This window comes from Apium graveolens, chromosome 4, assembly GCF_009905375.1.
Source record: "Apium graveolens cultivar Ventura chromosome 4, ASM990537v1, whole genome shotgun sequence".
Taxonomy (NCBI): Eukaryota; Viridiplantae; Streptophyta; class Magnoliopsida; order Apiales; family Apiaceae; genus Apium; species Apium graveolens.
Genome location: NC_133650.1, coordinates 113700628 through 113772716, shown reverse-complemented (window position 1 = coordinate 113772716; position 72089 = coordinate 113700628). Strand labels below are relative to the sequence as shown.

General features: G+C 37.4%; 1 non-coding gene across 1 annotated transcript; it reads left to right on the top strand.

Moving 5' to 3' along the window:
- The first annotated feature begins 41956 nt into the window (after nucleotides 1-41956).
- Nucleotides 41957-42063, top strand: LOC141722308 (small nucleolar RNA R71). Its single transcript, XR_012575325.1, has one exon. It is a non-coding gene; the product is annotated as a small nucleolar RNA R71 (small nucleolar RNA).
- Nucleotides 42064-72089: the final 30026 nt, after the last annotated feature.

Here is a 72089-nt window from a genome sequence, read left to right as displayed (position 1 = left end):
CCCGCAGTAGTCCAAAGGACCAAGGATATAATAGATCTAATCAGAGGACGGCTGGTAGTAGCCAAAGATAGACATAAAAAGTATGTTGATTTGACATGAAAGGACAAAGAATAGGAAGTAGGGGACCTAGTGTTTTTAAAGGTATCCCCTTGGAAACCCTTGGAAAGGATTGATGAGATTCGGAAAGAAAGAAAAGCTAAGTCTATAATTTGTTGAACCCTTGGATATATTAAGACGTATTGGGAAGCTAGCATTTGAGCTAGCCCTACCCCCGAACATGTGGCAAGTTCTTAACGTGTTCCACGTATCAATGTTAAGGAAGTGTAATTCGGATGCCAGATAAATAGGGGCATATGAGCGCATAGACATGCAACCCGACGTAACCTATATGGAGCAACCAGGAAGGGTTATAGAATAAAAAGGAACAAGTGCTTAGGAGAAGGGTTATCAAACTATTCAGAGTTTGATGGAAGAACCACAATGTGGGAAAATTTACTCGAGAGTTAGAAAGTGCAATGTTAAGAAAGTATCCCTATTCATTTTCTATCTGATTCCGGGACGGAATCCTTTTAAGGAGGGGAGACTGTAATAACCCCAATTTTTGGAAATTTTTGAAACCCTTATGAATAGTGATTTTGCAGATTATGCTGAATGAGAAAACTTTTCATGTCATACTATGTAGGGGTTCTGTTATTGATATTCTGAGATTTTATTAGTACTCTATATGGTGTATAAGTGTATGTAAAGATCGTCAGAATCCAATTCCGAACACTTTGATTTTTCCCGAAAATCCACTAGATACGGAAAGAATTGAGTATAAGGTAACAGGATAAAAAGGATTTAAATTAAAGGATTATAAGAGGATCATAAAAGGATTATAATGTATTTAGAAAGGTTAAGGAAACCCAAGTAATAAGATCCCGGGTATGATCCCTCAAACGAGAAATGAGAACGGAAGTTAAGCAAACCGTATAACAGATCAGCGGTCATTAGGCAAACAATTAGGAGTTAATCAAGGAGGTTAGGGATGATGAGGTCATCCAACCAATAAGAAGAGGGCAAGTAAGGGATGATGACATCACAAGGTGACATAAGCATGACATAGGGGGGAAGGAGGTGTGGATGAATGATAACCACACAAAGTTCAAGGTTAATAAGGTAATTAACCAAAATCTAAACAAAAACAACCAAGGCAATCAAAACAAATCACAAACACACCAAGCAAGCAAAAAATTCATTTCCTTTCTTTTTCTTCATGAAGCTCTCGGCTTCTTTCTTAGAAAAAGGGAAGTCCAAGCTCCTCCACTTGCTAATTTACAAGGTAATTATCCTAGCTTCTCCTAGTTAAGTTACATACTTCCTAGGAATCTTAGCTTCAAAATCCTTTCCTAGCATTTCCTATAAATCATTCAAGAAGATGGTGAATAGTACTTTCCTGAAATTAATTTTTGTGTTCTTGATTTCTTTGAAAGATCAAGCTTGTAGGAGGTTAGATTAAGGCTTCCATGGGCATTCCAAGGATCTTTCATGGATTAAAAGCTCAAGGAAGGTATAACTCTTCATTATCTTAGCATTTAGTTGTTTGGTATAAATGATTATGATGATGGAATGAGAGATTAAGTGTAGTAGTTGTTTTGTCATGTTGAGATCTTAGTTGTTAAGTGCTTTTATTGATTTTGGAGTTAAAGAGTAGCACTAGTTGTTCTTGACGATTCATGGTATGATTTAGGCGTGGTTTAAATGGTTTAAAGTGGTTTATGAGTGATATTGTCATATGGTTGTATTGGGATTGATTGGTGATAGTTTGGTGTTGAATTGGTTTGGTAAAATTTTGGGAAATCGCGTAAACATAGCCGTCGTAATGCCCGATTTATCGTAGACTGTTTTTGTTCTTAACATCAGAACCCTTGAACTCACTGTTAGGTTTTTACCATTACCATGTTTAGATAGTTCATGTTATGAGCTTCGTTTTGATATGTGGTACGCTTGAATCCGATGTACGGTTTTGGAGAAACGACCGTTTTAAGTAACGGCGTTTCGCGACCGAACCATTACCCCTCGCCTTACTTTGAAACATAGGTTAAAGACCTTAAAGGAATAATTGGGGTATGAAACAATTATGTTAAGTGGATTAGGCAGTTGGTAAGGTACTCGCGAAAGAATCGCCTTAAAACCCTTAATGGTTAATTTATTAAAAATGGTGGAGCCGAGAGTACTCGAGCGACTTAAGTGAATCGTTAAGCGCAAAAGCGAGCGTTAGGACTCTAAATGGTTAAAGTCTAGTTTCTTAAGCGGCCAGGGTTTAATTCCGACTTATTGTGTTGTTCATAGGTTATCGGACCCACTCTAAGCTTAAGTCTATCCGGGAGCACTCAGGCAAGTTTGCTACCCGTATAAACTGTTGTTGTGATGTATATGTGTATATGCATGATCTTGTGATAAATACATATTTGTTATTAGCAAATTCTTATGATATATTGGAACATGTGATATGGTATATATGCATGCCTGTTTCGTATTCTTGATTTATATATCTGTTGGTTCAAATGCTTATTAGTTGCATAATACCTATGCTAGAGATATGCAGTAGTTGCGTATACCCTTAGTATAGGGGACCCAAAGGCGAACATTTTCTAAACCGGGAGTCGATGCTCCCGAGTATATTATATATATATATATTTATATATATATATGGATATAGTTTTCAAAACTATTGATCGAATAAGGTTTATTCGATAACTTTATTTTATTTAATGAATATTATTTGAATATTCATTCGATGACTTATGACTCTGTTTATTCTATTTAATGAATATTATTTATAATATTCATTCGAGGTATTATGACTCTGCTTATTATTTAATAATATTCTTTATTTTATTAAAGAATAATGTTTCGATAATTAAACTTATTTTCAATTATTCAAATAAAGATCGTACTTTCGTATAAGTATATCTTTAGTTAATTATTATTCATTTCAAGTATAAGTTTTAAAACTTCTACTTCGATTATTTTTATAAGGATTATCTTTATGAGAATATTATTTATATAATAATATTAAGATATTTCTAATATATCGGGACTGATTTATTTTAATAAATCAGCAGTACTCCAAACATTCTTAAAAATGTTTTCGAGTCTTCAAAATGATTTCTAAAAGTTAGGGCGGATCCCAAAACTCATTCTTTTATATTTAAGATCTTCCTTTCAAAGGGAATTTAAATACTCGCTCAAAACCTGGGGGATCCGGCTCTGTGGTGTATTTTATATTCGCAACGTGGTTGCTGTTTTGAGAAAACAATTTGATTACTTGCCCAATGTTCGGGAAGTAAGTCCATCTAATTGAGTCGGCATAAGCGACAGGCCGGGGTACGGTCTATCAAAGTGTAAGTGGCTGGGTGGCAGTCCATCAACGCGTAAGAGGCCGAGTGGCGGTCCAGCACAAGGTCCTTATGTGGCCAGGGTGATGACCGGTGGGGGATTCATCCATCTACTAGTAGAAAATGTTACTTATTGGTATCTTTGCCTGATCAGCAAGATATCAGGTTTATGTCAAGGTTTTCTCCTTTCCAAATTTATTTGATATTGCAACTCTGTTTATAATTTTCATAACAGAGGTTTTCAAGGAGTGTATGAAATGTATATATATAGGTGTATATATATATATCGGGACTTAATGAAGTATCTCGTAACTTCATTATTTATAATGATATTTCAAAGATTGAATCTATTCAAATCTTGTCTTGTAGTCTCATTTATGTGATGACCTTTTGAAACTAATTATAACTTGAACGGTGGTAGTTCAAGTAGTATTCAGAAAAGATATATGTAACACCCCCAGATCCGGGGTCAGGGATCCGGGTCATCACGGTCTTTCTTTCCACAATTATCACTTAACTTAATTAATAATAAACAACCTCAAGCTGTGACCCCACACTAACACACACCACCACACATCATAGTCTCAGAGATGAAATTGAAATAAGTACAAGTCCTTGAATCCACAATTAAAAGTTATTACAACCCAAAATGATTACTTGATAAATTTACAGTTAATTGCCATTATCTGCCACAAGTTATAGTTATACAATATTTGGTTCCCAAAAGTAGAATGTCTGATCTAAAGGTAGATCTACCTCTGCGGCTATAGCAGCTACGATCTCAACGGGAAGGCGCGGGGCGCTTCCCACGCGCTTGCGCTGGGTCTGCTGGAGCCTGACCATCTTTCCTAACTGTTGTTGTGTGATGAAAAAATGAAGCAAGAGTGAGCATTACAGCTCGCAAGATAATATATAGTGATAACAATAATACAAGTATCTAAATGGATACTTACTAGAATCCTTTATCATGTGTAAAGTAATTACTTACTGGATATAAGTTTAAAAGAAGATGAAGTTACCAATTACTTCATTATACTTATACCATTTTTAGAAATCTACTTGAACTACTACTGTTCAAAGTATAATAAGATTCAAGAGGTCATCCCATAGATGAGACCATAAATTAAAACTTGAATATATTCAATCTCTGAAATATTTTTAAAAGAAATGAAGTTATGAGATACTTCATTCAATGGAAACATCAATAAAACTGTTTGACCCTATCAATGCTTCATAGCATCCTGGACTGTCATATTGAAAGTCCTCACAGTAGGTGGCTTATTGGAGGCAGCCCTGCTGGCTCCTGAAGCTGCTGGTTTGTTCATTGGGCATTCCCTCTTCCAATGACCCGGGCGTCCACACTGATGACAAGTGGTGGTTGGAATGACGGCAGGGGCTGACGAAGGGCATTTGTGAGCATAGTGGCCCACTTGCCCACACTTAAAGCAGGTTACTGGCTTTCCCTTACATTCCCCAGAATGCATTCTTCCACAAGTGTTACAGGCTGGCAATGGGGGTCGAGACTGGTTGGAATAGGACATTCTTGACTTCTGGCCGCTCTGGCTCACATTCACACTCATTGGCCGCTTAAACCCAGTGTTCTTTCCCGGTAGGGACACTGCCCCTCGATTAAATCTAGTTGGGAAGCTCCTTCCTGCGGAACCTCCACCCATGCTCATACTTTTCCTCTTTATTCCCTTCTTCTCTCTTTCCTTCTGCATCTCTTCACTTCCGGCTTCTACAATTTTTGCCTTTTGCACCAGAGTGGCATAATCCGTAAGCTCAAGGATTGCCACCCTATTCTGAATCCACGGTTTCAGTCCCTGCTGAAACCTCCTAGCTTTCTTTTCCTCGGTGCTCACAAACTCCAGCACAAACCTTGATAACTCAGTAAATTTCGCTTCGTACTCTGCTACAGATAAGTTATTCTGCTTTAGCTCCAAGAACTTGAGCTCCATCTGGTTTTCCATAAACCTCGGGAAATACTTTCCCAGAAACAATTGACTGAATCTCTCCCAGGTTATAATAGCATCTGTCTCCATGTTTTTCTTGGCCTCCCACCAGTAGTTGGCCTCTCCTTTCAGAAGGTAGGTAGCAAATACAGTCTTCTGTGCCTCATCAGTACTCAAAATCTCAAAGGATTTCTCCATTTCTTTTAACCATGCTCTTGCCTCAACTGGGTCGGCTGATCCGTGGAACTCAGGGGGCTTAAGGGACTTAAAAGCCCTGAAAGAGTTTGCCACATCATTGTTATTTCCTTGAGGGGGTGGGTTGGGTTGACGTTCCAAGTTCTGCCTTAGTAGTTGCATGAACTGGCCCATGGGATCCATGCCTGGGTTTGGTATTGGTTGCTCAACCTCAGTTTCTCCTTCTTCAGCCTCTATCTCAAATCCCTCAACATCATATGTTTCCTCTTCCTCTTCATACAGGGAGTCATCCTGTTCCACATAATCCTCATCTTCCTCTTCACTGTGTTCCTGGTTCCTATCGTCCTGGTTATGGCTTCCCTAGTCCTCAGATCCAGGGTTCGCCCTAGTTCCAATCTTTCTTGGCGGCATGATACCGATAATAAAAAAAATATTAGGATATTCAACGTTAGGTCACAATCATACTCAACATTGTGCCTTGCACAACTCTTATAATGGGGAGAACGTATCTCGCAATTCTATTACATTATGACAGTTCTAATAAGAAGTGCAGTACTAATAATGATAAAAAGAGTGATCTCGTCACTAAGGAACTGAACTGAAAGGAAACAAAAATATACATAATGCGAGAAATACATAGTTTGATCTGGTCAAAAGTACAACAGTGCTACAACCATCTGTCCCAAAAGTGATACACAAGAGTCTATCTGTCTAGTCAGAAAAAGGGATGCTATATACAAGTCAACTATCCCGGAAAATTGGCTCTTACTAAGGCCTCGACTAACTAGACAACTAGACTATCCCATCGTCAATCCTGAATCACACACCGGAGCGGGTCAGCTCCCATACCCTTTCCATCGCACGACGGAAGATATAGTCGGCCTGTCGCCTGGAGATCCTACCATGCCTGTCCCCTTGGAGAGATCTGAGTCTCGCTCGGGACGTGAGCTCTATCCCCGTCAGCTCCCTCCTCAAGGATCGGGGTATAGCAACCCTAGTCTCATAAGCTCGGGTACGCCTACCCGCCCTCTCCGCATCCAACTCCCTCCTGGCCTCATCCAGCCGGGCCTCAGCAACAGCCACTCGGGTCCTCAGTACATCCTGAACATAGCCGTGGGCTAACAAAGACAACCTGTGGGCAGGGTCGAGAGGTGGTGAATCCGGAGCCGTTGGGGGTGCCTCCTCAGTCTGCCTAGGCTCGGAAGTATGGGTCTCTGTGCCGTCCTCATAGGGGATCCAAGATAGTGGTGGAGGGGTAGGAGCTCTGACCACCGGAAGTGTGGGTAAATGGGTACCAGCGTACACTACCATAGGTCCGACACGCTCCTCAGCTACTGGGACCTCATCCGGGTCCTCCTCATCTGGAATAGCAATGAACTCTATCTCTGACTCCTCTGAGGGGTCCTCCTCATCTGAAATAGCAATGACCTCTGTCTCTGACTCCTCTGAGGGGTCCTCCTCATCCTCCTCCATCTCAGGCTCCTCCTGATCCTCGACATCTAGCAGTGCCTCATCATGCTCACGCTCGAACATCTCAGGGTCCTCTATCTCAGGCACCTACACATTAAACGAGCTAAGTTACTATCATGATACTTATAAGGGTTCCCGTAAGGGTTTTAACTGTCAGCGCTACTTTAAGTAGTCCGACCATGAACTTGGCAAGAGTTCTTATTATCGTTGTGAGTTTGTTATTATATCGTCGCATCATCTCTGAGGTTTATAACGCTTAGCTCTGACACCATTTTTGTAGCACCCCCAGATCCGGGGTCAGGGATCCGGTTCATCACGGTCTTTCTTTTCACAATTATCACTTAATTTAATTAATAATAAACAACCTCAAGCTGTGACCCCACACTAACACACACCACCACACATCATAGTCTCAGAGATGAAATTGAAATAAGTACAAGTCCTTGAATCCACAATTAAAAGTTATTACAACCCAAAATGATTACTTGATAAATTTATAGTTAATTGCCATTATCTGCCACAAGTTATAGTTATACAATATTTGGTTCCCAAAAGTAGAATGTCTGATCTAAAGGTAGATCTACCTCTGCAGCTATAGCAGCTACGATCTCAACGGGAAGGCGCGGGGCGCTTCCCACGCGCTTGCGCTGGGTCTGCTGGAGCCTGGCCATCTTTCCTAACTGTTGTTGTGTGATGAAGAAATGAAGCAAGAGTGAGCATTACAGCTCGCAAGATAATATATAGTGATAACAATAATACAAGTATCTAAATGGATACTTACTAGAATCCTTTATCATGTGTAAGGTAATTACTTACTGGATATAAGTTTAAAAGAAGATGAAGTTACCAATTACTTCACTATACTTATACCATTTTTAGAAATCTACTTGAACTACTACTGTTCAAAGTATAATAAGATTCAAGAGGTCATCCCATAGATGAGACCATAAATTAAAACTTGAATATATTCAATCTTTGAAATATTTTTAAAAGAAATGAAGTTACGAGATACTTCATTCAATGGAAACACCAATAAAACTGTTTGACCCTGTCAATGCTTCGGCAACCACCCATTCGTAGCCTTTCGATCGAAATGCTACGGGTAGTGTTGCAGAATTATCCAACTGGATGATGAACTCATTACGGGAGTTTGCCGCGCCAGGAAGACCACTTACGATGATCAGTCGTAGTAGTACAACCCCACCATTTTCTACATGTAGAGGAGAACCTGTCGGATTTACTTGTCAACCGAACACTGAACTCCTAAGGAATGGACCGCCTTAGCGAAACTTCCAGGCCATTTGGGCCAATATAATAAGGCTGAACCGGCGCTACTCGACCACTTACGCCACTCCTAGTTCAGATGAAATCCATGACTCTGAAACGTAAAGCTCGTCCCTACTTTCCCCAAGTAGAAACTTGTTGATACGGCTCCACTAAGAAGTCGTATCTAGTTGTAAAGGAAAACTCACCGATATTTCCCAGGCGATGCCTGTTAATGGATTAACTTGTTCCAAGAATTTTACTTCCCGAGTATTGGGTAAGTAATCAAAAACTCTTTTATCAAAACAGCAACCTTGTTGCGAATATAAAACACACCACAGAGCCGGATCCCTCAGGTTTTGAGCGAGTATTTAAATCCCCTTCGAAAGGAGGATCTTAAATATAAAAATGAGTTTTGGGATCCGCTCTAACTTTTAAAAATCATTTTGAAGGCTCGCGAAACATTTTTAAGAATGTTCGGAGTGATGCTGATTTAGTAAAATAAATCAGTCCCAATATATTAGAAAATATCTGAATATTATTATTTAAATAATATTCCCATAAAGAATAATCTTTATAAAAATAATTGAAGTAGAAGTTGTAAAACTTATACTTGAAATGAATATTAAATAACCAAAGATATACTTATATGAAGGTACTATCTTTATTTGAATAATCAAAAGTGAGTTTGATTATCGACACCTTATTCCTTAATAAAATAAAGAATATATCTCAGCAAATAATCGGAGTCAGAGATCCTCAAATGAATATTCAAAATAATATTCAATAAATAAATAAGCTGAGTCATAAGCCCTCGAATGAATATTCGAAATAATATTCAATAAATAATATAAAGTTATCAAATAAACCTTATTCGATTAATAGTTTTGAAAACTATAACCATATATATATAAATATATATATATATATAATCTACTCGGGATCCTCGACTCCCGGTTTTAGAAAATGTTTTCACCTTTGGGTCCCTATACTAAGGGTATATGCAAATTACCGCTATTCTCTAGCATATGTATTATTAACTGAACCAACAGATATATATTTCAAGAATATGAAACAGACATGCATATATACCATATCACATGCTACAATATATTGCAAGAATTTGCTAAATAACCATTATGCATCTATAACAAGATAATGCATGTACAAATGTATACATCACAACAACAGTATAACGGATAGAAAACTTGCCTGAGCGACTGGGGGTTACGAATGGCTCGGGATGAGTCTGGTAACCTATAAACAACAAGTAAGTTGGAATTAAACCAAAGTCACTTGTAAATCTATACTCTAACTAACTTAGACTCTAACGCTCGTTTTGCGCTTACTGATTCTCTTAAGTCACTCGAGTACCCTCGGCTCCACCATTTTTAATAAATTACCCATTACGAGTTTTAAGGCGATTCATTCGCGAGTGTCTTACCAACTGCCTAACACACTTACCATAATTGTTTCATACATTAATTAACCTTTTTGGTCTTTAACCTATGTTTCAAAGTAAGGCGAGGGGAAAAGTTTCGTTCGCGAAACGCCGTTACTTAAAATGGTCGTTTCTCCTAAACCGTACATCGGAATCAAACGCACTACACACCAAAACGAAGCTCGTAACATGAACTATCTAAACATGGAAATGGTCAAAATCTAGCAGGGGGTTCTCGGGTCCTAATGTTATGAACAAAAGCAGTCTAAAGTAAATCGGACATTACGACGGCTATATTTACGCGATTTCCCAAATTTAAACCAATTCAAAACAACCACAATTCAACCCCAATTCATAACCCAATCAAAACTCCATCCAAACTACATCATAACAGCCCCAACACTCAACATTAAAAATTTATACTTATTCTTAAACTTGAATTTAAACTATACTACATTCTTTAACCAAATCATAAGATTTCAACACTCCAATCTCCACCATTCCAACCCAACTCTAAACCAACCATCATTAAGCTACTCTAATACCATAACAACCAAAATCATCCTAATATACAAAGTAAAGCTAGGGTTTGGAGATGATATACCTTCCTTGAAGTGGTGTGAGTAGCTAGGAAGCCTTAAGAAGCCTTGAGGAGTCTTAGGGATGCTTGGATCTTAAAGGAAAAACAAGAAAATCAAGTTAAAAACCTTGAAATCACTATTCATTGTCTTCTTCATTAATTTCTTGGAGAAGATTGAGAATGAATTAGAGGCTTAAACTCATAAGATAGCCATAACTATGCATAAGGAATACTAGAGACTTATCTTACCAATTTAGGAAGCTTGGATCTTGGATTTTGAAAATTCTTTCCTTTGAAAATGCAAAAAGCCGAGAGCAATGTTCTTGGTGATGAGAAATAGAATTTTTTTGTTTTGATGAAAATGATTTGTTTGGCTTGGTGGATGTAGTTTTGTTTTTGTTTTAGTTAATTACCTTATTAACCTTGAACTTTGTGTGGTTCTAATTCAACCACATCTCCTTCCCTTATGTCATGCTTATGTCATGCTCATGATGTCATCCTCCCCTCTTTGTCCTCTTCTCATTGGTTGGGTAACATCATCCTCTCTAACCCCTTTGATTAACTTCCTAATTGTTTGCCTAATGACCGCTGATCTGTTATACGGTTCGCTTAACTTTCGTTTTCGTTTATCGTTTGAGGGATCATACCCGGGATCTTATTACTTAGGTTCCCTTAACCTTTCTCAATATATTATATTCCTTTTATGATCCTCTCTTATAATCCTTTAATTTAAATCCTTTTTATCCTGTTACCTTATACTCAATTCTTTCCGTATCTAGTGGATTTCCGGGAAAAATCAAAGTGTTCGGAATTGGATTCTGACGATCTTTACATACACTTATATACCATATAGAGTACTAATAAAATCTCAGAATATCCATAACAGAACCCCTACATAGTGTGGCATGAAAAGTTTTCTCATTCAGCAAAAACATTATTCACAAGGGTTACAAAAAGTTCAAAATTTTGGGGTTATTACAATATAAGTATATTAGAGTATCTTGTAACTTCATCTTTTAAACTTATATCTAGTAAATGATTATCTTATGTATGACAAAGATTTCCAAAAAAACGTTGAGACAAGGGTAGATATATGAGATCACCTTGCAATGGTATTTTGATACAGTTATACACTGGAACTTTGTGTGTATTATGCATGGAAGAGGACTTCCAATATTTTGAAAAGTATATACGTATATATACTGAATATTTTTTGACTTCATCGCATTAAGATATCAAACTTGGTTCATTTCTTTTGACCAAGACTTTCATGAGTACTATGAGAAGGCTCATATATTGTTAATCATTATACATATTATTTTGGTGGGCTTGCTGTTCACCCTTACTTTCTTCTTTCATCACACAACAACAGATAGAAAAGATGAACATGACCAAGCTCCCGATTCGCAAGCGGTTAGAAAACATTCCAGACTTATGTATAATATGAATTATAATAATGGCAAGGAATATGTAAATTTATTCGGAACCCTTTTAAGGTGTAACGGTTTATAATTGTGGAATATAAGGACTTGTGTTATTTTTAAGTATTCATCTCTGAGACTATAACTTGTGGTGTGTGTGTGTATATTGTGGGGTCACTGTACAGAGTAGTTGATCGTTTAATAAGATTGGGTGTTATTAAGGGAAATGGAACTCGTGACAACCCGGATCCCCGACCCCGGATTTGGGGGTGTTACACTTGTGTTATTAGAATTCGATTTGATTGTGCTATACACTGTATTCACCCCCCTCTACAGTGTGTGTGACCTAACAAGTGGTATCAGAGCCTATCTGTTAACACACAAACAGTTTAAGATCCAAAAATAATCATGTCTAAAGCAGAAACTCCAACCAAGCCCACCAAAACTGAAGAACCACCAAAGACACAAATCCATAATCGATATGAGATTATTAGAGTTCCCATATTGAAGCCATCTGAATATCCCGTATGGAAGGTGAGGATGACCATGTTTCTGGAAGCAACTGATCCAGAATATCTTGACAGAATCAATGAAGGGCCTCACAAACCAACCAAGCTCGCTGTTGCAGTTGCAGGTGAAGCAGCAAAGTCAGTACCAAAGGAGAAGAGCGATTACACTGCTGAAGATATCGCTTCAATTGCTAAGGATGCTAAGGTACGACACTTACTGCATAGTGCCATTGACAATGTAATGTCAAATAGGGTGATTAACTGTAAGACTGCAAAAGAGATATGGGATGCCTTGGAAACAAGGTGTCAGGGAACTGATTCGATTAAGAAGAACAGGAAGACAATACTCACTCAAGAGTATGAACACTTTGACTCAAAGGCTAATGAGTCATTGAGTGATTTATATGATAGATTTGTCAAACACTTGAACGATTTGTCACTGGTTGATAAGGAGTATGATCTTGAAGATTCAAACCTTAAATTCCTATTAGCTCTTCCTGAAAGCTGGGATTTGAAGGCAACAACTATAAAAGACAAATATAATCTTGATGAAACGACTCTTGATGAAATTTATGGGATGCTCAAGACTCATGAACTTGAGATGAAACAAAGAAGCAAAAGGAAAGGAGGAAAGTCAAGGACAGTTGCTCTTAAGGCTGAAGAAGAATCTTCCAAGACAGCTACCTCAAGGAAAGGCAAGGGTAAAGCTCTTTTCACAAAGTCTGATACTGAGTCATCAAGTTCTGATAGTGATGATGACTCAGAAACTGAAAGCTTGCCTGAGACGGATGCCGATGAAGAGATGATGAAGCTGTGTGCTCTTATGGTGAAAGGAATCACGAAGATCGCATACAGGAAGTTCAGGAAGGGAAAGAAGTTTTCCAGGAGAGGTGCAAGTTCTGATAAGAAGAATTTCAGAAAATCTGAAGGCAAAGGAGGAAAGTCTGACAGAGGAGATTATACAAATGCCAAATGCTACAACTGTGGTGAAAAAGGCCACATATCTCCTGATTGCAAGAAAGTGAAGAGTGACAAAGGCAAGGCTCTTATCACAAAGAAGAAAAACTGGACATACCCCTCAGATTCTGAAAGTGAGGAGAACTATGCCTTGATGGCAAATGCTGAAAGCAGCACTGAAGCTGCTGAGTTAAAAGTACCTCAAACTACTTATGCCTTTCATACTGATGATATTAATGAGTTGAGAAGATATCTTAAAACCATGTTCATTAGCTATAGAGACCAAACTTTAACATGTGAAAGATTAACTTCTGAAAATCTTGCTTGTAAAAAGAGGAATAATTATTTAGAAAAAGAGTTAGTCATGTTCCATCAAACTCAGAAAGATAGAGATGATGTTTTCTATGTTAGGGATGAAGTACTTAAAATGAATGAATCTCTAAAAGCTGAGTTAGAAAAGGAAAGAGAGATTATCAGGACTTGGACTTACTCTGGCAGAACAACTCAGAATTTGTTAAGTAGTGAAAACTGGAAAGAGTGCTTAGGTTATGGAGAGGATAAGAATGATAAAGGAACTTTAGATATTAAGCCTATAGTTGTTAAACAAAAGCCAAAGTTAAAACCTGTTAAGTTTGTAGCTGTAAAGTCTGATACTGAGAAATCAGAAGTTAAAAAGGAATTAACTTCTGACAAACTAAAATAGGAAAAGACAACTGAAGTAAACGTAGGCTTAATGACAAAGAAGCAGCTTAAGCATAAGCTGAAAGATGTTAAGAATGCAAAGAAGGTAAAATCACCTAGGAAAAATAGGAATGGAAATCTACAGGCAAAGTTGTTCTGAAAGGATACAGGCGTGGTAACATTTATGAAGCCAAGCTTTCAACAAGTATTGATGGTTCTGCAGTCTATCTGATTAGTAGAGCATCAATGGAAGAAAGCTGGAACTGGCACAAGAAACTCTCTCATTTAAATTTCAACAATATAAATGAATTAGTCAAGAAAGATCTTGTGAGAGGACTGCCAAGGTCAGTATTTGCTCCTGATGGTCTTTGTGATTCTTGTCAGAAGGTTAAACAAAGGAAATCTTCATTCAAGAGCAAGACTGAATCATCAATTCTTGAGCCTTATCACCTACTACATGTTGATCTATTTGGTCCTGTAAATGTCATGTCTATTACAAAGAAGAAATATGCTATGGTCATAGTGGATGAGTTCACCAGATACACATGGGTGTATTTCTTGCACACAAAAAGTGAAACTGCATCTATCTTGATTGATCATGTCAAGCAACTGGATAAATTGGTCAAAGATTCTGTAAAGATAATAAGAAGTGATAATGGCACTGAGTTCAAGAATTTGATCATGGAAGAGTTCTGCAAAGACCATGGAATTAAGCAGGAATTTTCTGCTCCTGGAACCCCACAGTAAAATGGAGTTGTTGAAAGAAAGAATAGAAGTCTTATTGAAGTTGCACGAACTATGCTTGATGAAGCAAAGCTACCAACATATTTTCGGGCTGAAGCTGTGCAGACTGCTTGTTTTACTCAGAATGCAACACTCATTAACAAGAATGGAAACACACCATATGAGATGGTAAAGAAAAAGAAGCCAAATCTAAAATATTTTCATGTATTTGGATGCAAGTGTTTTGTTCTTAAGACTCACCCTGAACAGCTATCCAAATTTGACTTAAAAGCTGATGAAGGAATTTTTGTTGGATATCCACTTTCCACAAAAGCCTTCAGAGTCTACAATTTAAGAACAAGGGTTGTCATGGAATCTATCAATGTCTCTTCTGATGATAAGAAGATTACTGGACTTGAAGATTTCAATGATCATGATCAGCTGATATTCGAAAATGAAGACTCAAATTATGATACTGAAAATCCTGAAAGTCTAAATCCTGATAATGCAAACTTTGATGGGTTGAACTCTGATGTTATTGAAACTATGGTGACTACGTCAAAGGAAGATGCACCTGTGCAGGGGAGCATACTGAAGATATATCCACATCTCAAGAAGCATCAGAACATACAACTGGCTCTTCAAGTTCTGATTCATCAATTTCTGATAAGCCAAGCTCTGATAGTTCTGAAAACTTAAATTCTGAAGGATCCAACTCAGAGAGCATAGTTTCAGGGGGAGTATCAGAAAATGTTGATGAAGATAGCATGGATCATGGGGGAGCATCCAGTTCTAGAGAAAACCTTCCATCTGCAAGGAAGTGGACTAAATCACATACACCTGACTTAATTATTGGAAATCCTGATGCAGGTGTCAGAACTAGAACAACTACTTCAAATGAATGTCTTTACAATTCTTTTCTTTCTCAGACTTAACCAAAGAAAGTGGAAGAAGCTCTTCAAGATGTTGATTGGGTGCAAGCAATGCAGGAAGAGTTGAATGAATTTGAAAGAAACAAAGTCTGGACCCTAGTGCCAAGACCAAAGAACAGATCTGTTGTTGGTACAAAGTAGGTATTCAGAAAAAAAACTGATAGTGATGGCATAATTACAAGGAATAAAGCAAGGTTGGTTGCAAAAGGATATTCTCAACAGGAGGGAATTGATTATGATGAAACATTTGCACCAGTTGCTAGATTGGAAGCCATAAGGATATTTTTGGCTTATGCTGATCACAAAAAGTTTACTGTCTTTCAAATGGATGTGAAAAATGCTTTTCTTAATGGAGAATTGGAGGAGGAAGTATATGTGGAACAACCTCCAGGCTTTGTAGATCCCAAATATCCAGATCATGTCTACAGGCTTGATAAAGCACTTTATGGCCTTAAGCAAGCTCCAAGAGCATGGTATGAGACTTTAGCTCGGTTTCTTCTGGAAAGTGGATTTAATAGAGGAACTATAGACAAAACACTGTTCTACCTCAACCATGGAAATGACTTACTTATGGTTCAGATATACGTTGATGATATCATCTTTGGTTCTACAAATGACAGATTTTGCAAGAAGTTTGCCAAACTGATGCAGTCAAGATATCAAATGAGTATGATGGGGGAACTTAGCTATTTTCTGGGCCTTCAAGTCAAGCAGAATGAAGAATGCACTTTTATCAGTCAAATCAAGTACACCAGAAATTTGCTGAAGAAATTTGGAATGCAAGATTGTTCAAGTGCATCCACTCCCATGGCCACTGCAACAAAACTGGATAAGGATACTGGTAAATCAGTAGATATTACTGATTACAGAGGTATGATTGGCTCTCTACTCTATCTAACTGCTAGTAGACCTGATATCATGTATGCTACATATCTTTGTGCAAGATTTCAAGCAGATCCAAGAGAACCTCACTTAACAGCTGTGAAAAGAATTTTCAAGTATCTTAAAGGAACAGCTGATCTGGGATTGTGGTATCCCAGAGAATCAGATTTTAAACTAATAGGTTACTCAGATGCAGATTTTGCAGGTTGCAAAATTGACAGGAAAAGTACAAGTGGAAGCTGCCAATTTATTGGAGGCATATTGGTTTCTTGGTTTAGCAAGAAACAAAAGTCAATTTCCACATCAACTGCAGAAGCAGAATATATTGCTGTAGGAAGCTGCTGTACACAAATTCTTTGGATGAAGAATCAGTTACTGGATTATGGGTTAACATATTTTAAAATCCCTATTTACTGTGATAATCAAAGTGCTCTTGCTATGACTGGTAATCCAGTTCAACACTCAATGACAAAGCACATCAGCATTAGGTACCACTTTATAAGGGAACATGTGGATGAAGGTACAGTGGAATTGCACTTTGTTCCAACAGATCAACAACTAGCAGATATCTTCACAAAACCACTATGTGAAGCTACTTTTACAAGATTGGTAAATGAACTTGAAATGGTTTCAGGTCCTTTCTCTAAATCTGCTTAGCTTTTGTTCTGATGCATCAGACTTTATGATCAGTATTTACAGATATTACTCTCTTTGTGTATTCTGTGCCTAATTGAAAATTGCTTAAGTACTGATTGTTGTCTGATGTGAATTTCTAAACTCTGATAGTGATATGACTGTTTATGTGACTATTCAATCCTATGAGGATCACTGTGCTAGATGCTGACCTAGTAGTCTTTACTATACTAGAGATCCCATGTTAGAAGTAATTATTTATGTGGAAATCTATTGACACAAGCAAATTCTGACATTGAGCTTAGTTAAGTTTACTTTATCTATCTTATTACTAAGTCAAAAACTAGAATAATGCGTCTCATTTGTTAAGTTCTGATGTTAGTAAATCTGCTGAATGTACTAAGTGCTGATAAACCTCACTTATAAAAAGAAAAAGGAAAAGAACCAGAAATAAAAATCAGGTACTCCTTTGAGATCTAGAGTAAAAATGTGGAAGGGACGACCCAAGTGCATTGCTGGTATTAAGTAATATGCATCAGAAAAGCAAAAATAATTATTTTTCTTGGTGACTTTTCACACTCTATGATTACGGGAGAAATACTCTGATAATAGCCTAAATTCTGATAAGCAGTCGTGACTCACTTACACCGAGAAGCCACTGTAAAATGGAATTTCAAAAGATGCATAAAATAAGCACAAAACAGTTGAGGTGGACTCATGCATGAAATCATTCAATAGTAGGCTTCAGAATAATGACAGATTTTAAGTAAAGTTCTTAGTTATGCCTTATTTCTAAGATGTACTGAAGTGAATCAGACTTTACTCTTTGCTGATATTTAGCTTAATGCACACACTTACACTCCATATGAATGATGAAAATTACTGTGGCGATCAATGTTGTTTTAGATGAACAGTTTATGTGTCAGATTGCATAAATTCTGAGGACAGGTTCTGATGGAAGTTCTGATGATTAAGTTCTGAAGAACCGAAATCATAGTTTGTGTGAAGAATTATAGAATTAGCCATTCAACTTTTTGAGTTAAGAAATCATGTTCTGATGACTGTTAAGTTCTGATATAAGTCTAAGTGCTGATATTAAATTCTGATTCTTTACTTGACTTATTTGTGGTTAAAATCTGAAACAGTCTTATTATAAATCAGACTATATTTGAGTGGAATATTAACAGTTAATACAATTAGGGTTAGTGGTACACGTCCATGCACAATAATATTTACTTGTTTCTTGTGCGCATTAAACCCTGTTTTGCACTTCCAATGGTTGTTTTTACTCTCCTCAGTCTAGGGAGACGAGGTAGAATTATTTCTACCTGTCAGCATTAAATTTTCCTTGCGTCTCCTGGCATTCTATTGCCTATAAAAACCAACACTTCACTCCAGTCAATACATCTCTCATTTTCTCTCAAACTCTCAAGCTCTCACTCTCATCTATTTCTCTCTCATCACAATCATGGTGAACTACAACTTAGCTCTAAACTATGATACCTTCTCTCTCACCATGAGCTGTCCAGAGTGGCAGTAGGAATGGCATGTTACTGCTATTCCTGATAATGTTTGGGACTCTGTTCCCCAAGAGGTTCTGACAGACCTCTTGTTCTTTTATATGGATTACCATCACCATGTTGAGCGATTGGAAGAAGCACGGCTGAAAGCTCTTCGATAGCAAGAGCGAATCATTCGTCTCGCTGTTCTGTTTGTAGAGAGTAGGAAGAAGAAATAGGCTTTGTAGCTTAGGACACTCTTATAATCTTGTGCTCTAATTTCAATTTCATGAATGTATTCTCTTAATATATTAATGGAATTCTTATATTTTTGCAAGATGTTGTCTTTGAGTTGTTTGAAATTCTGATACATTTTTAAATCTTGATTTATCCATATTCTGATGACCATTTTATTACTGATAAAAATCAAGTTCTGATTCTGATGTGGCAGGATCTGATTCCTTGATTTATTTTTTGGTCATTCTCTCACCTGATTTATTTTTACAGAATATTGGTTTCACAGTGAAAATGATTTAATGAGTGGGAATAATTTAAATTTTGAATTAAAACTGAATTACCTTGATTAATGGGATTACTTGGTAAGTGGAACGGTTTTCCTTGAAAAACAGCATGTGATAAGTAATGATTATTGTTTTCCCGTGCCCATTAATTATTCTTTACTGCTGCATGTCTGACAGGTGTCCAACAGTTACTTTTTCTACCGTGTATAAGTAAAAGAGAGAGGAGATTGTAAAATCTTTTATTTATTTTCACACTTTATCTTTCTTTACTTCTATTCTCTCTCATCTCCTGACGTTGTTTTTCGTACAGACATTTTATCAAACATCTTACAGGCAACCTTCATTCTCAATTTTTCTCATAGCACCTAAGGATTTGATCATAGATGGAGCCAAGTTCGTTCCCAACAACTATGCTGCTGTTAGGGCGAAAACACACGCTAATAATCACGCAAGTATACACGTTCGCAAGTAGTATAAGATATAAATCAGATTCGTTCCCACAGAGACTGGTTTAGGTTAAGTTCAATTTATGCACCTATGCAACAATGTATGGTTATCGTTTAATGCTAAGACAAATAACAAATTGGGTTTTGATTAAACTAAGAGATTATACTAAATAACATTAACTAAGAGAATTGAGATTGAATTACTATATATGACAAACATGGGATTCTAACTTCATTAAATACTTCATTCAATAGCCTTTTCGTTATTAACCTTAGCATGTGATGGTGATGACACTAATCAGATAACACGAAACTGATAAGCGCCAACTTTCATTGCACGAGTACCATTCTACCAGATATCCACAAAAGTGATAGAAGCTGAATAGGCACCAATTATATTGAGACCCTATATGTCTATAGAATTTGACAACATAACGGTTTAAGCACAAGTTATCTATCTTGATTATATAGGGCAAGTAAAACGGTTAGAGTTACCTACGAATCATGCATACACATACATAAACCTATGCTAGCATGGCAAGTTCTAAACCTCTATATTCACTGTCGCTTCAATAGAGATTAACACACTATCTTATATGTTAGCTACGCACATAAGACGAATAAGCACAACCAATACTAGGATATCAATCAATCACCACACACCAAGATATCAAAACAATTAACTATTGAAATCCATAAGTAAATCCGCTAGAACCCCATGACAACGATTAGCCCATAATCGAACTCATCGTCACTATGGGTTCCAATGAAAGAATGGCATAAAACTAGGTCTTAATAAACTGAATAATAATCAAAGTACGAATAAACGAGATCTAGGTTCAACAAGAACGAAAACGAGCATCCAAAGTTACAACTAATTCAAAGAATCACAAGTTGAAAACAAGATCTTCTTTTTCGGAGTTGTTCTGTGCTTCTAGGTCTTCTCCTTGGTATCCCAATCTTCCCGGATGATGAAAACCCTTTTTTTTAAGTATATATACGCCCCTAGTGGACCTGGACCCTTAAAATCGTCAAATTCCACTCAAAAAAGGCTTTTCAGCGAAATCAGCGACCAGCCGCGCCCTGAGCGGCCGTTCAGCTCTGCTGAGCGGGCGCTCAGCTCTGCTGAGCGGGCGCTCAGCTACTGACTGGGAAAAATTCTGATGAATCTTGTTTTGGCCATAACTTGAGTTCTACTCGTTAGAATTAGGCGATTCAACTGCCCACGCGAAGCTAACGAGATTCTCTACAACTTGACAATGGCCTTGGCTTCCAATTCTGATCAGTTTTTATCATATTTCCTTTAAAAGCTCTTTTCTTCATATAACTGATACCTGAAATGCAATAACACAAAAACACATCAAAATACCAACAACTTGAGTCCAAAATACCAATTTAAGCTTGTAATAAAGCATTCTAAGTGGATATACAATCCACTTATCACCTGCAATCTTAAATCATGATGAAGCTCCATCTGAGTTGCACTTTGTGCAAGATCTTCTAGCACACAGTGAAATTGGGTATGCATTGACCCAGCCTCAAGTCATTTCCAGCCAACAAGTTCTGACGTTTTGGCGGACTGGGCATTTTGACAATGGTGGTGCTACTGGTACTCCCAGTATTATTTTCGAAGTCAATGATGTTGAGCATGTGGTAACTCCTGGAGCAGTTCGTAAAGCTCTACACTTACCAGAAGGCTGCATTTTCTCAACACCGGAGGAACCAGTTCTACAGCAGCTCATGGCCAATTTGGGGTATGAGAAGAGTTTGGCCAAGCTTGGACAGTTGAAAAGAGCACATATCAGAAAGGAATAGAGCTTTTTCTTCGACTGCATCACTAAAGCCTTCGGCAATAAGTGTTCCAACTTTGATGCCATTCCAATCATGAGTCAGCACATCGGGTATGCTATTATTCACCAAACTCATTTTGATTTTGCAAGTGTTGTGCTAGGTTTTATTGGGGATAGGATGATAGAGGATAGAAATGTAGTTTACTTTGCTAGATTCTGTCAGCTTATATATACCTTTTGTTATGTTAATGAACCCCAACCAGCTTGTTCTTTATTTCCACCTTTTAAACTTGCAAAACGTGCTTTTAATGACTTGGTAAATACTGACCTTAAGAAAAAGGTGGTTAGACCTTTACAGATACCTCAGTCTGTAAAACAGATCTTGGTAAATACTGATCCTCTAACCTACAGATCTGTTTACCCTGATGTACAACCCACCACCACCAACCAGACAACTCAACAACCATCAGAACATACCACACATACACCTCAATCTACTCAACCTTCTGTCAGGACATATCTCAAAACTTCACAGCTACCTCAACCTTCATTATCAGCACATACTGTGAAGCCTTCATCTTCCAAGCCCAAGAGGATAAAGACTGTACCTCAGACAACACAGAAGAGAAGGAAGTTTGTTCTGAGAGATGAGTCAGATAGTGAGGAACATGTTCCTGTGTCAGAACCTGTTATACAAGAAGCTGAGAAGGTCTCTTCTCAGAAGGATACTGGAATTGGGGGATCTAAGCTTCTCAAAAGGCTTAGAAGAATGTCTTATGCTGAAACTCCCAAGGAATCTACACTTCAAAGAAAAGAAAGAAAGAGAGAGCTCACAGGCCAGCTTCAGATAATGAGGAAGCAACAGCTAAGGAAGGAGATCAGAAATCTTTGATCTCAAAAGAGCCAGAATTTGCTGGAGCTACTGCATCTCCCTCTTCATTGTCACCAACTCATGAAGCTACTGCTACATATAAAGCATCTACACCACATGTGTCTCCTGTACATGAACCAGTATCTACTGAAGACCCAGGCAAAAGTGCTGAAATTGATATTCACAATCTAGTTGTGTTTGAGGTTCTCTATTTAGAAGCTCCAATAACAATAAATCCATCAACAACACCACTTACTGATGCTAATGAAACTCCAGAATTGTCTGCAACACCTTCTCTGCATCTAGATGTTGATGATCAGAATATAGGTGAGCATCAGACTATGGATGTTGATCAGAACTTGGAAGCAGATCAGAACTTAGAGGAGGATGTTGAAGTCTCAATTGCTTCTCATACTGTTCTTTTAACAGAAGATGCTGACTCTGTCAGTTCTGATGCTGCAAATGCTGATGATACTGGTGATGGTGCTATAAATGCAGATGTTGATGAAGCTGGTCCTTCAGGACATGCACCTCAACAGACTGTTTCTAAATCTGAACTAGTCAAGAAGTTTGTTCGAGGAGAAGCACCAGTACCTTGGATTGAAACTCCTAGAGGACATGAGTGGACTAAGGAATGGAACACAGTTACCTTTGTTCCATCTGAAAAGATTCTTGCTGAGCACTTGGCAAAAGCTGATGAGATGTTAATTATAGCTGATTTCAAGACACAGCTTCGAGTCACTGCATTGGGTACTAGACATCTGCAAGGTCTACATTCAGTAACTCATGCAGAGTTACATAAAATTCAGGAAGAATTGCTCAAGCAAGAAATGATTAAGAAAATTGACAAGAAAACTTTCTTCCAACCTACCTTTGACAGAGTTGCTTACATTGAGAAGACCCAAGAGAAGCAGCAGTCTCAGATTGATGATATTTTGAAAAATCAAGCTTCTCAGCAATCTCAACTCGATGAAATCCAATCCTCAGTGGAATTGCTTGTCTCTCTTCTATTACCTGCTGATGCCAAAAAGGGGGAGAAGGTAATTAAGTCCAAATGCAAAACTGTTAAGACACTGAAGGGGAAGGATGATGAAAAAGATGACCAGGGAAACTCTGGAATGGGTGGAGGTCATGGTCAAGGTAGTGGTTTCTCATCAAGAAGAGCTGAAGCTACAAGTCATAGAACAAGTTCTGATACTGGAAAAAGAATTACTTCTGATACTGGTAAAAGAATAAGTTCTGATGAACTTTTGGATCTTGATGAAGAAATTTCAAGACAGCTATTTCTGAAAGAAAATCTAGGAATGGACTTGGAGAGTCTGATGGAAGAAGAAGCTAGACTTAAGTCAGTAAAAGTCAATTCTATCTGAAGCTTCTGTTGGTAAAAAGAAACTTCCTAAGGCCAAAGGCATTACGATAAAAGAAAGGACAAATCCTGTAGCAACCAAGGTCAAATCACAATTTGTTAGGTCACACACACTGTAGAGGGGGTGAATACAGTGTATAATACAATCAAATCGAACTTTAATATCTTAAGTAACAGAAAACAAACTTTATTGAAACAATAAACTATGTTACAGTATGTATAACGACTCGTGTATTTTTGAATTATTTAAATATGTAATTGTGTAAGTATTAATTAAATAAAATATGTGTATTAGTTTTGGCAACAGTGTGTTGATATATACTATTTGTCTGTGATTTACTGGTGTAAAGGATTGGAATGTGTAGTTAAAAATTTAGTTATATTGTTCTGTTTTATTTTTAAAGGTGATTTTATTACAGTTTTGAATCCGTAAATATTTGGACTGTCTCAAAAATGAGTTTTATGATTCTATAATTTCAATAATTATTTTTGGGATTTTACAAAATTTAGATATCAATATTTTATCAATTATTTAACCCTGTATGATTTTATGATTACATTTAATTGTAAAATCTGTATTTAATTCCAGAATTCTTCAAAAATTATGAAACTCATATTTATTTAAGTTTGGAATATTTCGAGAGTTTTAAAATAATTTTGGAAATTTTCGGGATTTATTTCATCCGCGCGTCGATTCGTTTAATTGCGAAAAGCGGGTATAAATTGCGTTTCAAAAATTATTTTAAAATTTTGAAATTTATGTTTTCATTAACTTCAGGATATTTATAATGCTTTAAAACTATTTTCATGATATTCTGAATTTATTTTGAGTAAAACTCGATTCGTTAATTGTGGAATGCGGGTATGTCGTGCGCTTCAGAATTGTGTTAAAAATTATGAAATTTATATTTTTATAGTATTTAATTATTATGACAATTTTATAATTAGTCTGGTATTCTATCGGGTTTTATTTAGCCGCGTGTTTATATCGTTAAATAGCCAAGGGTGGATCAGAACCGGGCATGATAATACACGTGTCAAATTCTCGGAAGTTTAACTGATACGTGGCAGTTCAGGGAAGGCAATAAAATAAAATAAGTATAAAATAAAAGCAACAAAAACACAGAAGAACTCTGTGTCTCTCTCGATTGTCATCTCAGTTTTTATTCTCTCCTAATTCTCGCAATCCCTCCCTGTAATCTCCTATCTCCTTTCTCTTAATTGCTTTCTTCTGTTCCTTCCCCGTTCATGGTAAGTCCGTTACCGGCTTTCTGTTTTTCCAGCCATCACCGCCGATTTCGGCTTTGCGGCTGTTCTGGTGATTTTTCTGCGTATATATATTTGTGAGAGTATGTATATGTGATCTGTGGGTGTGAGGTTCCGTTGGCCACTGCTGTTATACGTTTCTGCTGTTCTTTTTCTTCATCTCCGGCCGCCGCCATGGTTTCTCCGGCGAGGTGGCCGGCGTGCGTGTGATGCACGTGCGTGTGTCCTTCTGCGTGGTTTCTGCTCTGTGATGCTATTTCAATTCGGGATTATCTGAAATTAGATATGTTTGTTCGATTGGGTTTTGATTGATTTACTCGAGTTTTTTTCTGAAATTTTCGAATGAACATTTAGTGTATTTGTTCGAATTATTTTGGTAAAAAAAAAATTTGAGTGAATCCCTAAAATTATCGGAATTAATTATTTGCGAGAATATTTAATCGGTAGAATACGCGTTAGAAACCCGAATTAATCGGGCACCTGCGGATTTTACCGCCATCGGCGATGAGTCTCGGCGAGCCGATGGTGGACCGTGATGATGTAATCTGAGTCCTAAATTTTTTTTAAAAAATAATATTTAGTGCGTGAAATTAATTTTTGAAGTGAAAATTCTATGTTATATCGAAGTGGGGAGATAATTGGATTGTGATTGGATTGTTGGATTGTGATTGTTGTGAATTTGATTATGGTTGGTTTGACGTCGAATTGTTTCGATGGGTAGTCCGATAAACAAAGGAGACGCTGCCCGATTTCCGGGAAATCAAACTACGGAAACACGGGAGCGTATCCGGGGATTATCGGGATGTCGAGCGAGTATAAGTGTATACATAAACGTATGTTTTACACAAAACCTGATTATATATTGTAGTGAAACGTTTGCCAAAACCAATAACCCTAATTTCATACGATAACAAGTATACGTACTTTCTGAAAACAAACACTGAATCGATTTTCGAGAACGTGAACCCTAACGGCTGCCTGTATTACAATACTATATATGTTACGAGTCGGATTTAAATATCGTTGGGTAAGAATTAGTATCGAGGATATGTCAAGCATACCTAGACATCTAACGTAGGGCATTTCGACCCTGTAGGTTATGATCGAGAACCTGAAAGTGGACGATGGACTAAAGATAACCTATTAGTCAATTGACGAGTTCAGTAGAGTTTCTACAGAAAGACCTAAGTGTCGAAGTTGAATCCAATGGGATCTAGTGGTTGGACGTTAGAGCCTGAGCAGCAGAGTCGGCTCAGAGTTGATCAGTAAAAGTTGTAAAGCCTTATAAGGCAAGTACTTCCGAACTTTTCTTCAAGATTGATCGCGGTTATTTTTGAACTGTTTCAAAATATGTCGCTCTTATTCTAAATAACTCTTGTTTATATTGCAAATGCTTTAAACTATTTACCCTTGAACCCTGATTTTTCTTGATCATGAGCCGTAAGACTTATTCTTTGCAAACTGTCCTTTGTTGATCCTCAGACACCAAACCATACAAATATAATACTACTCTTCAAAGATATAATTACCAAACATCAAACACTGGAAGAAAATTGTTTGAAAACACAGAAACTTTTATACTCCAGCCATTCTTTATAACATCAAAGAACTATACCCCGAAAAATCATTATTTGTCTAATACCTGATTCTTTTATAGATTGAAAGCCGTTTCTTTTACATACCCTGATATACCCTTGTGATATCCATGAGTTTCCTTACATTTTATTCAAATGTTTAATCGTCATTAATTATGATCCGGTGTTATCGAATTATATTGTTTATCATATTGAACTGCTTTAGGATTGGATAGTTTTTTTATATATGTGGATCAGATTCGTGGTCAGACCATACCAATGGTCAAGTTAGGCCAATGTGTGCCTTGGATCCAGTAATTAGAGCAGTGCTGTGTGCTTTGCTCGGGGTTAGTGCGTGATTGATCATCAGCCTAACCTTGGTTTTAAAACTTCAAATGAATATCCAATTCTAATGATTAGTTAAAAAGAAACTTGATTCCTTTGAATCATCTCATTTGATAATTGTTTAACCTCAATTATCGTTATCATGACTTGCTGAGCTAGTTAGCTCACTCTTGCGAATTTTTTTTAAATATTTTACAGTTGAAAAGAATATGGATGATAGTGAAGTTCCTCAGTCCAAAGTGCGGGCTAAGGTTTCAGTTGATTTGAATCGAGCTAGCAGAAGTTTTATGCGGTATAGAGATAATCAGATTGTAAGAATGATTTTATTATCAATTGTAAGTTAAATTAGTCGGGACTTGGTACGTTGTAATAAAGGTTAAGATTGTGGCTTGTTTTCATACTTTAACCTGTTGCGATCCATGGTTTTTTGAAGCAGGGTCATTATCAATAATATTTCTTATACAGGTTCATATATCGTGTTTGTGTTGTGGACCCCAAACTTCTGACCCGGGTTTAGAGGGCGCCACAGGTTGGTATCAGAGCTACAGGTTATAAGTCACTGAAACAAGCCTAGATTGTCGGGATTGGGTAGAGGGTTAGGATTAGGAATAGGAAATAGAAGGATAAGACATTGTGAGGTTGAGTGCGATGGTATAATAGGTCTCCGGCACAATTCGTATTGCGATTCGGGATTCTCAGCTTGCGACGTGATTTCCAGAAAATGGCAATGGCAGATCCTGATTTGCCGATGTTATTTACTCGTTTGGAGCTTTCCGTTCTAGGATCATCATCTTCTCTCAGATTGGATTGCACCTTGTTCCTCCACCAGCATTAATGGCACTACCTTCTGTTGTAACAGGTGCACTTCTTCAAGTTATTTTACGCTAATTTTCCACCTCTTGACGCGAGAATACCTACTTAAGAATTTCCATCTGTTTATTCTTGCCTTACTGGACATTCGGATGTGAGTGTATCCCTTCAGTTTACCCTACATCCTGTTCTATACCCCCAGTTTAGAACTTGTTCTATGACGCGATTGTACCTACGAGGATGGATTCGAGAGCTATAGTAAATGGTGAGCGCTTGAGATATAAATAAAGGTGAGACGAAGTTTAGAGAGGAGATTTAAGTGTTCAGAGGATAGCTGTTATCGGGTTAAATGAAGCCACCAGTGACTAAGCCACCCGTGAATAATTATGGGATGAATTTAGTGAATTTTGAAAGAGTTAGAGAGAAAGGTATAACTCTGCAATTTTTGGTGGAATTAAATGATGGTGTTATGATAAATGCGATATATAAAATAGTGATGTGATGTGATATGAGCAAATTTTGGTTCTATGAAATAGACTTGTTGATTATTAGATAGTCTGTCCCACTTAGCGATTACAAAGTTGATAACGGGAGTATTACCGGTATGAAAATTTTAATGTGAAGCTACGAATATAATAACATGCAACAACACTTGAAGTGATCATCGAATAAGGAAGGCAAATGGACCCAATAAAGGAGAGAAGGTAAATTGAAGTGAATGAACCTTTATATGATCGTTCCATTAATTTGGTACTTTGTTATAGGTCGGAAGGACAACAACCAACTCATATAGTAAGGACAACTAGGTTTGTGATTTTCCAAACTTTTTAAACAAGTTTTTGAAAGAGATTTTCCTTTACAAATTTCTAAAAGCCTTTCCGAATAAAATGATTTTTAAACATTGGTTGTCAAGTTACTATTTGAGTTCTTGTTTATTGGAAAGCCTGGATTACCTGGAAGGATGCTGTTTCAAACTTAGTATTGTTAATTTCAAGAACGAAGTAACCTATGATTATGAAGAAGTTGATTATTCCTAACAATAAAGTGCAAGTATTGTTTGATAAAATTTATAACATAATCAGCGTACGGAGTAACTATACATTCAATTACTAGGACTATCAGAGTTCGAAGAATTCATTGATTCAACAGAAGCCGGAGCGTGACCGAAGAAGATTGGAAAAATTTCCAGACCTCTCTAAAAGTAGAGTATTACTAACAAAAGGATCGTTATGTCGAATGGTACGTGGTTATTTTAAATTAAAAGAGGAATCTCGAAGTTATCAGGTAGGAACGCCATTATAATCGAATTGTTAAGGTATTATACGTTTAAGTGTGAGGTTAAAGACGTAAAACTTAGCAAGTAAGAATTCGTTATAATGCTTGGTTGCGAAGACATTTCAGTGGACTTTCTAAAGTTGTTATATGACGCAATTGGGATATGATCGAACGAGCTCGAAAGATGAATACAAATGGAATGTGGATGGTGACCAATGGTATCATTCTTGTTTTCAATATTACAGCGTATATTCCTTTTTGATTCTTAAACAAGTATGAACTTCTTTTCTTAAATAAACTCTTTGTTGTGACATCGAAAAGGAGGATATTGCATTTCTTTCAAATTTAATTATTTCCCTTAAGTTTTGCTTTCTGATTGGGACAAACAGTGTTATGGTGAGACACTTTGTCAAAATGACGAAGAGTCTGGTGGGACGCCACCTAATCATGTACTGTATGTCATATGGTATGAAAGACTGGACATCTTAAGTACCAATGTGGTTGTCTCATTCATATTCAAATCCTTGATTCCTCTTTCTTTTCAACTCTAATTTTGTTGAATTATAAATCCTTCTAGTTGTTTCGTTATACTGTCGTTCTTTGTAAGAATTTTTTTTCAAACAGAAATCAACGAATTATGGACCAAGCGGGCAAAGTTCCATCTACTTCTCACGCATGGAAAGCAAACAAAGGCATATGACGAAAATTGCAAATCACTAGCCAGTCAGAGATGCACTAAGAGTCAAGGGAATCTACTCCAATGAGGAATACGTCTCCAAGAACGAGAAACTGTGATGACATGGATGATTAGGGGAATGCCTTATGTGTTAAAGTATTAAAAGATGTGAGAGAAACTTAATTGTTTATCTCTCAAGGTTTTGTTAGTGAGATGAATTACTCTGTTGAATTGATAAGATTATGGTTAAAAGGATTAGCAAGTCAAGAACGTGTAGTTGTTAAATAAGTAAGTACCAATGATGGAATTGAGGTTTTTGGCAATAAGTTGTGAAGAATTGATATCCTGGAAGATAAGAGGATTTGATATCATTCTAAGGAATGGATTGACTACTAAAGCGTGATGTTCAGACAGACCGTTGTGACGAAAAGATAATTCTAAGGATACCAAATGAGAAGGTAAAGAGGTTCAGAAGATGAAAGAAGGTAATGAATTTGTTAATGATGATTACGGTGATCAAGATATGAGCATTATGGTGATTATGGAATACATAAAAGTCGGAAGCAAACAAAGTTTGAAGATTTTATAGTAATTAAGGAGTTTCAAGACATGTTTTTGGACGAGTTATCAACATTTCCTTTAGATATAGAAATTGAGTTCGTGACTGACTTAGCACCTAAAATGAAGCCAGTGTCCAAGGCCCCGCACGGAATGGCGCCAGTTAAAGTGAAGAAGTTAGCAAAGTAAATGCAAGAAATGCTAGAAGAAGAAGCGATTAGACCTAGTGTACCCCATAAGGTGCACCGGTATTAAATGTTAATAAGAAAATGGAAGTATGAGATTATGCGTCGACTAAAGCCAGCTCAACAAGTTTACTATCAAGAGTAAGTATCTGTTACCTCGAACTACTGATTTGTTGATCAAACAGAAGAAGCAAATTATTTTCTAAAAATTGATTTAAGATTTAGGTGTTACCAATTAGAGATTGAACCTATGGACATAATCTTTAAGGAATATCTGGATGAGTTGTAATTATGTTACTTAAAGTCAATGGAGGACCATTCGAAGCATTTAATGACAACTAGGGAGTCGGAAAGAAAGAAATTGTATGTAAAGTCTACAAGGTGAAAGTTTTAATAACAGAAAGCATAAGTAATCAGTGAGGAGGAGACCAAAGGAGATCCAATAGAAATCAAAGTTACTATGAATAAAGAAATGCCAAAATGTACCCAAAAAAAATAAGGAGTTTTACCATGGACCGGTTATTATTGAAAATTTGTGCAAGATTCCTTGGAAGTTGCAATACCTTCGACGAAGCTAACCAGGAAAACCAAGAGATTTATATGAAATGGAGAAGGATAAAGAAAGTTTTGTGGAGTTAAATGAGAGAATGGTTACAACACCTACTTTATCATTTTGAAAGTACCAAGGAGGTTTGGTAGTTTATAGTGATGCTTCTCATAAGGAAGTAGGATGTGTGTTGCTACAGCACAATAAAATTATTGTATATGCACCCAAACAACCGAAACCTGATGAGCAGAAGTATCCTAATCATAACTGGGACTAACAGTAATAATATTTGTTTTGAAAGATTGGGAAATATGATATGTATGGGAAAAGGTGTAAGATCTATACGGACCATAAAAGTTTGAAGTATGTACTCATGAGGAAAAGCAAATATAGAGGCAGACGATAAGCAAGAAGGAGAGAACAAACATAGAAATGGTACCAGAAGAATTATCTATGGAATTTTGCAGTTGGAATTGGAAGTTAAAGTTCGCAATCTAAAAGGAGCAAGGATGGATAGTATGACCTTTTAGTCGAAATTGTGAAGGAAAAGATAAGATGTCAATAGAAGATAATGGATCACGATGTTAATGGTTAGTAAAAGGAAATTTATGTGCCCAGGAGAATGATCATGATATTCCTAGGTTTCTTTCAGCACCTGGATGCTACAAATAGAAGAATTAAGAAATAAGATTCCACATGAAAATTCACAATATTAAGTATTTAATTATTGAAAAGACGCCAAGATATAAGGAAATTTAAAGAAAATTAGTGATAACCAAGTATAAGAAGGAAATTTCAAGATAGATCAGGAGGTGTTGGACAGGTCAAAGAGTTAAAACGAAGTATTGGAACGCTTAGTGGATAAAGCAGATCCAGGAAGTGACTTTACAAGAGGCGAATCGTGAAGTGGGAACATAACAAAACAACGAATAAAGTGACCCCTATAAAGAATTAATTTCCTACGAGACCTAATTCAAGCAATATATTATATCGCTAGGAGTAACTTAAGATCCAACCTAAGAAAATATCAGAGATTACGATTAAGGTGAGTTAAGAGCATTGCAAGCTCTGGTGATATTATGTGAAATGACGAGTGTATCAGGTGGTTATAAGAAATTAAGGAACGTGGTGTATAAGAAATACTTGGATAAGCAAACTGTATTTATTGATAACATCCTCAGCTACTCAAGGATTAAGACAGTCTGCGTGGAATGCCCAAGGATTTTTCTCCAAAGATCAGAAGGAAAGCAACTATACGTTGAGTCTTCAAGAATGAAATTTTGACCAAGGTTAACAAAAGATCATGAATTAATCCATTTACAACTACCTAAGCAAAGCCGTATGGTAATAGATGCCCTATACCGACATAAAGTATTGGAAGTAATTAAGACCACCGAGAAGTTAATAAACGAATTGGAAGGACTAAGATCTGAAGTTCAAATACTTAAAGGTGATGGTACGTGAATATATGAGATTACTTTTCAGCCTTAACTGATGAAAAAGAGTAAGAGATGTTTAAATGTTTGGAAAATAAGTTAGAAATGAGCATTTCTTATCATCCTTAAATGGAGAATCAAAGTACGGAAGTGATTAGGAAATGTAAGATATGTTGAGAGATTGAGTTGTAAGGAAACACTGGAATGATCATTTATCAGTAATGTCAACTTTGGAAGGCCACTTTACCAAGCTTCATGTGAACGCAAGTGTAGGTCCCTAGTTTTATTAAGATAAAGTGGAAGAAAGAAATGTGTCAAATTCTAAGTTAATTCAGCACACCAAAAGTGTAGTGATATTGATTGAAGCAGTTCGGAGTAGACAAGGAAAGAAGGCGAAATTGAATCGAGAGAGAAAATGAGTATAGAAATAGGACCAGTAGTGTTAGTACAAGTTTCATCTTGAAAAAAAAAGACTAGATAAGTCTAAGTAGAAGAGACAGGTTAAGTCCTAAAATTGGTGAACCATTCGAGGTATTAATAAATATAGATAAGGTTGTTCATGAGTTGATATTACCGTCGCAACAGTATGTACATATAGTGTGTTTGGTCTGTTAAAGATAAAGACGATAAGTATCTGATTTAAATTAAATGATTGATCAGGAGTCAATGGGGCTCTTGTCCAAATTTGCTTTGCGTAGAGTGATCAATCCAGAATCTTGATCGTTAAGGCGAGTCATTGGAAATAAGTGTATATCTATAATAAATACGTTTGAACCCTCGAGTAGAAGAGTCTACTTGGAAATTAGAGTCATATATTGTTAGGGCGAAAACACGCACTAATATTCACGCAAGTATACGCGTTCGCAAGTAATATAGAATACTTTCTAGTTCGTTCCCTCAGAGACTCAGACTAAATTATTGTCTAATTAAACTCACTCACCAATGTATGATTACTTCTCAATGTTAAGATACTAACACTTAAAATTGTTGATTAAATATTAACTATAATTAACTACTTAATTAATCACTTAATTAACACTTCAATTTATCAATAATAAAACACTCATGAGATCACAACTTCATTATTACTTCCTTCTATAACCATTGTTATTACCCTTAGCATGAGACAGTGATGATATTAATCGAATAACACGAAACTGATAAAAGCCAACTTTCATTGTACTAATACCATTCTACCAAGCATCCACAATTAAGATAGAAGTTGAATAGTCATCAATTATGTTGAGTTCCCATATGTCTACAGAAATTGACAACACAACGATTTAAGCACAAGTTATTCCTTTTGATTACATAGGGTAAATAAAACTGTTAGAGTTACCCACTAATCATGCACAATGTACATGAACCTATGCTAGCATGGCAAGTTCTAAATCTCAAGATCCACCATCGCTTCACAAGAGATTAACACCCTATCTTATATGTTCGCGACGCACATAAGCCGAATACGCACAACCAATACTAGATATCATGCAATCATCACACACTAAAGTATTAAACAATTAACTAAAGAATTCCATAATAAATCCGTTGCAACCCCATGATCACGATTAGCCCATAATAGCACTTATCGTCATCATGGGTTCATATGAAATCATGATAAACAAACACAAGAAAATAATAACTAAGCTAATTATATTAAAACAGAGTACGTCACAAGAGTAAATAAGTTCAAAGCAAGAAAACTAGCATCCAACGTTACAACGAAACAAGAATCACAAGAATATATGCTTCCTCTTCGTTGCGGTGTGCTAAATCGGTCTTCTTCCTTATCTCCTTCGCTCCTTGCGTAAAAACACAATCTTCTTCAATCCACCCTTGTGAAAACGTCTCAAATCTATTTATATAATAGTCCCATAAAACTCAGATTACATAGAAGTGGAAACCAAACAGAAGTAGAAGTCCTAAAATAATTTGTCTTTTTTCCCGACCCTGCGCGGCCGCTCAGCATAGCTGAGCGGGCGCTCAGCAATGCTGAGCGGGCGCTCAGACCTCTACTGGAAAAATTCTGATTTCGCTCCGTTTCTTTGCCGTAATCTGCCCGTTTCTTTCCTCTCGCAATGGTGAACACATGGCAAGGCTTATTCTTGATGATTCCTCCCCCGAAATGCAACTAAAACCCTGAAATGCATAAACACTAGAAAAACGCATCAAATACACAAAATACTTGATTTCAAGACACCAATTTAAGCCATTTTAAGACGCTCTAAGTGGTATAAAATGCCACTTATCACACCCCCAAACTTAAATCGATGCTTGTCCTCAAGCGTCACAGACTCAAAAATAAATAAAAACATGCATGAATGCAATCTATATGAAAATGCAGCGATCCCCCTTACTACAATCAACCAACCAAATTGTCACATCTCAACGAATGCAGTTAGACAACTAAAGATCAATAAACTCATGCAAACGGATATACAGCCAGAAACGTGGTGTGTGCAAATGCTTAACAGATATGCTTCGGAACTAAACCAATTACTATGGCTAGACTATCCTCAAGGCAGTCCTATGATTATACAAAGAATAAAAAATTCTAGGCACAAAGTGATATACAACACTACAAGAACTCTGGAGCTTACTACGGAATTGTGCTTTTTATTTACAACTCGAATGCTCATTTGACCGTGCAATGAGTGAGGTCCACAAAAGACTTATACAATGGTATCCATGTAACGAGCGTTAGGTTAGCGGATCCCAGACTCTAAAAGCCTTAGGTCACTAGGCACAAAGTCCCCTAAGAACTTAATAACTCGAATACCAAAGAGCCCACTCTTGATCAATTATGCAAATTTTTTTTTTTTTTTTACTTCTGAGCAAGTGCGTTTCGCTCATCTTGCTCAACCCTAGACTACTCGCACCATATGCGAGCCGGCTACTAGCCATTTGACGCCTAGCCACAACTAGCAACAACTTCCATATTTTTTTCTCCAAATTTTTTTCTTTTTCATGTCTTTATCACTAAGAACCTATAATCGAATTCTAAGCATAATAAGTAGATTGACCTTGAAAACAACCAAATCATAACAACAATCTAGCCCTTATGCATTCTCTAAGACTTAGTGGACTTACAATTGTTTCTAGCATGCATATCAACCTACACAACTTAATATCACTTTAATGCTATCACTACACTCGCATCAATATCAAAATTCAGTCGATAAATCATTGCAAAAGGGATCATGGTAAATGCATGAGAAAAAAAAACTATATGGCATAAATTATGCAACTATATGAACTAAACTATCATGAATATGCAACTAAATGATACACACACAATATTCCTTAACTACCACCCCCAAACTAAAAATCTTCACTGTCCTCAGTGAAAGTAGTAGAAAGGAACACAGGGTATACCTACTCGGAGTCATCATCATCATCACCCTCAGTGGGTGGAGTATCAGGCGGCGGGTATGCAGAGTCCTCACCAAAAACTGGCCACTGGATATCAGCTCCAAGGCCTCGAAAAGCAGTCCCTAATGCAAGGGTGAGCTCCTGAGCAAACCTGCTCTGCGTCTCATACATGGCATCCATCCGCCGTGAAAGCCTCCTATACTGGGCATCAACCATCCCAGCACCCTCCTGAGCTCTCGAAGAACCAGCCTCATCACGCCCTGGCCTAGCCATAGTAGCACCTCGTGCTGGACGCCCTCCTGGAAGACGATAACCCAGCCCATGCTCCTCAGGCTCACCACCGGCCCACTCCTGCATCCCATTCAGAGTGCCAGAATCAATCGGAGCTGCTGGCAACTACAACTGCTCATGAGCCGGTCAGTTCACTCCCACTGCTCGGCATAGCTTCGTAACCGTAGATGCATAAGGGATGTTCATATGCTTCGCTCCCCTCAAAAACTTCAGAATTCCTTGGTAGATAAACTCACCAAGGTCCACATAGTATTCCTCATTCAGAATTCCCCACAACAACTGTGCTCTCTCAACTATGACCTCGTGTGCATGCGAAGAAGGCAAAATATTAGCACAAATAAATGCATTCCATGCACGGGCATACCTGTTCATGGCGATCGCCGGAAAGTGACGATACTCATTAGTGCCGGTCCTGCAGGTCCAAACTGTGCCCGGTCAACAGAGAGTCGCACAAATCAAATCCAAGTCAAAATCCTCAGCAGTCTTTTCATTCCAGTTCTCCTCCTCGGGCTTCCTCTCTCGCTGTCCAATCACACGGCGAATCGCCGCAGGATGATAATCAACCGTCAGCCCACGGACCACAGAAAATCCATTCTTTTCGGCCTTCGCGTTCGCGTAGAACTCGCGAACAATGCTCATCGGTACTGCTTCGGGTGACTCACAAAAAGCTATCCACCCCTTCTCTGCAATCATGGGCAGCAACTCACCATCCCTCCCTGATGGTAAAAACCCCCTCTCCTTCAGAATCGGCTTCCCCAACAGCCTAGTGTACTCCTCCTCCGCAGCTCTGTCAGTTAACCGAGGTCTTGCAGCAGTACCCCTCGATGAATCAGCAGTAGGAACTGTGCTGCTGCTGTTAATAGTGCGTGCTCTCTTGGGTGCCATTGATTCGTGAATAAAAGTGTGTAAGAACTAATTTTTGATGTTTGTGAGAGGGTTTAAGTGTAGGAAGTTTTGTGGGAGATATGTAGGATAGGTGTATGTATATATAGGGTGTGGATTAGATTAGGGTTTGGGAATTAAGGAGTAAAATGATGGGGTAGTGGGAATAAATCGTGGGTTTATGGGCTAAAACTGTTTTTTGTGTGTTTTGTTTTTTTTTTTCTGAACTGAAAAAAAAAATTCTGGTACTCGACCTCTGAGCGGTCGCTCAGCAAAACTGAGTGGGCGCTCAGCTTGCTGCGCGGTCGCTCAGCAAAGCTGAGCGGGCGCTCAGGGGGTCACTGGAAAAAAAAATTTTCAGCCCCTGTTTTCTGATTTTTTTGTGTTTTTGGATAGGTTATTAACTTCTAAGGGTTCCTGTAACAACAATTCATGGGTTGCCTCCCACACAGCGCTTCTTTTTCATCATTAGCTTGACGTTTCGTACCCTTCTCAAGTAGTTAACAAAATGGCACTAACCACTTCTCGGTTTGCCATGTCCCCATAGTAGTGCTTCAACCGCTGACCGTTAACCTTGAATGCTTGGTCCGGATCATTCTCAAAAATTTCCACCGCTCCATGTGGAAACACAGTTTTGACAATAAAAGGTCCAGACCACCTTGATTTCAACTTCCCAGGAAAAAGTCGGAGCCGAGAGTTGAATAAGAGAACTTGTTGCCCTGGCACAAATAACTTTGGATGTAGCTTCCTATCGTGCCACCTCTTCACCTTTTCCTTATACATTTTATTATTTTCGTACGCTTGAAGTCGAAATTCATCAAGTTTATTAAGCTGAAGCATTCTTTTCTTACCAGCTGCATCTAAATCCAGGTTCAGCTTCTTCAATCCCCAGTAGGCCTTATGCTCAAGCTTCGCAGGTAGATGACATCCCTTACCGTACACCAACTGAAACGGTGACATCCCAAGTGGAGTTTTGTATGTTGTTCTGTAAGCCCAAACAGCTTCATCGAGCTTTAAAGACCAATCCTTCCTTGACGGACAAACAACCTTCTCTAGAATGCGCTTTATCTCTCTGTTAGACACTTCCGCTTGACCATTTGTTTGCGGATGATAGGCAGTAGCTACTCGATGATTCACATTATAACGCTGCATCATAGAAGTGAACTTACGGTTGCAAAAATGCGATCCTTCATCACTTATGATTACCCGAGGTGTTCCAAACCTTGTGAAAATTTGCTTATGAAGAAAATTTAGCACTGCCTTTGCGTCATTTGTCGGTAAAGCTTTAACTTCGACCCATTTTGAGACATAATCGACTGCCAACAAGATGTACTGATTATTGCAAGATGAGATAAAAGGCCCCATGAAATTGATTCCCCATACATCAAAGACCTCGACTTCAAGCATCACATTTAATGGCATTTCATCCTTCCTTGACAAATTTCCCACTCTTTGGCAATGATCACACCTTAAAACAAACTGATGAGCATCCTTGAACAGAGTAGGCCAGAAAAAACCTGCTTGCAGAATACGAGCTGCCATCTTCTCACCACCATAGTGTCCACCATAAACCGTGGAATGGCAGTCTCGTAATATCCCCTCCGTCTCACAGAACGGGATACATCTCCTGATGATCTGGTCAGCTCCCTGTCTAAACAAATATGGTTCATACCACATATACCACTTCACCTCATGCATAAACTTCTTCTTTTGAGCGGATGTCAAATTAGGAGGCATTATATTGCTGACGAGATAGTTTACAATATCTGCAAACCATGGTTCTTCCTCCTGAATTGCAAACAACTGCTCATCCGGAAAAGATTCATTGATTAACGTCCTATCTTGTGAAGTAGAATCGGGATTCTCCAACCTAGAGAGATGGTCAGCTACTTGATTCTCAGTACCTTTTCTATCTTTGATCTCTAACTCAAATTCCTGAAGTAAAAGCACCCAACGAATGAGTCTCGGCTTCGAATCCTTCTTGGAAACCAGATAGCGAATAGCTGCATGATCAGTGAATACTGTTACTTTCGTACCAAGCAGATAAGATCGAAATTTCTCAAAACCAAAGACTATAGCCAAAAGCTCCTTCTCAGTAGTGGTGTAGTTCAATTGGGCACCATTTAAAGTCTTACTCGCATAGTAGACCATATGGAAGAGATTTTTCTTGCGCTGTCCCAGAACTGCACCTACCGCATAATTACTTGCATCACACATCATCTCAAACGGTTCTGTCCAATCTGGTGCTGTAATAACTGGTGCAATGATCAAACTCTTCTTGAGAGTCTCGAATGCTGCCAAACATTCATCATCAAAGTTGAAAGGCACATCTTTCTCAAGCAAATTGCACAACGGCTTAGATATCTTTGAAAAGTCCTTGATGAATCGCCGATAAAAACCCGCATGACCAAGAAAACTATGGATTCCCTTCACAGAATTAGGTGGGGGAAGATTTTCAATGACTCCCACCTTGGCCTTGTCCACCTCCAGACCCTTGCTAGAGACCTTATGCCCAAGGATAATGCCTTCACGCACCATAAAATGACATTTCTCCCAATTGAGCACCAAATTAGTTTCCACGCATCTTTTGAGTACGGCTCGCAGATTATTCAAACATTCATCATATGAGTGTCCTAAGACGGAGAAGTCATCCATGAACACTTCGACGTTATTTCCAATCATGTCAGAGAATATAGCCATCATACATCTCTGAAAGGTGGTCGGGGCGCCACATAACCCAAACGAAACTCTGCGAAAAGCAAACGTGCCAAATGGACAAGTGAAGGAAGTTTTTTCCTGATCCTCTGGTGCAATACAAATCTGATTATACCCGGAATAACCATCCAGAAGACAAAAATACTCATGACCCGCCAATCTATCAAGCATCTGATCAATAAATAGAAGAGGGAAGTGATCCTTCCTTGTGGCTTTGTTCAATTTTCTATAATCCATGCATACTCTCCATCCTGTAACTGTTCGAGTGGGGATGAGCTCATTCTTTTCGTTTGCGACCACAGTGATACCTCCCTTCTTAGGTACACATTGTACGGGGCTCACCCACGAGCTGTCAGAAATAGGATAAATGATGTCTGCATCTAGCCATTTCAGAATTTCTTTCTTCACCACCTCCTTCATGATGGGATTCAGTCTTCGCTGCTGTTCCACAGTTGGCTTACTACCTTCCTCTAGCAGAATTTTATGCATACAATATGAAGGACTTATCCCCTTGATGTCTGCTATGGTCCATCCTATAGCCGATTTGAATTCTCTCAAAATCCTTAAGAGCTTGTCTTCTTCACTACCTGAAAGGTCAGATGAAATAATAACAGGTAACGTAGATGAATCACCTAAAAAAGCATACCTCAAGTGCTCAGGTAATGGCTTGAGTTCCAAGGTAGGTGCTTCCTCTATTGATGGTTTGAGCTTCCCTTCAGCGTTCTTAAGGTCAGAAGTACCAAGAGAATCAAATGGTATGTCCAGCTTTCGCTTCCAGGGAGAAGCGTTCAGATATTGTAATTGCTCGTTGCTATCTTCATCATCGCTGTCAAAATCCCCCACTAAGGCCTTTTCCAATGCATCAGACATTAGCATGTGATCGAGTTCCGAAGTAACCGCAGAATCAATCACATCCACTTTTAAGCACTCCTCATCTTCTGTAGGAAATTTCATTGCCTTGAATACGTTAAAGGTCACATCCTAATCTTGGACCCGCATAGTAAGTTCCCCTTTTTGCACATCTATCAAGGTACGGCCAGTAGCCAAGAAAGGCCTTCCCAAGATTATGGGAATCTTCTTATCTTCCTCAAAATCCAGAATAACAAAATCTGCTGGAAAAAAGAGCTTATCCACCTTGACGAGCACATCCTCAACTATGCCCCTTGGGTAAGTAATGGAACGGTCAGCCAATTGTAGCGACATGTATGTGGGTTTTGGATCAGGCAGATCCAACTTTTTAAAGATCGACAACGGCATCAGATTAATGCTTGCTCCCAAATCATAAAGGCACTTGTCAAATGTCAGATTGCCAATTGTGCAAGGAATGGTGAAGCTTCCTGGATCTTTCAGTTTTGGTGGTAACTTTTGCTGCAGAACAGCGCTGCATTCTTCCGTGAGAGCAACGGTTTCAAGGTCATCCAGTTTCACCTTCCTTGAAAGAATAGTCTTCATAAACTTCGCATAACTAGGCATTTGTTCTAGAGCCTCCGCGAAAGGTATATTGATGTGAAGTTTCTTGAACACCTCCAGAAACTTCCCGAACTGTCTATCCAGCTTTTGTTGCTGCATTCTCTTAGGAAAAGGTGGTGGAGGATAGAGCTGTTTCTCCCTTGTATTAGCCTCAGGCAGAGTGTGTTCAGCAGTAGTCTTCCTTGGTTCCACCGCTTTCTCCTTTTGCTTAGATTCTTCACCTCTAATTTCAGCTTCTACTTCTTTTGCCTTTTCAGCATCAGCTACTTTTCCAGACCTTAAGGTAATAGCCTTGACTTGCTCTTTAGCTTCCTTCCTGCCTGGTACTTCCGTGTCACTGGGAAGAGTGCCAGGTTGACGATTGAGCACTGAATTGGCTAATTGACCGATTTGATTTTCCAAGGTCTTGATAGAAACCGCCTGACTCTTGCACAACAGCTTAAGTTCCTCAAAATCAGCACTAGTAGGTGCAGCTGCACTTCCCTATTGCGGATATGATTGCCTTGTAGCATACTGCTGTGGTTGCTGGAATCCAGGTGGGTTAAACTGTTTACTCACTCCTTGCTGATATGGTGGCTGAATAGCATTCTGATTATTCCCCCAGCTGAAATTTGGATGATTTCTGTTGTTAGGATGATAGGTCGCTGGCACAGGCTGCTGTTGTCGCTGATAATTATTCACATACTGAACAGATTCGTTGACAAGAGAACACTGATCCGTAGCATGAGAACCTGCACAAAGCTCACAAACCATAGCTATCTGATTAACTCCATACGTAGCCAGAGAATCAACCTTCATTGATAGCGCTTGGAGCTGGGCTGCAATAGCGGTGGCTGCATCAACTTCCAGAATACCTGCTACCTTGCCTGACGTCATCCTCTGAGTTGGGCTTTGATGCTCATTTGCAGCCATCGTCTCTATAAGATTATACGCCTCAGTATAGCTTTTAGCCCATAAGGCGCCTCCAGCTGCTGCATCGAGCATGGGCCGAGATTGGGCCCCCAAACCATTATAGAAACCAGTGATCACCATCCAATCCGGCATTCCATGATGTGGACATTTTCTCAACATTTCCTTGTAGCGTTCCCAAGCCTCGCACATAGATTCTGTAGGTTGCTGCGCAAACTGAGTAAGAGCACTCCTCATAGCAGCAGTCTTTGCCATCGGATAAAACTTCACCAGAAACTTTTGCGCAAGATCTTGCCACGTAGTGATGGACCCAGCTGGTTCAGAATGTAACCAGTCTTTAGCCTTGTCCCTCAGTGAGAATGGGAAAAGCCTCAACTTGATAGCCTCATCAGTCACGCCATTATACTTAAAAGTGCTGCAGATCTCGACAAAATTCCTTATGTGCATGTTGGGGTCTTCAGTTGCCGCTCCTCCAAAAGAAACAGAATTCTGCACCATCTGAATAGTGCCCGGCTTGATTTCAAAGGTGTTAGCTTGAATAGCCGGATGAAGGATGCTTGACTGAATGTCATCAATTTTAGGCCGAGAAAAATCCATAAGAGCTGGATCAGCTTGAACAATACGATCTCCCATGTTTACTGGTTCTTTCTGCTCAGTTCCTGAATCCGAATCCTCAAAATCTAACTTCTCCGGAATATCAAGAACTTCGTCTGTCTCCTCAGCTGTATCTAAAGTCCTCTTGCAAGCATGAGAACGAGTTTGCATAAATGCTTGCTAAAGTACCTGAAACACAACCGAAAAAAATAAGTAACTACTACGTCCTAATCACTGAGTCCTAATGACCAATGATGGTAAGTACATAAACTAAACAAATACGCCGAGTCCCCGGCAGCGGCGCCAAAAACTTGTTAGGGTGAAAACACGCACTAATATTCACGCAAGTATACGCGTTCGCAAGTAATATAGAATACTTTCTAGTTCGTTCCCTCAGAGACTCAGACTAAATTATTGTCTAATTAAACTCACTCACCAATGTATGATTATTTCTCAATATTAAGATACTAACACTTAAAATTGTTGATTATAACTAACACTTCAATTTATCAATAATAAAACACTCATGAGATCATAACTTTATTATTACTTCCTTCTATAGCCATTGTTATTACCCTTAGCATGAGACAGTGATGATATTAATCGAATAACACGAAACTGATAAAGGCCAACTTTCATTGTACTAATACCATTCTACCAAGCATCCACAATTAAGATAGAAGTTGAATAGTCATCAATTATGTTGAGTTCCCATATGTCTACAGAAATTGACAACACAACGATTTAAGCACAAGTTATTCCTTTTGATTACATAGGGTAAATAAAACTGTTAGAGTTACCCACTAATCATGCACAACGTACATGAACCTATGCTAGCATGGCAAGTTCTAAATCTCAAGATCCACCGTCGCTTCACAAGAGATTAACACCCTATCTTATATGTTCGCGACGCACATAAGACGAATACGCACAACCAATACTAGATATCATGCAATCATCACACACTAAAGTATTAAACAATTAACTAAAGAATTCCATAATAAATCCGTTGCAACCCCATGATCACGATTAGCCCATAATAGCACTTATCGTCATCATGGGTTCATATGAAATCATGATAAACAAACACAAGAAAATAATAACTAAACTAATTATATTAAAACAGAGTACGTCACAAGAGTAAATAAGTTCAAAGCAAGAAACTAGCATCCAACATTACAACGAAACAAGAATCACAAGAATATATGCTTCCTCTTCGTTGCGGTGTGCTAAATCGGTCTTCTTCCTTATCTCCTTCGCTCCTTGCGTAAAAACACAATCTTCTTCAATCCACCCTTGTGAAAACATCTCAAATCTACTTATATAATAGTCCCATAAAACTCAGATTACATAGAAGTGGAAACCAAATAGAAGTAGAAGTCCTAAAATAATTTGTCTTTTTTCCCGACCCTGCGCGGCCGCTCAGCAATGCTGAGCGGGCGCTCAGACCTCTACTGGAAAAATTCTGATTTCGCTCCGTTTCTTCGCCGTAATCTGCCCGTTTCTTTCCTCTCGCAATGGTGAACACATGGCAAGGCTTATTCTTGATGATTCCTCCCCCGAAATGCAACTAAAACCCTGAAATGCATAAACACTAGAAAAACGCATCAAATGCACAAAATACTTGATTTCAAGACACCAATTTAAGCCATTTTAAGACGCTCTAAGTGGTATAAAATGCCACTTATCATATATGCTTGACAAATATCCTCACTTATTTAGTTAAACCAGATTCTGAGGACAGAATCATTTTAAGGGGGGAAGGATATAACGACTCGTGTATTTTTGAATTATTTAAATATGTAATTGTGTAGGTATTAATTAAATAAAATATGTGTATTAGTTTTGGCAACAGTGTGTTGATATATACTATTTGTCTGTGATTTACTGGTGTAAAGGATTGGAATGTGTAGTTAAAAATTTAGTTATATTGTTCTGTTTTATTTTTAAAGGTGATTTTATTACAGTTTTGAATCCGTAAATATTTGGACTGTCTCAAAAATGAGTTTTATGATTCTATAATTTCAATAATTATTTTTGGGATTTTACAAAATTTAGATATCAATATTTTATCAATTATTTAACCCTGTATGATTTTATGATTACATTTAATTGTAAAATCTGTATTTAATTCCAGAATTCTTCAAAAATTATGAAACTCATATTTATTTAAGTTTGGAATATTTCGAGAGTTTTAAAATTATTTTGGAAATTTTCGGGATTTATTTCATCTGTGCGTCGATTCGTTTAATTGCGAAAAGCGGGTATAAATTGCATTTCAGAAATTATTTTAAAATTTTGAAATTTATGTTTTCATTAACTTCGGGATATTTATAATGCTTTAAAACTATTTTCATGATATTCTGAATTTATTTTGAGTAAAACTCGATTCGTTAATTGTGGAATGCGGGTATGTCGTGCGCTTCAGAATTGTGTTAAAAATTATGAAATTTATATTTTTATAGTATTTAATTATTATGACAATTTTATAATTAGTCTGGTATTCTATCGGGTTTTATTTAGCCGCGTGTTTATATCGTTAAATAGCCAAGGGTGGATCAGAACCGGGCATGATAATACACGTGTCAAATTCTTGGAAGTTTAACTGATACGTGGCAGTTCAGGGAAGGCAATAAAATAAAATAAGTATAAAACAAAAGCAACAAAAACACAGAAGAACTCTGTGTCTCTCTCGATTGTCATCTCAGTTTTTATTCTCTCCTAATTCTCGCAATCCCTCCCTGTAATCTCCTATCTCCTTTCTCTTAATTGCTTTCTTCTTTTCCTTCCCCGTTCATGGTAAGTCCGTTACCGGCTTTCTGTTTTTCCGGCCGTCGCCGCCGATTTCGGCTTGGCGGCTGTTCTGGTGATTTTGCTGCGTATATATATTTGTGAGAGTATGTATATGCGATCTGTGGGTGTGAGGTTCCGTTGGCCACTGCTGTTATACGTTTCTGCTGTTCTTTTTCTTCATCTCCGGTCGCCGCCATTGTTTCTCCGGCGAGGTGGCCGGCGTGCGTGTGATGCACGTGCGTGTGTCCTTTTGCGTGGTTTCTACTCTGTGATGCTATTTCAATTCGGGATTATCTGAAATTAGATATGTTTGTTCGATTGGGTTTTGATTGATTTACTCGAGTTTTTTTCTGAAATTTTCGAATGAACATTTAGTGTATTTGTTCGAATTATTTTGGTAAAAAAAATTTTTGAGTGAATCCCTGAAATTATCGGAATTAATTATTTGCGAGAATATTTAATCGGTAGAATACGCGTTGGAAACCCAAATTAATCGGGCACCTGCGGATTTTACCGCCATCGGCGATGAGTCTCGGCGAGCCGATGGTGGACCGTGATGATGTAATCTGAGTCCTAAATTTTTTTTAAAAAATAATATTTAGTGCGTGAAATTAATTTTTGAAGTGAAAATTCTATGTTATATCGAAGTGGGGAGATAATTGGATTGTGATTGGATTGTTGGATTGTGATTGTTGTGAATTTGATTATGGTTGGTTTGACGTCGAATTGTTTCGACGGGTAGTCCGATAAACAAAGGAGACGCTGCCCGATTACCGGGAAATCAAACTACGGAAACACGGGAGCGTATCCGGGGATTATCGGGACGTCGAGCGAGTATAAGTGTATACATAAACGTATGTTTTACATAAAACCTGATTATATATTGTAGTGAAACGTTTGCCAAAACCAATAACCCTAATTTCATACGATAACAAGTATACGTACTTTATGAAAACAAACACTGAATCGATTTTCGAGAACGTGAACCCTAACGGTTGCCTGTATTGCAATACTGTATATGTTACGAGTTGAATTTAAATATCGTTGGGTAAGAATTAGTATCGAGGATATGTCAAGCATACCTAGACATCTAACGTAGGGCATTTCGACCCTGTAGGTTATGATCGAGAACCTGAAAGTGGACGATGGACTAAAGATAACCTATTAGTCAATTGACGAGTTCAGTAGAGTTTCTACAGAAAGACCTAAGTATCGAAGTTGAATCCAATGGGATCTAGTGGTTGGACGTTAGAGCCTGAGCAGCAGAGTCGGCTCTGAGTTGATCAGTAAAAGTTGTAAAGCCTTATAAGGCAAGTACTTCCGAACTTTTCTTCAAGATTGATCGCGGTTATTTTTGAACTGTTTCATAATATGTCGCTCTTATTCAAAATAACTCTTGTTTATATTGCAAATGCTTTAAACTATTTACCCTTGAACCCTGATTTTTCTTGATCATGAGCCGTAAGCCTTATTCTTTGCAAACTGTCCTTTGTTGATCCTCAGACACCAAACCATACAAATATAATACTACTCTTCAAAGATATAATTACCAAACATCAAACACTGGAAGAAAATTGTTTGAAAACACAGAAACTTTTATACTCCAGCCATTCTTTATAACATCAAAGAACTATACCCCGAAAAATCATTATTTGTCTAATACCTGATTCTTTTATAGATTGAAAGCCGTTTCTTTTACATACCCTGATATACCCTTGTGATATCCATGAGTTTCCTTACATTTTATTCAAATGTTTAATCATCATTGATTATGATCCGGTGTTATCGAATTATATTGTTTATCATATTGAACTGCTTTAGGATTGGATAGTTTTTTTATATATGTGGACAGATTCGTGGTCAGACCATACCAATGGTCAAGTTAGGCCAATGTGTGCCTTGGATCCAGTAATTAGGGCAGTGCTGTGTGCTTTGCTCGGGGTTAGTGCATGACTGATCAGCAGCCTAACCTTGGTTTTAAAACTTCAAATGAATATCCAATTCTAATGATTAGTTAAAAAGAAACTTGATTCCTTTGAATCATCTCATTTGATAATTATTTAACCTCAATTATCGTTATCATGACTTGCTGAGCTAGTTAGCTCACTTTTGCGATTTTTTTTTATATATTTTACAGTTGAAAAGAATATGGATGATAGTGAAGTTCCTCAGTCCAAAGTGCGGGCTAAGGTTCCAGTTGATTTGAATCGAGCTAGCAGAAGTTTCATGCGGTATAGAGATAATCAGATTGTAAGAATGATTTTATTATCAATTGTAAGTTAAATTAGTCGGGACTTGGTACGTTGTAATAAAGGTTAAGATTGTGGCTTGTTTTCATACTTTAACCTGTTGCGATCCATGGTTTTGTGAAGCAGGGTCATTATCAATAATATTTCTTATACAGGTTCATATATCGTGTTTGTGTTGTGGACCCCAAACTTCTGACCCGGGTTTAGAGGACGCCACAGTATGGAACTGTTACCTCTCAGTGATGAACAAATATCACGAGAGCTGCTAGGGTTTTCAATGAATAATCTTCTCGAATATGATAACACTTATAGTGTAAACCCTATGTCTGTGTTTATATACTACACAGTTACAAGATAATCGCTAATTGATATGGAATATAATTCTGCTTCCTAAAATATATCAATCAGATATCTTTTCTTCCAAGTATTCCATTCTTCACAGAACTCCTTCTTCATGCATATCTCTTCTTATGTTTATCTCGATCTTCTTTCCTTTAATCAGCTACTATCCTTATCTAATCGTCCTTCAGCACTTAAGTTCTGATATCCATCTTCTGATGATTATCTCCTGATAATATAAGTACTGATATCCTTAAGTCCTGACTTCCGGTATAAGTACAGATTCCCAGTTAAGTACTGATTTGTCCTGTTAAGTAAGATCTGAAAACTAAACATAAATCATATTAGCCATGACATTATCAAATATATCTAACAATCTCCCCCAACTTGTAAATTAGTATAATATACAAGTTTAACAGATATTTGATGATGTCAAAAACATTAAGTACAAATGCATGAGAATTAGACTAGATAACTACAACTTACAGTCCTTGAAGCTTTACCAATATTTAACTTCTGACAACAACTTCAGTCTGTACAAATATCAGAATTTAAGTAGTTGTAGATCTTTGACTTGGCTTCATCTTCTGATCTCTCTGATGTCAGGAGTTGTTCTGAGATAGTTCTTCAACAAACATCTCTCAGCATATCTAAGTTCATCAATCATTCTCCTTTTGGCATCTTTAAGCTCTGCAGTATCTTCACGAATTTGAAAGATTGCAGCCCTGAGATCATTAATCTTTGCTTTTCTTATATCCTGATCCAGTCTGATCAAATAAGCTTTAACAGACTCAAGATTGAATTCCACAGCCCTGTAACCCAGAAAAGTAGTTATAATTTTAGCAGTGTTGGGCTTCATTTCAACTATATCACCCTTGTGATCTCTATACTTTGGAACATATGTGCTGTCAGATTTAACAGAATAAAGCCTTTTCTGTCTCTGAATCTGATCCTTCAAATAGTTTGCAGCAGTTCCTGTCAATCTGTCATCCACTTGAAGTAAGAATAGTACATGCTCCAGTTCTTCAAAATACTTCAATGGAATGGCATTTTGCCTTATATGATAAACCCTACCATCTGTCATGAAATACAACAAGATGTATTCTTTCAAGTAGGTATGGTAAACCATTTGTACAGATTACAGTTGATTCAATCTCTCAGGAGTTGCTCCAGTACCTGGTTCACTGAAGGAAGTTGGATCATTGGTAGTGTTCTGTATTCTCCTTTCATCAGCACTTCCCAATCCAGTTTTATCTCTTGCTTCCTTTCCAGTAACTACTCTAGCTTCAAAACCACTTGCAGTAGTCTTCAAAGGTTGAGTCTGTTTTGCTTTAGTGAATCCTGGTAGGAGTGTCTTTGGTCTATCTTCTGATATCAAGTTAACTTGAGCTATGTCAGAGGTTACTTGCTTCTTCTGAATATCAGAACTTACAGTTTCTTGACTCTGAACAACTTGAGCCATGTCAGAGGTTGTTTTAAGAACTTTTCTTAAAGTCAGAGCAAGATCATCCTTTTCATCAGTAATTTCTTCATCCTCAGGAGGCACATAAACCTTGATAGGTTCACTAACCTTTTCTTTACCCTTGGATCTTGGATCTATCTTCGGTTGTGATTTAGACAATGTTGCTTCAGTATGTGTCCTTTCTTTGATCACAATGCCTTTGAGTTTTGGAAGTAGCTTTTTACCAGAAGCTTCAGATTTAGATGTGACTTTCTCTAATTTAAGTCTGGCTTCTTCTTCCATTAAACTCTCCAAGTCCATTCCTGGATTTTCCTGAAGAAATAACTGTCTTGACATTTCCTCATCAAGATCTAAAAGTTCATCAGAACTTATCCTTTTACTAGTAGCAGAACTTATTCTTTTCCCAGTATCAGAACTTGTCCTGTGACTTGTGATTGCAGCTTTTCTTGATGTGAAACCTTTACCTTGACTATGACCTTTACCCGTTCCAGAGTTTCCTAGATCATCCTTTTCATCATCCTTCCCTTTCAGTGTCTTGTCAGTCTTGCATTTGGACTTAATTACTTTCTCCCCCTTTTTGGCATCAGCAGGTAGTAGAAGAGAGACAAGCAATTCCACTGAGGCTTGGATTTCATTAAGTTATGATTTCTGAGAAGCTTGATTTGTCAGAATATCATCAATCTGAGCTTGTTGTTTCTCTTGAGTCTTCTCAATAAAAGCAATCCTGTCAAAGGTAGGCTTGAAGAATTGTTTCTTATTAATCTTGTGAATTTGATCTTGTTTGATAAATTCTTCCCGAATCTTGTGTAGCTCTGCATGAGTAGTTGAATGAAGACCTTGGAGATGTTTAGTACTCAATGCAGTGACTCTAAGCTGGGTTTTGAAATCATCAGAATTTAACATTTCATCAGCTTTAGTCAAGTGCTCAGCAAGATGCTTTTCAGTTGGAACACAGGAAACTGAATTCCATTCCTTAGTCCACTCCTGACCTGCAGGAGTTTCACTCCAAGGCACTGGTGCTTCTCCGATAACAAACTTCTTAACAAGTTCAGACTTAAGAATAGTTTATTGAGGAGCATGTCCTCAAGGACCTGCTTCATCAGCATCTGCAGTTGGAGCAGCATCACCAGTATCTCCAGCATGTGCAACATTAGAACTTACAAAATCAGTATCCTCTGATAAAACAACAGTGTGAGTAGCAATGGAGGCTTCAGCATCCTCTAATTGCTGATCTGGTTCTAAGTTCTGATCAACAGCCATATCCTGATGCTCACCTAAAGTCTGATCATCAGCATCTAGATGCAGAGAAGGTGTTGTAGATAACTCTGGAGTTTGAACAGCATCAGTAACAGGGGTTGTTGAAGGATTAGTTGCTGTTGGAGCTTCTAAGAGAATTACTTCAGGCACAACCAAGTTTTGAACATCAATATCATCACTTGTGCCTGCATCAACAAGAGATACAGATGGTGTGATAACCTTTTCAGAAATAGCTTCCTTAGATGGAGTTGATGGAGAAGAAGTAACGTTAGCAAATTCCTTTTCTTATGAGATCAGAGATTCCTGATCCCCTTCCTTAGCTGCTTCCAATTCATCATCTGAAACTGGCCTATTTGCCCTCTGTTTCTTGTATCTCTTTATAGATTTGGATTCCTTGGGAGTTTCAGGAACAGTCATTCTTCTAAGCCTCTTGAGAAGCCTAGATCCCCCAATTCCGGAATCCTTCTGAGAAGTCTCTTTCTCAGCTTCACCAATAACAGGTTCTGAAGAAGTAACCTGTTCCTCACTATCAGATTCATCTCTCAAAGCAATCTTCCTTTTCTTCTGTAGTGTTTTAGGAACAGTCTTTGTCCTCTTTGGTTTGGAAGATGAAGGTTTCACAGTAGGTGCTGATGATGAGGGTTGAACTGTCTATGAAATGGAGAGATAGGATTTGATATATTGTCTGAGGGTTGGTTCAGTAGAATGAGTGGTAGGTGCTGATGGTTGTTATGATTTTTGGGAGGTTGTTATTGGTTGGACATCAGAATAAATAGATCTATAAGTATCAGGATCAGCATTTACTAAGATTTGTTTTATAGACTGAGGAATCTGTAAAGGTCTAACCACTGATTTCTTAGTGTCAGCATTTACCAGGTCATTAAAGTAGCGTTTTGCAACTTTAAAAGGTGGAGTTGAGGAAATGACTAATTGAGGTTCATCAATACAAAAAGTATATATAAGTTGACAGAATCTAGCAAAGTACACAACATTCCTATCCTCTGTCATCCTATCTCCAATAAAACCAATTATACCAGTTGCAAAGTCAAAATGAGTTTGTTTATAATATCATACCCGATGTGCTGACTCAAAATTGGGATAGCATCAAAATTCGAACATTTGTTCCCAAAAGCTTTAGTGATGCAGTCAAAGAAGAAGCTCCATTCTCTTCTGATATGAGCCCGTTTCAACTGCCCAAGTTTTGCCAAACTCTTTTCATACCCCAAATTGGCCATTAACTCCTGAAGAGCTGATTCCTCTGGAATTGAAAAGGTACATCCTTCTGGGAGATGTAGAGACTTGCGTATTGTACCAGGAGTGACTGAATATGAAGAATCACCCACTTCGAAAACATTACTAGGAGTGCCATGTCTACCCCCATCATCAAAGTGCCCAGTCCGCCAAAATGTCAGAACTTGTTGGCTTGAAAAGACTGAAGGCTGGGTCAATGCATACCCAATCTCACTGTGTGCAAGAAGATCTTGCACAAAATGCAATTCAGATGGAGCTTCAGCATGATCAAGAATTGCAGCATAGTTGTTTGGAACAAACTTAGCTCCATCAATGATTAAATCCTTAGGTGCCATATGAAAAATTGAGATTTAAGCGTGCCTGTTAGGTGTTTGATAAAATGTCTGTATGAAAAACTAACGTGAGAAGAAGAAAGAGAGTAAAAGCAAGGAGAGAAAAAAAATTTGAAGGGAAATAAAAGATTAAAAAAAATCTTCTCTCTTTCTTATACTCAAAAAAAATGTTACCGTTGGACACCTGTCAGATATACAGTAATAACGGATAGTTACTGGGATCGAGAAAACATTAATCATTACTTACCCACTTGCCGTTTTTCAAGGAAAAACTGTTCCACTTACCCAGATATTCCATTAATCAAGGTGAAATAGTTTTAATTCAAAATTGAAACCGTTCCCACTTATTTAATTATTTTTCACTGCATCATTAATATTCTGAAAATAAATCAAGTGAAAATGACCAAGATAAATCAGATGAGTAAGTACTGATAAAGGAAAATCAGAACTTAAATTAAAACTGAAGTTATATGGTCACCAGAAAATGACTATGTATCAGGATTTATCAATGCATTACAAAAGAACTTAGAGACAAAATCTTGAAACAAAAACAAATTTCATTAATATATCAAGTGAATACATTCATGAAATTGAAATTACATCAGAATTTATACAAGATTTCCCTAAGCTGCTAAACCTAACATCAACAGCCTTAGTCCTAGCTCAAGAAGCAGGGCAAGGCTGACGATGAAGAAAAATAGGAAGAAGAAAATAAATCATTTCTTCTTCCTACTCTCGACAAACAGAATGGCGAGTCGAATGATTCGCTCTTGCTGGCAGAGAGCTTCCAGCCTTTCCTCCTCCAATCGCTCCAGATGGCGATGGTAATCCATATAGAAGAACAGGAGGTGGGTGAGTACCTCCTGTGGGACAGAGTCCCATATCTCATCAGGAATGGCAGTGACGTGCCATTCCTGCTGCCAATCGGCACAGCTTAGCTCCATATTGAAGGTTTCGTAGTTCAAAAACATGTTGTATCTGACCATGGTATTTTTGAAAGAAAAAGTATGAAGGTAAGGTGAGGTTGGGAGTAAAAATTTGATGGGAAGGCTGATGTGAAGTGGGTGCTTATATAGGCAAGAGAATGCCAGAAGACGCAAAGGAATTTAATGCTGACAGGTAGAATTAATTCTACCTCGTCTCCCCAGACTTGGAAAAAGAAAAATATTCATTGGAAAGAGAAAACATGGTTTAATGCGCACAAGAAGCAAGTAAAAGTTAACTGTTCAAGTACGAATACCATTAACCCTAACCAAAGTGACTATTAATCTTCCACTTCAACATATTCTAGTTCGAACCGAGACTGTTATCAAATTTTATCCACAGATACGTCAAGTAAAGAATTAGACTGTAATATCAGAACTTAGACTTATATCAGAACTTAACAGTCATCAGAACATAATTTCTTAACTCGAAAAAGGAATGCCTATCTTAGTAAGTCCTCATACAAGTTCTGAGTTATGTTCTTCAGAACTTAATCATCAGAACATGCAATCAGAACTTGTCCTCAGAATTTGTGCAAAGTGACACAATGACTGTTTATCTAAAATAACATAGACCACCACAGTAATTTTCATCATTCATATGAAGTGATTAGTGTGTGCATTAAGCTAAATGTCAGACAAAGAGTAAAGTCTAAGTCACTTCAGTACATCTTAGAAATAAGGCATAACTAAAACTTTGCTAAAGAGCTGTCATTATTCTGAAACCTATTGTTGAATAAGTTCATGCTTGAGTCCACCTCAACTATTTTGTGCTAATTTTATGCAACTTTTTAAATTCCATTTCACAGTGGCTTCTCAGTGTAAGTGAGTCACGACTGCTTATCAGAATTTATGCTATTATCAGAGTATTTCTCCAGTAATCATAGAGTGTGAAAAGTCACCAAGAAAATATTTTGCTTTTCTAATGCATATTTACTTAATACCAGCAATGCACTTGGGTCGTCCCTTCCACATTTTTACTCTAGATCTCAAAGGAGTACTTGATTTTATTCTTTGATCCTTTTGCTTTTTCTTTTGAAAAGTGAGGTTTATCAGCACTTAGTGCATTCAGCAGATTTACTAGTATCAGAACTTAACAGATGAGTAGCATTATTCTAATTTGTGACTTAGTAATAAGATAAACAAAGTAAACTCAACTAAGCTCAATTATCAGAATTTGCTTGTGTCATTAGATTTCCACAGAGATAATTACTTCTTACATGGGATCATTTGTTTATTGAAGACTACTAGGTTAGCATCTAGCACAGTTATCCTCATAGGATTGAATAGTTACTTAAACAGACATATCACTTATCAGAGTTTAAAAAACATATATCAGACAACAGTCAGTACTTAAACACATTTGTCAATTAAGCACAGAATACACAAAGAGATTAAATTCTGTAAATACTGATCATAAGGTCTGATATAACAGAACAAGACTAAGCAGATTTAGAGAAAGAACCTGAAACCATTCCAAGTTCATTTACCAATCTTGTAAAAGTGGCTTCACACAATGGTTTTGTGAAGATATCTGCTAGTTGTTGATCTGTTGGAACAAAGTGCAATTCCACTGTACCTTCATCCACATGTTCCCTTATGAATTGGTACCTGATGCTGATGTGCTTTATCATAGAGTGTTGAACTAGATTACCTGTCATAGCAATAGCACTTTGATTATCACAGTAAATAGGGATTTTGAAATATGTTAACCCATAATCCAGTAACTGATTCTTCATCCAAAGAATCTATGCACAACAGTTTCCTGCAGCAATATACTCTGCTTCTGCAGTTGATGTGGAAATTGACTTTTGTTTCTTGCTGAACCAAGAAACCAATATGCCTCCAAGAAATTGGCAGCTTCCACTTGTGCTTTTCCTGTCAATTTTGCAACCTGCAAAATCTGCATCTGAGTAACCTATTAGTTTAAAATCTGATTCTCTAGGATACCACAATCCCAGATCAGCTGTTCCTTTAAGATACTTAAAAATTCTTTTCACAGCTGTTAAGTGAGGTTCTCTTGGATCTGCTTGAAATCTTGCACAAAGACAGGTAGCATACATGATATCAGGTCTACTAGCAGTTAGATAGAGTAGAGAGCCAATCATACCTCTGTAATCAGTAATATCTACTGATTTACCAGTATCCTTATCCAGCTTTGTTGCAGTGGCCATGGGAGTGGATGCACTTGAACAATCTTGCATTCCAAATTTCTTCAGCAAATTTCTGGTGTACTTAGTCTGACAAATAAAAGTGCCTTCTTCATTCTGCTTGACTTGAAGGCCTAGAAAATAGCTAAGTTCCCCATCATACTCATCTGATACCTTGACTGCATCAGTTTGGAAAACTTCTTGCAAAGTCTGTCATTTGTAGACCCAAAAATGATATCATCAACATAAATCTGGACCAGAAGTAAGTCCTTTCCATGGTTGAGGTAGAACAATGTTTTGTCTATTGTTCCTCTGTTGAATCCACTTTCCAGAAGAAACTGAGCTAAAGTCTCATACCATGCTCTAGGAGCTTGCTTAAGTCCATAAAGTGCTTTATCAAGCCTGTAGACATAATCTGGATATTTGGAGTCTACAAAGCCTGGAGGTTGTTCAACATATACTTCCTCCTCCAATTCTCCATTGAGAAAAGCACTTTTCACATCTATTTAAAAGACAGTAAACTTTTTGTGAGCAGCATAAGCCAAAAATATCCTTATGGCTTCTAACCTAGCAACTGGTGCAAATGTTTCATCATAATCAATTCCCTCCTGTTGAGAATATCCTTTTGCAACCAGCCTTGCCTTATTCCTTGTAATTATGCCATCACTGTCAGTTTTGTTTCTGAATACCCACTTTGTACCAACAACAGATCTATTCTTTGGTCTTGGCACTAGGGTCCAGACTTTGTTTCTTTCAAATTCATTTAACTCTTCCTGCATTGCTTGCACCCAATCAACATCTTGAAGAGCTTCTTCCACTTTCTTTGGCTCAGTCTGAGAGAGAAAAGAATCGTAAAGACATTCGTTTGAAGTACCTGTTCTAGTTCTGACACCTGCATCAGGATTTCCAATTATCAAATCAGGTGTATGTGATTTTGTCCACTTCCTTGCAGATGGAAGGTTTTCTCTAGAACTGGATGCTCCCCCATGATCCATGCTGTCTTCATTTTCATTTTCTGATGCTCCCCTTGAAACTATGCTCTCTGAGTTGGATTCCTCAGAATTTAGATTTTCAGCACTGTCAGAACTTGGCTTATCAAAACTTGACGAATCAGAACTTGAAGAGCCTGTTGTAGGTTCTGATGCTTTTTGAGATGTGGTTGGATCTTCAGTATGCTCCCCCTGCACAGGTGCATTTTCCTTTTGGCATAGTCTCCACAGTTTCAATAACATTAGAGTTTAATCCATCAGAATTTATAGTATCAGGACTTAGATTGTCAGGATTTTCAGCATCAGATTTTGAGTCTTCATTTTCAAATCTCAGCTGATCATGGTCAATAAAATCTTCAAGACCAGTAATCTTCTTGTCATCAAAGGAGACATTGATAGATTCCATGACCACTTTTGCTCTCAAATTATAGACTCTGAAGGCTTTTGTGGAAAGTGGATATCCAACAAAGATTCCTTCATCAGCTTTTAGATCAAACTTTGATAGCTGTTCAGGATGAGTCTTGAGAACAAAACACTTGCATCCAAATACATGAAAGTACTTCAGATTTGGCTTCTTTTTCTTCACCATCTCATATTGTGTTTTTCCTTGCTTGTTAATGAGTCTTGCATTTTGAGTAAAACAAGCAGTCTGCACAGCTTCAGCCCAGAAATAGGTTGGAAGCTTTGCTTCTTCAGGCATTGTACGTGCAGCTTCAATGAGAGTTCTATTCTTCCTTTCAACAACTCCATTTTGCTGTGGAGTTCCAGGAGCAGAAAATTCCTGCTTTATTCCATGGTTTTTGCAGAACTCTTCCATTATTAAATTCTTGAACTCAGTGCCATTATCACTCCTTAAGGTTTTCATAGAATCTTTGACCAATTTATCCAGATGTTTGACATGATCAATCAAGATAGATGCAGTTTCACTTTTTGTGTGCAAGAAATACACCCACGTGTATCTAGTGAACTCATCCACTATGACCAATGCATATTTCTTCTTTGCAGTAGATGTGACATTTACTGGACCAAATAGATCAATATGTAGTAGATGATAAGGCTCAAGAATTGATGATTCAGTCTTGCTCTTGCATGAAGATTTTCTTTGTTTGGCCTTCTGACAAGAATCACAAAGGCCATCAGGAGCAAATATTGACTTTGGCAGTCCTCTCACAAGATCTTTCTTGACCAGTTCATTTATGTTGTTGAAATTTAAATGAGAGAGTTTCTTGTGCCAATTCCAGCTTTCTTCAATTGATGCTCTACTCATCAGACAGATTGCAGAACCATCAGTACTTGTTGAAAGCTTAGCTTCATAAATGTTACCACGCCTGTATCCTTTCAGAACAACTTTGCCTTTAGATTTACTCACAACTTCACAGTGTTCTTCACATAAATCAACATGATAACCTCTGTCACAGATTTGACTTATACTCAGCAGATTGTGTTTAAGTCCTGAGACCAGAGCTACTTCTTTAATGATTACATTCCCAAGATTGATATTGCCATATCCCAATGTTTTTCCAATGTTGCCATCTCCATAAGAAACACTTGGGCCAGCTTTCTCCACAAAGTCTGATAGCAGGGCCTTATTTCCAGTCATATGTCCTGAACATCCATTGTCCAGAACTAGAATATTTTTCCTGTTGCCCTGCAATCACAAAGACCATTAATGATTAGTTTTAAGGACCCAAACTTGCTTGGATCCTTTGGCCTTATCAAGTTTGTTAACATTTGCAGCGGATTTAGCATCAGAGTTTATGTTAACATTTTTCTTATCAGAATTTACACTATCAGACTTTGTATCAGAATTTACACTAGAAGGAATAATGGAAACTTTCTTCAAAGAAGGTTTTATTTGATAATAATCATAGTACAAACTATGATATTCCTTACAAGTATAAATGGAATGCCATAAACTACCACAATGAAAACAAGGATTTTGTGGTTTATATCTAACAGACTGACTCTTAACTCCTGATTTTGAAGGTAAGGAGTTAATGTTCTTATTCTTCCTGCAAAAAGAAGCCAGATGGTTAGAACTTCCACAGTTATGACATGTTTTCCTAGGAGCATCAGGAACATGTTTATAATCATTGCTTTTATTCACACCTTCCTTTCCATTCCTATTTTTCCTAGGTGATTTTACCTTGTTTGCATTCTTAACATCTTTCAGCTTATGCTTAAGCTGCTTCTTAGTCATTAAGTCTATGTTTACTTCAGCTGTCTTTTCCTGTTTTAGTTTGTCAGAAGTTGATCCCTCTCTAACTTCTGATTTATCATTATCAGACTTTTCAGTTACAAACTTAACAAGTTTTAACTTTGGCTTTTGCTTAACAACAGGCTTAATTTCTACAGTTCCTTTATCATTCTTATCTTCTCCATAACCTAAGCCCTCTTTCCAATTTTCACTACTTAGCAAATTTTGAGTTGTTCAGCCGGAGTTAGTCCAAATCCTGATTATTTCTCTTTCCTTTTCTAACTCAATTTTTAGAGATTCATTCATTTTTAGCACTTCATCCCTAACATAAAGAGCATCATCTCTATCATTCTGAGTTTGATGGAACATAACTAACTCTTTTTCTAAGAAATCATTTCTTTTCTTAAAAGCAAGATTTTCAGAAGTTAATCTTTCACATGTTAAAGTTTGATCTCAATAACTAACAAACATGGTTTTAAGATATCTTCTCAACTCATTAATATCATCAGTATGAAAAGCATAAGTAGTCTGAGGTACCTTTATTTCAGCAGTTTCAGAACTGCTCTCAGCACTTTCTTTATCAGCATTTGCCATCAATGCATAGTTCTCCTCACTTTCAGAGTCTGAGGTGTCTGTCCAGTTTTTCTGCTTTGTGACAAGAGCCTTGCCTTTGTCACCCTTTACCTTCTCGCAATCAAGAGATATGTGGCCTTTCTCACCACAATTATAGCATTTGACATTGGTATAATCTCCTCTATTAGACTTTCCTCCTCTGCCTTCAGATCTTCTGAAATTCTTCTTATCAGAATTTATGCCTTTCCTGGAAAACTTCTTTCCCTTCCTGAACTTCCTGTATGCAATCTTTGTGATCCCTTTCACCATAAGAGCACACAGCTTCATCATCTCCTCATCAGCATCAGTCTCAGGCAAGCTTTCAGAATCTGAGTCATCATCACTTTCAGAACTTGATGACTCAGTATCAGACTTTGTTAAAAGAGCTTTACCCTTGTCTTTCCTTGAGGTAGCTACCTTGGGGGATTCTTCTTCAGCCTTAAGAGCAACTGTTCTTGACTTTCCTCCTTTTCTCTTGCTTCCTTGTTCCATCTCAAGTTCATGAGTCTTGAGCATTCCATAAATTTCATCAAGAGTTGTTTCATCAAGATTGTAATTGTCTCTTATTGTTGTTGCCTTCAAATCCCAACATTCAGGAAGAACTAACAAGAATTTAAGGTTTGAATCTTCAAGATCATACTCCTTATTAACCAGTTACAGATCATTCAAGAGTTTGACAAATCTATGATATAAATCAGTAAATGATTCATTAGCCTTTGAATCAAAGTGTTCATACTCTTGAGCGAGTATTGTCTTCCTGTTCTTTTTAATCGTATCAGTTCCCTGACACCTTGTTTCTAGAGCATCCCATATCTCTTTAGCAGTCTTGCAGTTAATTACCCTGTTTGACATTACATTATCAATGGCACTATGCAGTAAGTGTCGTACCTTAGCATCCTTAGGAATTGATGCGATATCTTCAGCAGTATAATCACTCTTTTCCTTTGGTACGGTTTTTGCCGCTTCACCTGCAACTGCAATAGCGAGCTTGGTTGGTTTGTGAGGCCCTTCCTTGATTCTGAAAGGAATATGTCCTAAGTCCAATCATGTATTAGGATTTAGGAATAACTTTTTATGTAATCTGTTTTGATTTCATTAATATTAATAAAAGACTTGTTTTGTTTTTATTACGGGCTCTATCTATTTAAGTGTTTAAATAAGATATACCATAGTTTAGAGTAAAGCTTTTTATGGATTATGATGAGATCATAATAGTGAGACCTAAAAGATGATAACTCTAAACTTAAATAGTTCCTGATCATAGGATTACTAACTGGTAATTAATAATCTGCAAAGATCAGTACATACTATGCTTGCTTTATTATGAAGAATGTCTGTTCTCATAGACATTTGTGTGGTGACACTATAGCTAGTATGTAGGTGCTTATTATAGAATAAGTTCACTGAACATGACTCGCATAGCTGAACAACTGATGGAGTTCACTCACGTGTCAGCAGTTGTTCACATAGTGATAGTTGTACAAGTATCCTTAGACTTGAGGTCATCATAGTCATCATGTGTACACTGAACTATGCTTTGGTTTAGTTCTTAGTCTCCAGGGACAATTATTAGGGCTCTACTGGGTATAGGAATTTGTACACGAAGATAGTGTATGATCAATAAAGGATCTACCCCTTCCAGTGAAGGAAGAGAATGTTCAAGGCTGATCCACTTATGCTAGTTCAGGAATCTCTGGCCGGAGTGAATGAAATTAGAAAGGAGTTTCTAATTTACATAGAACTAAGCATAGTAAAAGGTAAGCAAGTGATTAAATTAGATAGGCTTGACACAAGATCCATGCCTTGTATTTAATCGGGACATTGTAGGGTAGAAGGAGTTTATTGTACGGTAACTATTCACTGAATAGGTTCTTGGTATTCTAAGCAGTGAATTCATATTATCCGGATAGTCGCGATATGCTGAGAAGTATCCCTCACGATGTAGAATAAATATGATTAATTAATTAATCATATTTAATAAATTAGAGAATTTATATAAATAATGATAAAATAGTTTTATTATTATTTATTTCTACTACCGGCTTAATATTGAACCTACAGGGTCACACCATAAAAAGAGAATGATTTAATGGTGGAGGAATTAATTAATAATGGCTAATAATTATTTATTTGTAAAATAAATAATTAATTGGCAAATTTAATAATTGATTAAATGAGATTTAATTGATTATAAATTAATTAAGAAAAGTTCTTAATATTATTAATTAAGAATTTAATTTTTGGAAATTAAATTAAGAGAGAGAATTATTTCTAAAGTGTTTAGAAAAAGGATTAATAATTAAAAGGTGTTTTAATTATTAATGAGAATAATAAATGGGATAATAATAATAATATTTATGGGAAAATTTCAGCTGAAAATTTTGCCTATAAATATACTATTATAAACCCTATTTTTATTCTAACCCCAAAATTTTATAAAACCTAATTCTCTCCACCTCCTCCTCCTCCTTAACGTCATTTTCTTGGTGGATACCGGTGGAGTGCTTCACGTTTGAGGAGCAGCTGCTAAGGATCTCCGATCGTTGCTCTTGGATCGCATATTAAAGGTTAGTAATCGATCCCTATATTTTTACCACGATTTATATGCTTTTATTTGGATTTTATATGTGTAAAAGTGTTTTAACCATGCCTCCGCTGCGTTTAAAAATCCAACAGATTCTATCAAGATATTCTGGATCTGTAGCTTCCAGAAATATGGTCATCCTCACCTTCCATATGGCATATTCAGATGGTCTCAGTATGGGAACTCTGATGGTTTCATACCGACTTTGAATTTGTGTCTTTGGAGGTTCTTCAGTTTTGGTAGGCTTAGTTGGAGTTTCTGTGTCAGACATGATTGTGTTTGGATCTTTAACTGTATGTGTGTTAACAGATAGGCTCTGATATCACTTGTTAGGTCACACACACTGTAGAGGGGGTGAATATAGTGTATAATACAATCAAATCGAACTTTAATATCTTAAGTAACAGAAAACAAACTTTATTGAAACAATAAACTCTGTTACAGTATGGAACTGTTACCTCTTAGTGATGAACAAATATCACGAGAGCTGCTAGGGTTTTCAATGAATAATCTTCTCTAATATGATAACACTTATAGTGTAAACCCTATGTCTGTGTTTATATACTACACAATTACAAGATAATCGCTAATTGATATGGAATATAATTCTACTTCCTAAAATATATCAATCAGATATCTTTTCTTCCAGGTATTCCATTCTTCACAGAACTCCTTCTTCATGCATATCTCTTCTTATGTTTATCTCGATCTTCTTTCCTTTAATCAGCTAATATCCTTATCTAATCGTCCTTCATCACTTAAGTTCTGATATCCATCTTCTGATGATTATCTCCTGATAATATAAGTACTGATATCCTTAAGTCCTGACTTCCAGTATAAGTACTGATTCCCGGTTAAGTACTGATTTGTCCTGTTAAGTAAGATCTGAAAACTAAACATAAATCATATTAGCCATGACATTATCAAATATATCTAACACAATTGCAGATAGATCCAAGATCCAAGGGCAAAGAAAAAGTTGGTGAACCTATAAAGGTTTATGTGCCTCCTGTGGATGAAGAAATTACTGTTGAAGATGCTGATCTTACTCTGACTTCAAGGAAGATTTCTAGGACAACCTCTGACATGGCTCAAGTTGTTCAGATTCAAGAGATAGTTAGTTCTGATATTACAAAGAAGCAAGTAACCTCTGACATAGCTCAAGTTGACTTGATATCAGAAGACAAGGAAAAGGAAACCTCTGACATTGCTCATGTTAAACCCTCAAAGTTACTCCTACCAGGATTCACCAAAGCCAAACAGACTCAACCTTTGAAGACTGCATCAAGTGGTTTTGAAGCAAGAGTGGTTACTGGAAAGGACGCAAGAGATAAATCTGGATTGGGTAGTGCTGATGAAAGAAGAGTACATAACACAACCAATGATCCAACTTCCTTAAGTGAACCAGGTATTGGAGCAACTCCTGAAAGATTGAATCAACTAGAATCTGTACAGATGGTTTACCATACCTACTTGAAAGAACACATCTTGTTGTACTTCATGACAGATGGTAGGGTTTATCATATAAGGGAAAATGCTATTCCACTGAAGTATTTTGAATAATTGGAACATGTATTATTCTTACTTCAAGTGAATGACAGAATAACAGAAAGTGCTGCAAACTATTTGAAGAATCAAATTCAGAGACAGAAAAGGCTTTATTCTGTAAAGTCTGACAACATGTATCTTCCAAAGTACAGAGATCACAAGGGTGATATTGTTGAGATGAAGCCTAACTCTGCTAAGAGTATAACTACCTTTCTGGGTTATAAGGCTGTAGAATTCAATCTTGAGTCTGACAAGGTGTATTTGATCAGACTGGATCAGGACATAAGGAAAGCTAGAATTAATGATCTCAGGGCTGCTATCTTCCAAACTGGTGAAGATTCTGCAGAACTTAAAGATACTAAAAGGAGGATGATTGATGAACTCAGATATGCTGAGAGATGTTTGTTAAAGAACTATCTCAGAACTACTCCTGACATCAAAGAGATCAGAAAGTGAAGCCAAGTCAAGATCTACAACTACTCAAATTCTGATATGAATACAGACTGGAGTTGTTATCAGTAGTTAAAATTGGTAAAGCTTTAAGGACTATAATTTATAGTTATCTAGTCAAATTATCATGCATTTGTACTTAATATTTTTGACATCATCAAATATCTGTTAAACTTGTATATTATGCTAATTTACAAGTTGGGGGAGATTGTTAGATATATTTGATAATTTCATGACTAATATGATTTATGTTTAGTTTTCAGATCTTACTTAAACAGGACAAATCAGTACTTAACTAAAATCAGCACTTATACTGAAGTTAGAACTTAAGTTATCAGTACTTAAGGTTCAGGAGATATTTATCAGAAGATAATATCAGGACTAAAAGGAAACGTTCAGATAAGGAAGGCGGCTGATTGAAAGGAAAAGAAGATCAAGACAAATGTAAGAAGAGATATGCATGAAGAAGGAATTCTATGAAGAATAGAATACTTGGAAGAAAAGATATCTGATTGATATATTTTAGGAAGCAGAATTATATTCCATATCAATTAGCGATTATCTTGTAACTGTGTAGTATATAAACACAGACATAGGGTTTACACTATAAGTGTTATCGTTATCGAAAATATTATTTATTGTAACCCTAGTAGCTCTCGTGATATTTGTTCATTACTGAGAGAGGACAGTTCCATACTGTAACAGAGTTTATTGCTTTGAATAAAGTTTGTTTTCTGTTACTTGTGTTATTAGAATTCGATTTAATTGTGCTATACACTGTATTCACCCCCCTCTACAGTGTGTGTGACCTAACAGTTTCATCATAATCAATTCCTTTCTCCTGTGAGTAGCCTTTTACAACCAACCTTGCTTTGTTCTTGGTAACTACACCATTTTCATCCATCGTGTTCCTGAACACCCATTTTGTTCCAATTATACTTCTATTCTTTGGTGCAGGAACTAACTCCCAAACTTTATTTCTTTCAAACAGATTCAGCTCTTCCTGCATGGCAGATATCCAATCAGGATCCATTAGAGCTTCTTCTGTTTTCTTAGGCTCTACTTGAGACAGAAAGCATGCATGTAGGCACTCAATAGCAGTGGCACTTCTAGTTCTTACACCAGCAGTGGGATCACCAATAATTGCTTCTCTAGTGTGACTTCTATCTCACTTTCTTGTGTGAGTTTGTTAACTTGTGACTTCATTATTTTCTTCATCATTGGCATGACTTGTAGATTCTTCTTCTCTTTCTCCCCTGAGTTTGTGCTATCTAATTCAAGTGTTTGAGATGAGCTTCTATTTCCATGATTTTCCTGTTCAGTAGTCTCTTCATTCAACATTTGTTGTGCGTTGACTTCATCTTCACCATCGGAATCACTATCAATATTAAGGTTATCAAATGCAAGGGCTTCAGCTTCATTTTCATCAAAGCATTCTAAGCCTGGACACTTGTCATCATCAAAAGTCACATATGTGCTTTCCATAATCTTCTTTTGATCAATCACATAAACCTTGTAGGCAGTCCTCTCTAATGAATATCCCAGAAAAATTGCTTCAAAAACCTTTGAGTCAAATTTTCCTACATATTCAAAGTTATCTTTCAAAATGTAACACTTGCTTCCAAACACATGAAGATGCTTTACAGTAGGCTTTCTCTTAGACATGATTGAGTAAGGTGATTTTCCATGAGCCTTGTTGATGAGATATCTATTTTGAGTATAGCATGCAGTATTAACAGCCTCTTCCCAGAAACTTGTTGGCAACTTGGCATCTTGCAGCATTGTTCTAGCAGCTTCAACTAATGTTATGTTCTTTCTTTCAACTACTCCATTTTTTTGAGGTGTTCTAGCAGCTGAGAATTCTTGAACAATACCTTTGCTTTTGCAGAATTCACTCAATGTTGCATTCCTGAATTCTGTTCCATTATCACTTCTCAACCTTTTTACACAATTATGATCTTCAGCCCGTTTTTCTATCTCCTTGATGTGCTCAATTATGATGTGTGGAGTCTCATCTTTAGAGTGCATGAACTCTACCCAGGTGTATCTTGAGAAATCATCCACCATCACAAGTGCATATTTGTTTCTTAAAATTGATAAGACATTTACTGGCCCAAACAAGTCCATGTGAATAAGCTGCAATGATGCACTAATAGAATTCACAGTTTTTGACTTGTGACTAGATCTCTTCATTTTTCCTTTCTGGAAAGCTTCACAGACTTCAACTTGAGCAAACTCCAGATTAGGCATGTCTCTTACCAACTCCTTTTTGACCAAGGTGTTAATTGCCTTGAGATTTAGGTGAGACAACTTTTTATGCCATAACTTGCTTTGTTCTTCTGATGCCTTGGTGTAGATGCAACAAATACCATCCTTATTTGTTGAGTCCAAGTTTACAACAAACAAGCTTCCTTTTCTTGCTCATTTCAGAGCAACTTCACCAGTTTTCTTGCTGATAAAAGTGCATTCTTCTTTGTTGAATAAAACTTCAAAGCCTTTGTTTGTAAATTGGCTAAGACTGAGAAGATTCACTTCAAGTCCAGCTACCAGTGCTACATCATCAATGACAATATTTCCAGAAACAATCTTACCATATCCCATTGTGAATCCTTTGTTGTTGTCTTCGAAGGTCACCAAAGGGCCAACCTTCTCCTCAAACTGTGATAGCAGAGCCTTATCACCTGTCATATGTTTGGAACACCCGCTGTCTATGATCCATATGACCTTTATTTTCCCCTACACATAATGAGTTTTAAGTGTGTTTAGCAACCCAAGCAGTGTTGGGTACTTTCTTCTTGTTAACTAATTTAGCAGAAGTAGAATGAGTTGTTTCAGATAAAATAGAATTCAATGACTGTTGTGCATTTTCCCTGTCTACTGTAGATCCAATTTTTGTTTTTTTGAGATATACTCTCAGTTTGTGATAACTTTGCATTACTTTCAAGTTGTAATGAATGTAATCAAACTTGTCACAGAATGAGTAGGGATCATTTGCATCTACTTCATTGTATTTACAGGCTCCCTGTCTAATGTTAGAGAACTTTCTTGCCAGATAGGCCATTGACTGATCAAGTTCATCGAGTTCATCTAGGGTGTAGAACTCATCTTCTTCCAATTCCCGAATGACTTGTTCCTGTAAATCATTGTTTCTTTTCTCACTTGTTGAAGTAACTGGAGTCTGGAATTTTGGCTCATCATTAAAGGTCTGGCTTTCATTGACAATTAGAGCACTTGAACCATCAACAACATGCCCTTGACCAGTTCTCAATGATTTTCTTTGAATCATTTCTAGTTCAAATGTTTTTAGAATTCCATATAGAACTTCCAGTGTTATTCTGCTCAAGTCTCTCCCTACTCTGCTTGCTGAAATTTTCTGTTCCAAATGGTCAGGGAGTGTAAGCAAAAACTTCAAGTTCACTTCTTCACCTTCATAGTATTTTTCATGCAGCTGCAAGTCATTTATCAGCTTGTTAAACCTTTCAAACACATAAGTGATGCTTTCTTGCAGTGATGAGTGTTAATACTGAAATTAAACAAGAAATAACATTGAACACAGATCTTTCAAAACTCACTTAATTTTATAGTAAAATTAAGAATGTTTTGCTACAAAATTTCTAGGCTCTTTGTTGATAAAGAGCTTAGCTTCTTCCTTGAGTGAAATACAAGATTTTATTTTCTTAATTGTTACTTCTAACAAAGGACCAGTGTTAACTTTATATCTCAGTTAACTGCTAGTTTACAGAGTGTATAATAAGACATGTTATTAACTTTAGTAAGCTGTCACTAATCATTCCATTTTAGGAAAAGTATATCTTCCATTTCTGGTTTAGCATATCTTTGCATACTGTGTTAACTTTGATCTTCCTTTGTCATTTAATCTCCACCCTTGATCTTGCACACTCTTCAAGCTGATTTTTGTATTGATTGTTAATCTTGGATATTGAATTGGTCTGCAATTTGTACTCTGAGATTTTACCTCGAGATCTCTAGTTAGGCATATAGAGATCTTGATATCTCGATAAGTATAATGACTTATCGAGATCTCTAATACTCCATAGTTGGTTTACTTGTAGAGGTCTCTGAGTTCTCTATAAGAGAATTTGGCTTATCGAGATCTCTAATCTTCATATCTTCACTTTGACTTATCGATATCTCTGAGTTCTCTAGTGACTTATTGACTTGTCGATAACTCAGAGTTCTCTAGTCAATTTTTGACTTGTCGATAACTCAGAGTTCTCTAGTCAATTTTGGCTTATCGATAACTCGGAGTTCTCTAATGAATGTTGACTTGTCGATAACTCTGAGTTCTCTAGTAAAGAAATTACTTGTCGATATCTTCAATCTTAATGTCGTCAATTTGGCTTGTCGATATCTATGGGTTATCTAGTAGCTTTTTTAAATTCTCTATAAGTCATTTTGAAGTTCTCGAATGACTTCTCTGTAACACTAAATTTGTGACTTGTAGAGATCTTGACTTAGAACATTTTTCCCAAAACAGATTTATTCAACTCCAAGCTTCTTCATAATTCTTCTGAGGCATGATCTTCTTGATCTTCTTCCATATAGAATTCTTAAGGTTGATACTGTTTAAAGAAAAAGACTCTAGTAAGCTCTTTTGACATTTTTACAGACTTTAAAATGTTACAAGTACAAAATACAAACTAAGATTATAATACAACTTACTTAGGGTTGTCAATTTGACTTAGTCTTGTTATGGTACAGGCATGTCTTGCACAACAAGAGCTAATGTTTCAGAGCCGGAGGATGCGCCCTCTGTCCTTGGTTTATTGGGCACGCCTTGACCTTCTGTCAGATCTACCACTGTCCTTTTGGGAACAAGGGTAGGTTAATGAACTGGAGCTGGATCAAGGATAGATGGATTGGCCTCTGAGGCACATTTCTTTGATTTTGGCTTGGCCTTGTCACCAGGGCGCACCCCAAATGACTTGGGAATTCTAGGAGGAGCCATTTATGCATAAAATATATGGAAATTGTTAGTGAACATAATGGAAAGATGCGCCTAAAGTTTAGGGCGCTCCCATCAAAGAGAAAGTGAATGCAAAGGAAGTAACAAATATGCTTCAATAATGCACTTTTACTTTATGATATGCAATAGAAGGCAAATAAATGAATAAAGTGTAGCAAGTAGTATTGAGGATAAGTAAAGGCCAAGACAATAGCAAAACAAAATACAAAGGTAGGGCGCGTCCCAGAGGGAAGGCGCGCCCCAACAAATACTATAATTATTCAAACCTATTGGGGGATCATTCTGGGTGGTTCTATTCGCATACTCTTCTTCATCTTCCTCATCATCGTTGATAACTTCTAAAGCCCGAGTGATGGGAATACTTTTCCTAAACTATATGTATTTGCATTTGGTCCCCACACGATCAGAAAGTATGCCGACTCACATTAGGTGGGACTCTGTAACGAGCATTCTCACATTAGGTGGGACTCTGTAACGAGCGTTTTCAAATTCCATTTTCCTGCAGCGATTTTAAGTATGGCTTCTACCCTTTTTTTGGGCGGGCCCTCAAGCTCCCTCACAGAAGGCTTGTCTGGTATAAGAGGAAGAAATATGATCAAAACAAGAAAGGATTAGAAATTAAAAGATAAGTGGAGAAGGTGTGCCCTTACTAGGGTCTGTGTTGAACTGGATTCTAATTCTGGGGATGTCATATAAGTAGAAGAAGTTTCCTTTCCATCCCTTCTCGTGACTGACTTTCTCTGATGAGAAGCCCTTCTTATTATGCTGCTTGTCCACAACCAGGTAGTAATAACCATGATCAGACTTTCTGAGGCTAAAGAAATGGATAACTTCTTCCATGGAAGGTGCAGGAAATCCTAGATCCATGTACATAATGTACAGTGTTAAAACCAGTTTGTAAATGTTGGGGGATAGTTGGAGTGGTGCCAGATCATATAACTCAATCACATCCCTCAGGTAGGGATGGAGAGGCGCGCCCACACCTAAAGATACCAGCTTTGGACTAGTAACCATCCTTGGGATTCTAAAGTTCCTGCCATAATTAAAGAAATTGAGGCGTATTATGCTCAGAGGGCGCGCCCATATCCCTTTTATATCATAAAATTCCATTAGCCATTCTAATTGTTCATCCAAGCAATTAGATGAAGGCCCCGCATAGAATAATTTTCCTTGTTCCATTCTGAAACATTTCTTCACAACCTCAGTACAAACTTTATACTTACTCCAATCAAAATCTGGCTCACTATTAGAAACTTCCTAATGAACGAATGAAATATAGGTGAGGGTGCTGGAGAAGTAGAGAATCGAAGGGTGTCTTCATCGAAAAAGATCATCTCATCACGAAGAGGCGATGAGTTCTCTTCGGACGCACCCTCAGAGTTAGGGGAAGTAGGCGCGCCCTGTGATTGCTGTGGGGAAAGGCTTGGAGAGATTGCCCTTTAAAAAACCTTGGATGGTCCTGCACCAATGTTGACTCTAATTTCGGTACTTCTGTACCTATCTGCATTGAGCTCTTTTAGCTAGTCATCAAGTTATGTGTTAGCAGGGGCTTGTGACCTTTCTTTTTGGACTAATTTTTGCTTGCCTTTCCTTCGAGATAAAGGAATGTCGTCCATAGAGGAGTTATTCGAAGAATCTGCCAGCAGTCTGCCTTCCTTAGAATCTTTAATAAGATGTGTCACACGGTCTAGAAATTTAGGGGTATGATGAGTGTTTGGAGGTTGTGGTTCAAAGTAGACGTTGGGAGGAGAATATATCCCAAGGTTGGAAAGAAATTCCTTTAAGGGATGAAAAGGGGAAGACGCACCCTCGTCTTCCAGCTGTCAAAAGAAAATCAAAAATCATTGAGGGCGCGTCTAATTTAGAAAGAAGAGAAGAAAATATGAAAAGCAAATAGCAGAAGGCATGATAAAGTGGCATGCCCAATTCAGAAGTTATATGTGCCGATTTAGGCTAAAAAGCATCTATCGTGATTATCTTTAAAGGCGCGCCCTGCGTTAAGATGGCGCGCCCGGTAAAAAATTGTGTTTATATTATAACACTGCAAGAAAGTTATTAAAAGAAAAGGGAAGGCGCACCTCAACAAAGATGAGGCCCATATATTCTGTTACAATAACTAAACGTTGAAGTAAAGGGAGATTAAGGGATAAGGCGTGCCTTAACGGGGGGAAGGCATGTCTAAAGCTTAAAATCTAAGTAAACTATTGATAGTAAAATAGGATGGTGTGCCCTGAGCTGTTGACTCGCCCTAGGTAAATTTTATGATATGATAAACGCGCTTTGAATCTAAATTGGGCTTAGAATAATAACGGTTGAAATTCTCGAAAACATGAAACTGAAATTTAAAATCCCGAAATTATGGATCTAAATTGCAGAGTCCATAAATATGCGGATATATACACACAAATACATACACATCAAAGAATGAATTATAACCAAAAAGTTGAACAGATTATATAGCATGCACAATAATTTACTTGACAAAAACCAGAAATGTAAAATACTTTGTGTACCTTTTCGATTGGTGAGAAGATTGACCGGAAGGGATTAAAGAAATGGTGAAGAAGAAGGCCTATTCTGAGCAAAAACTCCTCCCGCCGGTGTGGTGGTTTTAGAAGAAAAGATAAAGTAAAAAAGAGAGAGAATAAAGTGAAAAACTAATAAAAAGTAACCGTTTGGTTGTATTTATAGTTGAATTAGACAGCTGTCCATCAAATCAATCATGTCGATTGTAATTCCCGAAAAAGAAGGGGAAACATTTCAAAAACCGTTTATATTCCCAAAGACGCTCCCTCTTGAAGGCGCACCCTTTTAAAAATCAGACATTTACCAAAGAATGAACGATGAAGAGGAAGCTCTAAGTTTCCCAGAGATGCGCCATGTTGAAGGCACACCCTGTAAAGTGATATTGGTAATACATGAGTTTATATAAATTTTGATAAAAGACGAGTAGAAATTTCAATCCCATTTTCAATAGCATATGGAATTTGGGGGGGTAGTTTTTATGCCCAAAAATCAGTATAAATATTATTCAGGTCAAAATTAGATAAAGTGGTGAAAGTTGAGATATGTATGCCTAAAATTACAGAGAAGATAATGAGAGTTTCCTTTCTGTTAAGGAAATAGGCGCGCCCTTTGAGTAAGGGATGGAGCGCCCTGTGTATTAGGTGATTGAATGGTTGTTGGTTAAATTTATACTTTGACTATTGAAGGCGCGCCCTCATAAGAAGGGGGAGGCGCGCCCTGTTGTGTAGGAGAAGACATTAAGTGATTCTCTGAGCAAGTCCTTCTCCTGTGGAAGACATTAGGGCGCACCCTTAGTAGGAGAAATATGCTTGCACAGGAATTTCAGCATGGTTACTTGGACGGGTTTTTTGGATGATTCAAGGAAGATTGAGATTATTATTGTAACGCCCTCCAGACCCGGGGTATAAGTCTGGGGGTTACTAGCTAGTCTCCAAACCTGTACAACCTGAATACAATAATAAT